Below are 71,363 nucleotides of genomic sequence, written 5' to 3' on the forward strand. Positions count from 1 at the left end.
CCCATTTCTGGCTCACCTTGGTTCATCATATGCCAAATTACTTTCATCCTTGATGCCTACCAGCATGGGGCATGGGCCAAAAATATAGTAAACAGAAGGTACCACATAGCCAGCTTTCACTGGCCAGATACAGTGGTGCAGTCCAAGCCTGTGGTCGCAAAACTCTTTCCTTAGCCTGTGAGCAGGCAGGGAGCCTGTTGCCTGCAATGGCTATTTTGCCTAAGAAAGCACTTTATGACTTGTCCTACAGCAAGGTGTTAAGTGATTCAGACTTGCCCCTCTCCAGGCCATTCATCCAGCCTCTGATGGAGAAGAGGAGCTGCTCACTGTGCTAAGCTGTGTTTGGCCATCCTGCTATTTGGGCAGACCTGCTGCCCTTCGCTGCCTTCCACATCGATACCAACTGCCTCAGGCAACCACCCAATGCATCTGCCACAGCTTTCCAAAGCAGCTACAGCTTTCATTGGCATGGCCAGAGTAATCTGTTCTGCATGAGTGGGGCTGCCCAGCATCTGGCACCGCTGGGATCTGTTGTAAAGAGCGAGGGACCGAGTACTCCAATAGCATGACTATAGAGCGGGATTTAGTCACTGTAAGCAATGGTTCTGCCCTAATGTGGTTGCCTTTGAGCTTTGAGCTAGAATGAGTCAGACTCCTTCCATATTTAGAACCACCGGGATCCACAGTATCTGGCAGCGTCACAATATCTGTCACACAGGCAGTTTTTTGTGTGCCCATGGCTTCAGTTTCAGCGGTGGGTGCTCTCTCCATGGAGATGTTTGCTCTGACAGCCAGCACATAGCTGAGGTACCTGAGAGTCTGCCCCAGCAAGGGAGGGCTGGATGGGGTGGATAGGTGGGGCACATCTGGCCTGTGTAGGTGGCAATTAGCCATCCTTTTTGCTCGGCCCTTCCCTAACAGCAAACACGACCCCAGAGTTTGTCCTCCTTGGCTGGCTGGTAAATGAGCCATGTTAACTGAAGAGGCAGCCGAGGCAGCGTAAAGCTGTATTGCTGCTCATTGGCAATAGCCTGCCTTATTGCATGTGCTTTGTCTGTGCCAGTGCACCGAGCAAGGTGGGCAAGTGGCAGGAGACTGCACTGGCAGTGCAGTTGCCTCTGGCTCTAGAAGATCTGAGAATATCTTAGAGACTCAGAGATGCAGATTTCCACCCCACCAGAATGTCTGAGATTTAGAAAATATTCCTATCCTGAAGCAGAACAAGCTGCGTTTTGAAATGAATGAAAACATGAAATACATGGCTTGAGTCAGTTGAGATGTTTTTGGTATGTTTTATTTCAATTGTGAGCTTTTACTATGTGTTTGCAGATTTTTTAACCACAAAATCTAAAATCTTTGAAATTACATGTTTGAAAAATTTTGAAACTTTGTTCTCTTTCTCATTTCTCATATAAAGACAATCTTCTCAATTCCTTTCCCGTGCAAGCCCACATTTTTCACTGGTCTAAGTGGATCCCTACTTCCTGCTTAAAAAAAAAAACAACCCAAAAATCAGTTGGTATAATCTAAATCTGCTTGATTCGATTAGAAAGAGCTTTTGCAGAGCTGGAAAGTCAGGGATTTTTTCTCTCAAATGCTAAATAGTGGCAGAGGTCACCACTGGACATAAACTTAACCCCAGACCTAGTTTTTCCTAGCTTCTAGCTCAGCTTTAAATGCTGGTAATTCTGTCTTTGGGCTGAGTCAGGAAATCACAGTAAGAAGCCTCATAAAGCACCTGGAAATTATTTGATAGTGAGATGCCAAACAGAGATGTGCATCCGCATGTTTTATAGTCCTAACTAGAAGTGAAAACATTAACTACTCATTCACTGGCAGCTGATTCCAAATCCCTATAAAGGGCTTTAAGAAAATGTGTGTTCTTGAGTTGTACCCTCAGCTAAGTCTCTCCTTATACTAGGTCTTGTAGTTACTTGACTAATAATGTGAGGCACAAGGGTACAAGCCACTTAACTGCACCACAGTAGATCTACTCACTCCTTGCAGCATGTATTGGTTTTCAGCTAGGCTTTGCTCCAGCTCTGTGTCCCTAGCACATGGAACTGCCTTCTTGGCGACGACCCACTGAGATCAGTGGAGTTACACTCAGATCTGTGGGTCTGGTCCTACAGGCTCCTCTTGGTCTTCTGCAGCTGCGTATGCCATGCAACACCTTCAGCCTGGTATGTGACCTGCCACTGGGCAGGATGATGCCTCCTCCAATGCGGGTGTATTAAAATGTCTGTGTGGATACATACTTGTATGTATTTTAATCATATAAGATACCTGCAATTGTTTGAACACCAGCCTGAAGGGTTAAATTGAGGTGCAAAGGAAGCAACCCTGTCTGGCCATGACACAGCAGAGGAAATCTCTGCCATAACCAATGATAATAAATCACACCAATTACTCAATTAAAGCTAAACCCATCTTTAATCAAGACAGTCAATTTAAGAGACCCTTGGGATTTTTTTGAGAAGGAGGAACTCCTAATCAGAGCAAAGGGAATTGCTCCTATTTATTCCAGGGTTGAAGTTCCCCCAAATTTGCTGATGCTAATTTTGAAAGAGAGACTCAATCATTAGTTTTTAATAAAGAACTTACTCCTTGGGAGGTGGGGGGAGGGACTGAAAGCACTCCCCCATACGGTTTGGAGTTCATTAGTGCACTGATGAGGGAAAGTGTGAAGGGAAAGTGCAGTCAGATGAATAGTCCTTATTTAAACTCCGAACCAGTAATTCAGAAAAAAAGCAATTTCTTCTAAATCTGAGTTCCAGGTGACTGCCTTTTATCTGAGCTCCATTAAATTATTCCCCTGCTAAATTCTCATGAAAAAGGCTGTTTGCTCCAGCAGCCATTGACTCCCTGAGATCATTTTGAAACCAAAACATACTGTTTTTATTAGTAATGATCCACCTTCCACCCTGGTGATGTGAGGGGCCTGAGGAAGGTGATTGTTGCCTAAGTGTCAGCTTCCCACCCTGAATCCCTGTGTCTTCACTGGCATGGGGACAGGCTGGGTGAGCTGGTTCCTGCTTGTCTCCCTGGCTGTAGGAAGCACTGGGGTACAATAGAAAGACATGAAAGCATCTGGCAGCAGTGCTACCTCCAACCAAGTCAAGAGGCAGTGTCCTCAGCCTCACGCTCAATGTACAAGCTTGTAACTAGATGCTCTCACCCTCATTCCCACTGCAGTGTCTCAGCAAGGTCTCCTCTCTTCAGTCTCAGTTATGACAATTTCTTCCTTCCTTGGTTGCCCCATGTGATTCCTCCCCAGGGTTTATTTCTGTGTGGTAATGACCAGACATAATACAGTCTCCTGTTTATTCTGGACTTGCACACCGCAAGTTTCTTACACAACCCTTTTTAAAAACACAGATTTATTTGATTTTACTGACTCCAGTCAAAGTAGCTGTTCTGAAATCCCATAGGGATGGGGCATCAGGGGCAGACAGATGTGATGAGCTGGGGCTGCTCCACATACCAAGTGCAGCTGGCTGAAAATAGCCTTGACCTTTTTATAAATGGAAGTATTGTCCAGCACATTAATATGCCAGGTTTTCACTGACCTGACGTATTAATGTGCTGAGGGTACTGGGCAGGAGAACTGCCTCAGCATTTCCCAGGTGATTGCTTGGGGCATGTTTGCCTTCACAGATTTCTTCCCATGCATGAACTCTGAGACAGAATGAATATTTTATAAAGCTTTTTATATCTCTATTTGTGATTTTTATGGCAAATTAAGCTCCCCTCATGTTGTATTGCTTCTCTTCCTTCCTGTCCTTGGTGACCTCGCAGTCGTCAGTGCCTGAATTCCTGCCTTTATGTACCTCATTTTCTCTCTTTGCTGTCTCTGAGGAGGGCTCCATATCCATGACCCAGCACATGTGGCTTTGATGCTAGTTACTGGGGTCTGAAGGGCAGATCACATGGCTTGAGCATGCTCAGGCCTATCTAGGTGTGTAGAAGACCCCAGAAGTCTAGGATTCCCTGCCAGAAGCAGAAATGGGAACTTCAAGCTTGTTGTGGAGCTTTCAGGCTCCTGCCTCCATGCCAGGGAGCCTGGAAACCCCAGACCCCAAGAGTTTGTGGGGTCCTCATTGTGGAAATGAGCTGGGTTCCCTGGTCAGCCAGATGGTACTGAGGTCTGGAGACCCAGATGTCCCTGCTCCAGTGCAGTCCTGCCAACACTCAAGGAGGACATTCTTCCTGTCAAGCCATTTTACTACAGGTTTAGCTCCATAGACAAGGCAGCTCCTTCTGCTTCTCACCAAAATAGGTGAGAGGAGAATCAGGCTCTTAATCTCAAGGGATCCAATGGCATCTTATCATGTCCTCTGAATTATTCTGTCACAAGCACCTTGAATGTGTGGTTTATCTCCTCTAAAATGATCAGTACACTGCTCATCAATCAGCCGTATTTAACAACTAACATGCCGCACGTGGTTTAGCAACCTGAGCATTTGGGCTGAAATAATTGCATTGTCTGGAGCCCCATGCCTGAACCAGGAGGGAGATGCTGGTGCCTTGGAGATGCTTGGGTGCTGTGGGGGTGGGGGCATGGGGTGCCTGGGTGGATGGCCAGCGGGCCACCTGTATCAGGCTCTCTCCTTCTGCAGCTTACCAAATCTCAGGAACAGCAAATTTCAGTTTTACAGTGGATTATGAAGGCAAGGCTGAAGAAAGTGAAAACTTTTCTCTCGTGGGCAATTAAAGAACCCAGGTTATTTTACCTCTCTACAGCTCTACCTGCCTGGCTTGCTCCTACTTCACTGCAAGATACACTTGAATGGCAAAGTGATTCTTGCATGTGTAGGAAGTGGGGGTGCCTGAGAAGTGTTCAGCACTCACAGGAGGACTGACCTTTTGGAGAAGCTGCATAGTCAGTACAGCGAGTTTCCCTCCTGCTTGCCAATCACCAGAGCCTAAATCTAATTTTAGGCATTAAGCTGAATATGAACTCTTGAAAACATATGGCATCAATTCTGATTGCTCATCACTTTTGGTACGTTGACTTGATACAGCCAAATCCTTTGAGTTGCTTTCCATTCCCCAACAGGGAATGTGAAAAAAGGAGGAAGCTCTAGGGCTGAGCGAGACCATGTCTGACCAAGCTAGCTCCAACACAGTTCCTGTTTTAGCTGTCTGTCCTTCCTGTAGAACCAGCTGTTTCTACAGGAGTCCTGCTCTGGAGCACATGCAAGTTTGGAAGAGACCCCACCAATAACTCTACACTTACAAAGGCACTGAGCCGTACAGAAAATATGAAAGACTCCTCTGAAATAAATGAATGATGAATTAAAGAGTTAATGAATCCTCAAGAAGCTTTAAGTTTGCTTACAGAAATCAGAGAGGGGAGGTTCATCAGTACATTTCTCTGGCCAAACCCACAGATGAAGATTAACTGAAAGCCTACAGGGACAACAAACAGAGCAATGTTACTGTGAGGACAAGAGCTTGTTTCACCATTTGTTCTCTTTACATCACCATGGGATACAAGTGCTGCTGGGGGTACAATAAGAAATAACCTTATATTCATTCCCTACATTCATCTCAGACACACCTTAAAGTTTAAACAGTTCATAGCGCTCTTTTTTTGTCTTGGACCACTTCACTGCTTCCTCCATGGAAATGCCTCCACCTGGGGACACTCCACCGACACCTTTCTTTGAGACTAGCTGCAGATATTTCCGTAAGTAACGTGCTTTGATTGTGTTCCTGTTCTTTCCACATTCCCTGGCTGGGAGTGCTTGAGCAGACAGACGTCGTGTGAGGAATGTTTGTGGGAGTGGGCTGTTTTGAGGCAATCATCCAAAATATCCATGAAAGACCTTCAGAATGGGAGTTGTGCAAATCTGCGCTGCAAACCTTTCTCTAAGATGTGTGCTCATCCAGGTGAAAAACTCTGAAGTGTACGATGTAACCTGTGTCCCATTGCGCCTGCTTATTTTGCAGATCACTAATGCTGTTGAAGTACCTGAAATTGTTTGCAGAAACTACTTGACAAATAGTTCTGAAAAACAAATACACCTAAGAAAAAAACACCTCTGTTCATAGTGGGAAAAAAGAAAAAGGCAGAAAATGAGCAAGCTACTACTATTTTTTGTGAATTAATCCCCCATCTCCAGATCTGACAAAATAATTGAGAGGCTGGAGTCTCTTTTTGCTCTATTTTCAACCAGTACTGGAAGCAAAAGTGGCAGAAATCTCTCTGCAAAGCCTGCTCTGATGAGATTTCCAGCCAGTTTCATGAATCAATTTGGTTTGGATTAACTGTGAATAAGCCCTTGGGCAGAACTAGCAAATCATGGGTTCATTGATCACAGACACTTCTGGGCATGGGGTCTGACCCAACACTCAATAAAGGCAATGAGAAACCTACTGGGGCAGCTTATCTGATAGCTGTGGAGCCTCTCTGCAGTTCTCTCCAAAGCAGCTGGAGTCAGCTATTCCCAGACACTGGAAACTGAATGGGGCTGAATTTTGCTTATGGTCCATTCACCCAGTTTATGGGGGTTCACATCAGGCCCAGGGATAAGTTCTCTCCAGGGTACGCTGCTTGCTTAAAAAAATGGTGTAGCAGATGAGACCTAGTAAGAATCAAACTCATCTTTTCCTCCTGCTGCTCTGATGCCTTGTTTCCCAGCAGTAATTAACAGGGACAGATGCCTACTTTTTCTGGGATTGTTTAACTGTGGGGACAGTTTCAGGGCTGTCCCCACAAGTAACATGATTTTTAAATTATGCCCCTCTATTGATCTCTTGTCTGAACAGTTTCTAGTGGTGCTTGCTCTGAGCCCAAAGGTGTCTGCAATCAACCCCATAAGGATATTTGAGGAGAGCACTATTTTAAAAGGCTGCCTCTCCTGAAGCATGCTGTGTGTTTTAAATGTGACAGACTACATGAGAGGACCTGAAACAGGCATCTGAGAAAGCTTGGGAACTTTTACTCCTTGAGCCTGAGCCCAGCCATACTTTCTGAGTTTGGTTTGGGAGCCTCTGATCCAGACACACTCTTCTCACCTGGCATCCAAGCCTGGCACAGACCATGTCCACTCCCCAATCCAGAGAAGCCCAGAAGTCTGAAAAAATCAAATTATATCAGAATATTTTGCCGCAAAATGAGTTCTCTAACATGGTAAGAATGACTAATCTTGTGAGACTGTCCCCCACCTTGCTTTGAAATGGCCTCCCCTGTGCTTGGGTTCCTCCTGTGCACCCAAATCCCAGCCTCAGTCTAAGCTAAGCAGAAAGTTGCAGCTACTGCTTCAAGATACAGATAAAACCTTTCCTACCCCTCTGTAGCTTAAGAACATTTCAAAACTATAAGGTAAAATCTACAGAACCAAGTATGAGAAGAACTCAATTTAAGATGAGGAAGAGTGTGAGTTAGTAAGGTTTGGGTCTTCACCAAGTAATTATGGGATAATTAATTTAATGAGATATATCTGTGGACCCAGCTGACTGTGCTTGGGTGGTGATGGTAAAAGGCAGTTTAAAAAGCAGCATGTCCCACTCATCTATTTGTGTAGTGTTACTGTGGTAGTTGGATATGCTGAATGCCCCTCAAGGATGCTGTGTCAGCTTTATGGTCTAGGGGTTGGTTAGTTGTTTCCCAGGTTTGTATATAGCATAATAGTGCTGTTGTAGTGTGATTGCAACATCCATAAGAACTGCTTGCTTTCTAGCTGCTTTTTTATTTTCCTGTGGCCCTTCAATACCAATACTGTGAATTCTCCATAGACAGGAAATCCTGAAGTCTTTGGTGGATTTTTGACTTATGAGCACAACTGGAGCATGTTTGAAGGACCAGTTTGTATCATAAAGAGGGAGAGAGTATAGGTTTCTAGGTTCCCCTTGTATCACAGCTTGACAATGTCTCTTTGCCTTGTAGTCCTTCTGAGGAATGAAAGGGTTAATGTATTCTCCGGCATCTTTATTGCTCCTGCAGAATAATCACCATTTTAAAGATGCCTGCCTTGATGTTACAATGTAATACTCTGACTAAACCCTAAAAAATCTGGTGGTTGGTAGATAAAAATCATTGAGAATGATTGTTTCATTTGAGGCATCAATAACTTTAGCAGAGGTGTTAGGACAACAGCTCAGCTGCTCAGAAAATGGCAAGGAAAATTTTTCTGTGTGTTAAGTAGCTCACTCTGCTTGACCTGCAAACTCTAGTTGAGGTTCCTGGGGGTCAGATTTTCTGGAGGTGGAAATCCAATATTGAATGTCTGATGGGGCATCAGGGCTACCCATCCTGCTTGTGAGGCTCTGTGAAAAGCTAGTATGTGTGTTGAGGAGTAAAAGCACTGACTGATTGATCATTCAGGAGTTGTGGGCCCTGTTCTCAGTTTCTGTGGCTGATTTTCTGCACAACCTTGGGATGGTTGCTTTTTCTTCTTGTCTTTACTTCGGCTCAATTGCTGGACCAGTCTTGCAGTAGGTGGGAGAGAGTAGGAGAGGTGGGACCTTCATCCGCTTCTTCAAGCAGTCTGGACAACCCCACAGCTTGGCAGGGTTTCTGCCTGGTGTGACTTGAGTCAACCAAAAGCCAAGGCAGCAGGGCACTATGATCCCTATCTCCCTGTGGGCTGTCACGGCACTCCTGAGCAGCTGTAGCACCAAACTGTGCTTGTGCTGAGCCAACTGAGCCGGCTGCGATGCTGGAGATGGGACTTGCAGAGACCATCCCGAGGCACTGGTTTTCCGTCGCAGCTTTTCTTTTTGAAGGTGGATGGTCCTCTGTCACTTCTTCCCAGCCTGGTGGCAAAGTTACTTGGGCTGACAGCCTTCAATTTGGAGACAGGTTGGAGTGAGCCTGTGTTTGATGGGGTCTGTGCTGATTAGGGTCAGATGCTATTACCATAGGGGCAGTTAATTGAAGGGGTATCAATAGACAATAGGCCATCTCTCCCTCTAATTTTTCTTTCCTGCCTGTTGTTTAATAAAACTACTGAGAAGAAGGCTGCATTAACTTTACTTTTATCTTTAATTCTGTGACTGCAGTAAAAGCCAGTATTTAAGAAGTCACTGAATACAGGATAGAATTGGTTCTATAATAATAATAATAACTTTTTTTCCCTCTTTGAAAATAAATATGGTCCTTAGTAGAAAAATTTACCCGTTGCTAGCAGTCAATCAGCCAGGACAATTTGAGGTCTGAGTACTTGATTAGAATAACTTTAAGGAAAATTGCCTTCCTGAATCAAGTAAGGATCCATTAACCTGATGAAACAGGGTTTGCTTATCTGAGAGGTTAAGACTCAGAACACAGCCTGAGCTGCATTAGATGAGGCCTTTTTTAGAATGGCATAAAGACAGAAAGTAATAAAAACACCATCTGTCATGTCTAGTCAATCAGATCTAGTAAAAGAGAGGAATTATTCCTCTGACTTTACCATTATAAGATCGTCTGTTTGTTAACAATGGGAAGTGTCAGGAATGCTGGAAACTGGTTTTATTCCCTCAAATTATTTCTAGCTGTCTTTATCTTGGAAAGAATGAATATTAATCTGAGTTTATACAGCAAAGAAATATTTCTAGATGAGTACAATGCTAAGGCATTCCATGTTGAGAGTCTTTAGTGATTTATTGTTGGAGGTGAAACTGAATGGGAGCTGGGAAAAAAGTGCCATGTATGCTTTGCTTCTGAAAGTGATTATTTCTATAAAGAAATCTCTTGCAAGTTGCCGAGCTCTCAAAGGTTCTTTGAAGTCAATTGAATATATACTTCTTGAGTGGCCCTCTGCATCTTAAAGGACTGACATGGCTAGATCTTCTCATGTAGCCTAGGCATAGCTGGAGGTCATGGAAAAGGCGATTGTGGTTTTTTTGCATGGATTTATTAAAGATAATAAATGTTGGCACTAATGGATTTCTCTGTCAGTGAGTACCAGTGTGCTCTCCTCTGTTTACTGAGGTCTATATGGGGGCACTTGGAGAGATCTAAAGGCTGAATGCCAAACAGCAAAAGACATGTCAGCTGTGGGCACAGGAGATGGAAGGGGTGGTGGAAAGCCTATACCAGCATATTCCCAACACCTCTGCTCATCAACCGGGGTTGAAATGCCCTCTCCCCTTGTCATGCACCACAGATGAGACAGCAGTGGTTATATTAACTGACATGAACGGGCACATCTTCATCATCCAGCAACTCTTGCTGTAGCTGGTACATGCCTGTGCTACCTCACAACCCATGTGTACCATTCCCATCTTGCTATTGCAGCTAGTGAGCTGCAGTTTGCCTGGCAGATGCCTGCTCCAGAGAAATAGGTTTAAGAGAGCAAGCGCTGGGACTAGTGGAACCTCTGCTAGGTCTGGGCATTTCACTTTGCTCAGACACAGATGGGATTGGCTGCTGGTGAGTAAAGAAGCACCAGATCAATAGCTGATAGCTCACCACAGGAAGATACTGGAAATCTGCTGAGGGTTTGTATCCTCATAGTGTATGAGGAACTGCTTAGAAATAGATTAGGAAAGCAGAAGGGCTGGAGGTGAGCATAGTAGCCTGCAGAGTGAATGTGGCTTAATTTGATATCATTAAACCTCGTGCTGTTGTGGAGGACTCGTGCTCTGAGCCTGTGTTTGCAGTGGCTCCAAACGCATGGGGCTGGCTGTGCTCCTGCGGAAGGCAGCAAGGCTCTGGTGGCCTGCATGTGCAGTAAGAGCAACCTACACCATTGTCGGCTGCTTGGGCATGTGCCCTGCTGCTGCCCTGCACGTTCAGCACTGCTCTGTGGCTCCTGGGTGGCCAGAAGCTGGAAAACACCAGAGGTGGTTTTTCTGTGTTCAGGGCTGCTGTTTGCACAAGTGAAGCATGCAGGGCGTTTGCAGATACGTGATGCAGGACTCAGCTGTTGTGTGATGGGCACAACGCCATGCAAGATCCCAGGAGGAAGGAGGCAGGCTGGGGGTGGAAGAGGAGTGTTAGAGCAAGTGCCTGATTCAGTATTTGATCATAGCCAGAAGATGCAGTCCAGTTAAGCTACTGAGACAGGAAAGGTTATTTCTGGGAGGAACGCATGTTGAGCAGAGGGAAGTTAGCGTGTGCTGGGGGGGTGGTGTCTGTGAAGGGCAGAGCACCCCTGGTCCCACTGATGTCAGGTGGATCAGAAGCCACTCAGCTCCTAGGAAAAGTGCACCTTTTGGGGGGAGCTAGCATAAGGAGGAAGAGGCACAGATGAATTCTTCCTCCTCCTTTCTCCCTGCCAAACTCAGAGGGGTTTTTCCACGAGTGCCAGTGGAGAGCAGCTTGCCCTAGGCACAGGATGGCCAAGACAAAATGAATTGTGCTACAAAGTGTCAGCACCCCCAAGACCCAAAAGCTGTATGTTTAGATCAACTTTTTTTAAAAAAAAAGTCTCTAATTTTCTGCCAGTCCTTCTGGGACCTGGTGCAGGGAAAACCCACATCACTGAGCTACTTGCACTCACGATTTTAGCAAATTGATCCCCACAGTTGCTACGGGGGGAGGCTGAAAAGAATGGATGGCACTGCAAGCTCGTTATGAAAATGCAGGGAACCAGAGTTAATGAATCTTGGATGAGCCCCTGATCCGCCTGGCCTGTGGTGTGGCAGTGGAGGGAGCTGGTTGGGGAGGGTATGATTAAGATCTCAGTGGAAATGACAGTCCCTAGAATGCAGAAGGTCATATCATATCTGGCTATGCTTGGCATCTGGGAGAGGTCACTGTTATCCACTCTCTGGGTTAGATCGGAGGGGTTTTTTTTATCAAAACAGAGGTACTTTGAGGATTTACATGTTCTCTGTCTCTGGCAGCTTGCCCTGATGAAATACCGATTATAGAATTGCAATCTGACTTAAACTGTAGTCAAAAAATCATCTGTGTGCTGGGATATGGTGAGAATACCCTCTCTGTGATGGTAAAGATTTGAAATTGTGCAGTGCATTGTGTCTCCTGCTGCAGAGAAGCTTGCAAACAATAAAAAAATCAGCCTCTTTACTGTGGGTGCATGCAAAAAATTGAAAAAGTTGAAATTAATGCCTTCTCTGAGATTCTCCTAGTCCTGTAGCTGGATTAATGAATGAAACCATTTGCCCCAGATGTACAGGAGATTAGTGCTGCTTGACTCTTGTTTTAAGGCCAGTGGAGTTAAGGTTAGGAAACTTGAAATACGTGCTTAAGGTGCCTGACAAGTAGCGTAGTCAGAACTGAACCCCGGGGTTGTGCTGCCGCATCCTGTAGCTGTGCCCGCTTCTTCTCTGCCCAACAGACCCCCCGGGTGCCAGGCACCCCTCCAAGCTGCCTGCGAGGAATAGAGTAGTTACAGGATTCCTGCTTTTTCATTACCAGCAGCTTCTTGCTGAAGGAGAGGTTAGCAGTGAGTAGAAGCTTTTTACTCTGAGGCTGGGTGGGAGAAGGGTGCAGGACTCGCCACCAGAAGGGAGTTACTGGCCAGCTGAGGGGTCAGTGCAAAAAGGGAAACTCCCAAGGCAGTGTCTCTCCCAGAGGCTGGAAGTCAGCACAGAGAGGAGGGCAATGCACCAAAGGGACGACTGAGACACTGGATGCGACTGTCTTGCGGTGTTCCTCCAGACCCAACGCTGCTGCAAACTGCGATGTCTTCGGTAGCTGAGCTACCCCTCAGAGCCTGTGGCAGAACAAATAAGTAGCTGTTTTTTCTTTGCTGTGATAATATTACAGGCAGGGAAGCTTAATGGATAGACTGTTGGGCTGCCATGCAAGAGGTTTCAGCAGAGTCTGCCTTCGTCAGGATGGTTTTTCCCTCTTTTGCTTATCTCTGAAATGGAGGTACTGGTATCTGCTCAGTGAAATGCCCTGAGATCTGCTGCTGAAAAGCACTAAGACCTGCTTGTCATACCACCAGGAAGAATATGTTCTTGGGACACCAAACAGTCCTTAAGTGCTTTTCCAAAGTCCTGCCACACCACATTCATCTTTCTTCTGGCTGCAGGGACCTCCCACCTTCTTGCTCCACGAAGGGGACAGCCCAGCGTCAGCCCCAGGCAAGTGGACTGGATAAACCTTCAGATTTTTATCTTTCTAGGCTCTCTCTGTTATTCAGAGGTTTTAAACAGAGAGCCTGAGTTTTGCCTGAGACAGCTGTGGCACTGAGTGTCTGAGGGACTAGCACACCTTGTTTGTTAGGGGCATAAAAAAGACATTCAGAATTGATTACTTACACCCTCGTGAGTCAAAGAGCACTGACTACTGTGTTAGAAACTGAGCTCATGTTCCCTTGTACACCGATCTTGGCTCTCCTTTTCTTTATTTGTTTTTTCCGAGCACTCTCTCTGTGACTGACTTTACATGCCTATGTGAACGGTAAAACTAGTTTGGGTTTTTTTTTTAACTAGGGACTGTCTCTTAAGAAGAGGGCAGCATTCCTAAAATGTTTTAAATCAGTATAAAGAGGAAACAAAGGCCAGGCAAGAAGGCCGGAACATTAGAAGCATCCCAGGGACTGGATGTGTTCCCATAGGTTCAGATTGCCTGGGGCACCTGGGTGTGTATTTTCTCTATCTGTTGAACTTACTGAAACCAGTGCTACCAGTCAGCTCTGAGTCAGGGCACGGTACCTAATCCCATTGCATCAAGTACAACTTAGAACTGGAGGGGAAAATAGCTGGAAGGAAATTCAAGAGGTCAGTTAGCCCATCTCCTTACTGATAGCCTGAATAGTTAAATTATTCCTTGTTTTCTATGGAAAATACAGTTTCAGTGACACTTGCTTACTGCTAATTAGTGATCAGTTCCAAAAAAGCACACATTTCATTCTGGAGCTGACTTCCAATTTTTTTGCAGTGGTTTTGTGATACTCCATCTTGACAGCCTAGAAAGGAATTTAAATTTGTTGTTGTATTTTGTTTCTGCTGGGGTTTTTTTTGTTTCCCGCCTCATCTGATAAGCTCTGTCTTTTCCTGTGTTTTGCTTGGACATTCCCTCCAATGAAGAGAAAAATCCCAATTTTTCCATGCCATGATAGTCTCTTAAGAAGTTGTTCAGAAAAAAAAGCTCTTTCCTGCTGTGTTTTTTTTTTCCCCCCTAATCTTCTAACAGAAGTCACAAGCATTACCAAGTAAAGCTTTTTATTCTTCCCAACAACTATTCTCCCTCCAGCTTTTCTTCTCTATGGCATTGTCTGGCCTATAGTGCTCATACTTCTTTTCTGCTTGTTTTTCACAGTGCTTGCCCAGGGTCTCATACTGCTAGCTTTGCCATGCTGTGCTTTGTACTTATCTATGGTACATCTTCTTACAGTATGACTAATGCTCCCTGGATCCTGGCCAGGCATGCTACGTTCTGGATTTAAATCCTTCTTACCATCTATCTTTACTTTAATGTATCTTGTGTGAATAGCCTGCTCTTTTGTAGCCATAATTAAAGTTTTGCTTCACTCCTCCTTTCACAAGCCACTTAACAGTTTACCATCATCTTTTTATGAGTTGTTTGCGCTGTTGTTCTTCCTTTCACTTCAGCCTGTGCATCCCTTGTTGCTCCATCAAATGACTCAACACTTGTAGGAATTTATTCCCGATTTCATATTGGAATTTGATCTGCAATCGGCTTAGGCCACTTGCTATTACACATATAAGTAGCTATTGCTGTATGTTTCTCTTCACTGTAAAATTCGAATGTCTCTCGGTGTTTCCCTAGTGCATCTTTCTAGTCCTCCTGCCCAGTTCCACTGGGTCAATCTTTGTTCAGCTAATAGCAGAGTTCATTAGGAGCTGCCTGTTTGTAGCCTTGACTGTATTTTGTGTATTGAGGTGATGATAAGAGATATGGGGCCGTGAAGCAGGTGGGACTGGGATTTCAGTGCAATGAAGAGGGGAAGGACGCAGGTGGCTTCAGAGCCATGTGCACAGGACATGTGATGATGGAGAACCCATCTTGCTCTACTGCTGAACATACAGAATTTCACTGTGAGCTGTTTCTGTATCTGCAGAAAATATCTTGGGCTTTCACCTGCAGAGGAGATGCCTCTCTGAAAGGAAGTCACAGCAGTTTAGAGGAGGTTATGGGGGAAAGCAGAAAGGAATAAACAGCAGAAATGCAGTAGAAAAAATGTTGATCCTCCTTCAGGCAGTTCATGGCTTTAAGGTGAAAAAGGGTCTGGGAGGACAGTATGTCAATGTTATATCTGCATTCCTGTGTGACACATGAAGAATCAGGAACTGCAGCCAGTCTGTCAAAAGGTGATGAAAACCTGTGTCTTCTCACAGCCGTAACTACAAAAAGACACGTATAGTTAAGACCAGCTCTGTAGCTGGTGTACAGCATCAAAAGTTTGGATTTATGGCCAGCTGTGTATCCTGTCTAGTCAGAGGTCCAGTCCCTGTTCTCATCCAGAAGTAGCAATTTTACTGAAAGATAGGGTAGCTGCAGCGCAAAGTGATTGATCATGAACATCCACTTAAGATGCCATGCAGCCTTAGAGGCTGTATTCAAGGAGAAAGGCAGATTCCCTATTATATCTGTGAGCTGAACAAAGATGACTTCAGTTTGACTTCGAGATTAAAAAAATAAATGAAAGTTAACTATTTTACTAGTGACCAAAGGACTGCTGTTGTGAAGTGAAACATTAACAGCAGGGTGAGAGCAAGCCAGGATTGCTCAGTGAGGTTCATCTTCAGGTGCAACAGAGCTGGGGTCATTCAACGCGCAGGAAGCAGCGGGCATGGCAGAGGGGGACGGCATGCTGCAGGCTGCAATGGAAACCCAAGCTGGTGAGAGAATTTTTTAAAGATTTCTTCTTGCTAATCATAGAAGATACTGAAGGCAAAAAAGCACCAGGAGGAACAAGAAGTTTCTCTGATTGTTACAGGTTGACTAGTGACCAGATGACAGGCTCTTAAATACAGATTAGCTACTTGATATTGTTAGTGGTATTAATCTAAATACCTTTACAATTTTGGGTCTATAAGGGCTAGTGGCTAGAGAAGAAATACAGGTCTGAAGACATCTGGCATATTTTTCTGGTTGTTCAAGTGATTTGATACATCATTTTCTTAAATTACTTTGAAGTTTGAGACAAGTCTGCAGGCAATGGAAACCTTGCTCTGTCTAAATTGGTTAAGCCATGCTCTTTTCTGTAATCAAAGAATCAGAGAAAATAAACCAGAGACACCTGGAGAGGTTATCTTGTCTATCCAGGGTCAGGTCATTAAGACCAAAGTGTTGCTGGCACACATTCACCTAGCTTCTTATAACCTTGTCGTGGAAAGAGAGAAAGAGGAGAGAAACACAGATATGGTAAAAGGGCTATAAAAGTATGGCCAGTGAATATCAATTCAAAATAAGACTCATTATTAAGAAACCAGTGTGGCTGAGATGAAACTCAAAAAGGAATTGTACCACAAGATGAATGCAGATAAAAATGAAGCGATCAGTTGAGTATAAACAGATTAATGTGCACAGTTTTGCAGCAGGAAGCGGTGAGAACCTGAGGATTGTAAATGCAAAGGGAAAATGCAGATTGTCTTCCTGTGGGTTTGGGAACCAGAAAAAATTAAATGATGAACTGAAAGTCATAGAAAAATGTATTAATGGGAACTCCTGGCTATGCAAGGCATCTGGTAGCTGAATATTACATTTAAGCATGACTCATCCTGCAGATTCCCCACTTGCGTAAAGGATAACTCAGAAGAGAGGACATTTTAGAGAAAGCAGTCCTTGCTTTCGTGCTTACAGTTGAAGTTGTTTAGCACACGATTTTCATAGCCATTCAGGAGGGCACCTCATCCATCTGCCTGCTCTGGGACAGGACCCGGTATTTACCCAGTCCCTAATATGTTCTTATACAGCAGGCATTAGGGATTGCCCAAACCCTGCAGCCCTGGCCACGCTCTTTTCCAGTGCTCACCTGTCCTTGCAGAAAGGGAATTTGGCCAAAAGCAGCCCCAAATCTTTTTTACTGAAAATAAAGTCAGTTATTTTTCTCATCCTCAATGAAAATGGAGAGTAGCTGGTCTCTGTGGCTGCTTTTCCTGTCAATGGGTGGGGTAGCATTTGGTAGTCTTTTTCCCTGAATTTCATCTTTTTCATTCCAGAGCTGCAAGGTGGTTTCTCCTATTTAGCAACATAATTTTGAATTCATACCTTGCTCTCCCCCGGGCCTCTCCATCCTAGTTTTGGACACAAACATGAGCAGCACACTGGCTGTGCTGATGTTCTCTTTGCTCATGGAAAAGCTGAGGACCTGCATGTCTCATGCCCTCCTAATCTGATGGAAAATCATTGATAACTACTCTGAGAGGGATTTCCCAGTTGCCCACTATATAGGTGTTTCATCTGGAGCCTCTTTTCCTTGCAAGACATTAGGGACACTAGAAGTAGGATATATCACATCCACAGCTGCTCTAGCTGCTACACCACTTACCCTGTCGACAAAGAATAAAACAGACTGGTTTGAGAGCATTTTTTCCAATCCAAAATGGCTCTTTTGTAATCCTTATTCTCCTTTTGGTGCTTAGAAAGGATTAACTGATCAAGTATCTCTCTGGCTATGAAGGAATACGGCTAGGTTTTTTAAAGGCGGTAGAGATGCTTGTCCTGCTTCTGTCCTTCACAAGGGAAGTGGTTCAATACCACAGTCAGCACTTGAAGGTGAACTGCATCAGGCTCTAATGATCTGAGCACATTTGAGGTATCCAAATATTCTTTAAGCGTTTTATGTCTCATTTCACCCATATTCCTACTGGTTCATTTTAATGGTGTTATGTATCTTGTTGTAATTTATTTTTTTTAGTGAAGACAAACAAAAAGGACACAATTTTTCTGGCTTCTCTGGGTGAGCTTTTGTTTGCTCGTTTTCTAGTTTAAATAACAGACTTTCATTTTTCCTTCTTCTTTCTTCAATATTGACAGCTTTTCTAACACCTTTTCTTATTGCCTTTTGTGTCCTTCTGCTAGCTGTAATTCATTTGGTGCCTCAGGTTTACAGCCTCAATCTCTCCATGCTTGATCTGTTTGTTTATACTTGTCTTTAGAAATGCCACCTTATTTCCATTTGTGGTACAGTTCCTTCCTGATTTTCAGCCCAGTCTCACAGGTCTCTTTCTATCAAGTGTTATTTTGAATTCATTTGTATCTGAGGTGCTTGCAGATTTATTCTTTTTAACTTGTTCTTGCTGTTTGCCATGAGTTGCCATTTATTACCAGACATTTGAATTCTTTTTGTCCCTTTCTGTCTCAGAAAACCTTCTGGCAGCTAATGGCCTAAATGTTTCTACAGTGTATTTGACAAGTAGTGTGTTAATCCCAGTGATTGATATGGTTTTTCATGCTAGTATTAAAAAAACAAACCCTCCACCCCACCCCCCAAAAAACGCAAAAACCCATGGGTTGTTGGCCCCATATTTAGCTGCTCTGTTAGCAGGAGTGAAATGGGATCCCTGGGGATCTTCAGTGGAAGCAGAGCTAGTGCACATGCGGGAATGTGGGAAGTGATTATGTGCACTATGTCACATCTGAGTCCCTTATCTAAATATTCTCCATGTCTTGTTAGCAATAACTGCAGCCAAATTAAGGATCTGTGGCGTAAGCAAAGGTCTCTTTCCTGGTTTGTCAACTGCAAAGTCCTGTGATACCCAAGCACTAGAAGCAGCTTGGTACTGGAGCTAGGTATGAGTTTATGGAGACTCCTTGTATCAATTGCAGATTTTGGGTATGGTCTGTACTTTTGCTGATGAAAGAAGGGAGAAATATTTGGGAAAATTCTTTGAACATTTGTCTTTAAAGAAGCCAAATGCAAGAGGAAGAAAAAAATGCCAGCACTGCACTGCGAATACTGCAGAGCCAAAGGCACTGAGGATAGTTGATGGGAAGGTTGTGAATTTTGCTCTGTAATTGAAACTGGCACTGGAATAATACTGATGAAGAACTCCTCTGTTCCCATGGGAAGGGCATGGAAGGATGGACAACAGGGTACCTGCAGGAAACTGAGCCCGTGTAGCTGCAGGGGGAATGCAGGGGCTCTCAGCACAGCATAGGATGCATTTGCTACATAGGGAGCCCCAAGGTGGCCTTTTGGATAATAGGAAGTCGAGACAGGGTTTGGGGCTGCTCCTGGGTGCTGGCTGTGCCCTCTGGATTAAACGATCCCATAGGAAAAGGCAAGGTCATTTCAAGGAATTCATGTGGGAATGAACCCTGTGTCACATCACGCCTGGGATAGCAAAGAAATGATTTAACACAGTGCAGGCATCCATGACACCCAGTGTCTGAGGGTTTGGTGTGATGAGCATTTTAGTAGTTATGACTTGGGATGGATGTGTGGCTTTTCAGTGGAATGAGATCTCTGCAGAATAAGCCTGTCATTACCTCATCGGGAGGGAGATGCACACTGTGCTCCTAAATCCGCAGGCTGTAGGAGTATCTGGGACCAGGGATTTTTATTCAGCTCACATCTGTTCAGCATACAGTGCTGTGCTGGGCTGGTGCACGTACAATAGCTGGGGGCACGCCAAACAAAAGGGAGGTCCGTGCCACAAAGTGCTGGCAGCCCCAACCTGTGAATGATTTAGGCTGTGCTCCTTGACTCTTCTTGAACTCTCGAGTTGTCTTTCCTGGTAGCCTCTCCCTCCCTTTTCTGCCCTGGCTGCACAAATGTGCTCAATTAGGGTTAACTCAAACTGAATCAAACTTCATGCCTGAGGTTGGAAATCTTCCCAGTCAACTCACCACAGCCACATAGCATGGTGGGAGACAAGGCGAGAGGGGAGATGAACACTTTTCAGAGAAACGAATCCAAGGAAACTTTGTTTGCTTTCATTTCTGCAGGAGATGGTCCCCCCAGAGGAGATTTCCCTGTTCAGAAAAAATCCCCGGTGAGTGTTACAGCTCGTTTCCTTTGCTTTGCTTTCTGCTCAGCTTGCTCGAAACATTGCAAGATCTCTCTGTTCTTTCCTCTGTTGTGCTCTGGCTAGAGACAAACACCCTTTCTTGCAGAGGGTTGAAATAAGCTTTAACAACTGAAGGCAAAAATCCCTCTGCTAACCTGATTAAGTTAAGAAAGGGCAGCTTAAAGGGAAAAAATGAACTGTCTGAATGTTTGGGAAAAAGGGTAAGTGTTTGATTGTTGTCTTTTTCCTGAATGCTACTTTCCTTGTGGGAAAGGACTTCTCTGAAGTGGAGGGGGATGTGGTGTGTGGGAGGGAGGGAGTTGACCTGTGCATTTGCTTAGTTTGATGAAACCCACCAGGGAAGGGTCCCCAGATGCTGCAAAGCGGAAGGAAGGACAGGGATTGAGCACAGGCCACTGATGTGTGTTATGGAGCGCAGCTTGTAGTGCCAGAGCCTCGGGTTTACATCTTTGGCTCTGATTTGAAGCCAGATTCTGATGAATATTTTGTTGCCTTGCAGCTTTGATGTTTGTGCAGGTTTTCAGGCTAATTCTGGTTGAGTTCTTGACCCCTAAAAACTGTACACTGTGACTTCAGTGAGAACAGGGCTTGTATTGCACCTGCTTTGACTTGCAGGACAATATGGTAATTCTTGCTCCTAAAGCTCACAGTCATGTCATTAGCAAGCCAACTATTTAACTCGCAATTTTAAGTACTGTGCAGGCATTAACCATTGGATATCTAGAGATCCTGTGAAATATTAATCTTAGTCACATTTTGCAGCTAGTCAGCAAGAAGGAGAGTTGAAAACAAACATCTCCTGTAGCTGTCACTTTAAATGACCTTTCTTTTTTCCAAAGACACAGACTATCAACTTCCACAGTATCTTTAAGAGCTACATAATCCTGCAGATCCCAGGCTTACAGTGGTAGCTAAGCACAGCAGGCTATCTGTGGGCTCATGAATCCAAGCTTAGCCTCTTTGCTTTTGCTGGGGCACTCTGCTGAGCAAGGTCCTCCTTCACAGAAGGGAGCAAACTGCATCTGGCTTTCCACATGGATGAAAGCTGCCCACTTTTGGATGTCCAGGCAGGCCACAGGCAGGTCAGTGATACAGCAGAGAAAATACATGAGAGTTTCTGTGTGTGCCGATGCCATCTCATGACATACAAGCCAGATGGAAGCACCCCTGCTTGTAAATTGTTGCTCTGTGTTTCTAAGCAATTACTCCTGGCTCAGGTGCTTGGGGAGGTTTAGCTGGGAAGTCACCACTTCTCTCTCTCCTTTCCCTGCTTGCTCCTGCCTATCTGCAGGAGGTGCCCGTCCCGGAGCAGGAGCATCTGAAATGAGTCACTGCCAGGTTTTCTGTCACCGCAGGACACAGGGTGGCATGTGATACCTTAAACTACTGCAGCTAAATCTGCAGGGCTTGCGCATTGGTGTGGAGGGGTGAGTTCAGGCAGCAGGGTTCCCGACACCTGGCCATCTGGATTTGAACAGTCATGCTCTGCATCTCCATCAAATGTTATTAAATCTCCTGAGTACTGATAGTGAAGTCTGTGAAAGAGAGGAAGAAAAATACCCCTGTTGTACAATTTTACTTCCAAGTTCAGAAAATGCCTCCAAGCACTCACAGGAAACATAATTTGCCTCCTATGACTTTTCTTCTTTATTATGAAAAACTCGTTGGAGAAAGGTGTTCTGTGTGTGCATATGTCTGTGTGTGCATTTACAGCTTATATATGCCAGCATTTGTAGGCTAGTCTAAAAGCAGGAGGCCCCTGTGTGGTTTCCAAGGGAGCCCACTCTGTCTTACAAGCCATATGCTGAGCATGATGGTTTCAGAGTAAATAATAAATGAAATGGATAATTACATATTTAGTAAAGCAAAGAGGCCAAGAATTTTTCAATAAAAAGGCAGCCCATAAATAGTGACAAAAAATATATATAAAAAAGGACAAAAATATTTGTCTTTAGAGATGTTGGGTTAAGTAATAGAAAGCATTTTTTTGTTTTGTTTTGTTTTTCCCAGACAGCCAGTCTTTTCTCTTTTGTTGCTTTTGTATGATGTTGAGCAAGACAGCATCATTAAAGGCAGCATCACCTACTAAACTTGATGCCATTGCTTTGGGAATCCAAATAAGCTCAGGTCTCTTGGTGGTGAAGTAAAGCTGAATAAACACATCTATTTTGGTATCTGTATTTGCATTTGGGACTCTGGGAAGAAATACAGGAATTCATTATTTCCCACATGAGGCAGAGAAATGACTGTGAAGAATTCATCTCACTTCACTGGCCTGTACCATGTCTGTTTAAAATCCTAAATATAAAGGCAGCTGTTAATATCACACTCCCCCCATCCTGCCAGCCCCTCTCTCCCACTAATTGGCAGAGGCTGGGCAGTGCTGTGAAAACCTGCTTTCCCTGTTGTGAGGCAGTGGAGCTAAGCAGCTGGAAGCTACTTAGCTTAGACCGCAGTAGGGTAGCAAGAGGGATGGAGGCCCACTCAAGGTCATGCCAAGACTCATCTATTTAAATGCCTTGTATTTCACTTGGAAACTGCTGATTTTAGCTCGAGTGAAGTCAGGTTCAGTGAAAGAGTGGCCACGCTCAGACAGGTTTGACAGTCCTGTCACTGTTTTGTTTAGTTTTGATTAATAAATTGAATTATCCATAGCTGTGCCAGTGCTCTTGGAATTCGAAATGGATGCCATGCCAGAAGGAGTGCAGGACACAGGGCTGATGCTCTGCTCTAGTGAACGTGGAGGCACAGCTCAGTGCAAGTGAGGTGCAGAGTTTGAGGGCAGTTGTCGCAGGGGAGGCAGCAGCTTCACACAGAAGCGGACAGCAGCTCCCTGGGGTCTACCAACTGCTGAGGCAAGGTCTGGTACTAGGGGAGGGAGCAGTTTTGGGGCAGAGTAGTAGCTTTGTGTGAAGTGTAGGAGAAAAGGCATCCGAAGGTGTTTTTGTATCTCAGTGGGTTCATGCATTGCAGTGGAGAGATGGTAGGACTCTTCTGCTGGAGTTCTAGAGCTACAAGTGTGGTGCACTGCTGGCAGCCCACGAATGCCCATGGCGGTCCTTACTGGGCCCATGTCAGCCAGGCTGATTCACTGGGGAGCTTTAACCAAAGCAAGATAGGTTTGGGGTCCCTTTTCTCCTTTGAGTCCAACCCACAGGCCAGTCAAGCAGCAGTGGGCACCTGGTTTTTGGACTGGACTATTCTCCACTGCCCAGGCACTGTGGGGGTATGTTGCTGGGGTGAAGGCTTTCACAGAGCTGTTACGGTCTCATTTGTCTCCTGCAGAAACTCTGTGGCTCCAACTACCCTCTAAGTATTGCCTTCATCGTGGTGAACGAGTTCTGCGAGCGCTTCTCCTACTATGGCATGAGAGGTACGTGGCCTGTGTCTGGGAAGCAACTTTCCTGTGCTTGGGTTTCTATAGGCACTGGCCTGGTGTTTTAGGGCTATGCTCTATGTGGTCTCAGCTGTCTTTCAATGTAAATTGGCGTTTTAGGATGCAGGTATGAACAGTGTGCCCTAACATTGATGCTACGCTTGCTCTGAGCAGAAGTTGGGACTAGAGAGCTCCAAATGTACTTTTAAGTCTAAATTTTTATATGATCCTCTCTATCAAACCTGGTTTTCTGGTGTGTGATGTCTTTCATAGTTGTTTGCAACCAGCGTTTTTGGAACTGAATTATACAGGCACCTAATTTGCAAATAGAAAATGTGCATAAACAGAACTACAGGTTATGGCAAGATAAACTAGAAAATATATTTTCTGGCTAAACATAAATGTTTATAAGCAAAGGACACCTGATACTCATATATCTCATTTTAGCTTTTACTCTGTCAGGGATTACGAAGTCTGAAAGCACAGATCTTTCCACAACAGTGCTTGTAGCTGCTAGACAAGTCAGTGGGGTTTTTCGCCACCATGATGTAGTTTCCTGCTTACCTGAAGATATACACTGAAGTCTGAAAGCACGGATCTTTCCACAATAGTGCTCGTAGCTGCTAGACAAGTCAGTGGGGTTTTTTGCCACCATTATGTAGTTTCCTGCTTACCTGAAGATATACACATTAATTATCTGATGTGATTTACTTGTTTCCTTTTAGCTGTCCTGACGCTATATTTCTTAAGCTTCTTCCACTGGGATGAGAATCTCTCCACTGCTGTGTACCATGCCTTTTCCGCACTATGTTATTTCACACCTGTTATTGGAGCCATCGTGGCAGACTCATGGCTGGGGAAATACAAGTAAGTGAAGACACCTCTCTAATTCAGACAGCATACATCTACCCCATGCAGCCTGTGCAAGGGCAGTGCTGTGTGTGCTCCCAGTTGTGAGCTAGCTCAGAGTGCAGCAAAGACACTCTTGCAAAGGTCAGCTCCTCTCTCAACGGATGAACAGCTGATCTGTTTGCTCATGCTGTTCTGTGCTCCTCTTTCACACAAGGGCCAACAGGCAACAAAGTTGGCACAAGTTAAATGTCACAAACATACTTTTCCTCCACTGTCCTTCCCTACCCACCCTGAGGAAGCTGAGGTGTTTGGTGATTAACACTCAGCTTGCTAAGATCTGCTTCTGAGAAGGATTAAAACATGGTGAGGAAGTGGTGTCATCCTCTAGATCTTGCAGTTTCAGATGAAACATCACTAACTAAACTAAATTTATGCTTTCACACCATAGGGAATGTGTAAGCACACCCATTTTTTTTATGCCAGAGAAACCTGGGCTCACTCAAATCCTCTCCCTCAGCACCTAACCTGGTAAACTGAGTAAGTTAGGCAGTCTTCCACTGGTAAGTTGTGGGGCTGTCATCTGCCACAGAGCGATGGTGAGCAGCTGGATATAGGATTTTCTTTGCTTAGCACTGTTTGTTCATTGTCTGAGGAGTCTTGGCTGTCAGAGCGATGAAGTGCAGCTGAACCCTTCTCTCTAGGACTAAGCACATCTGGCAGAAGAGTAAAAAAAAAAACACCAGCTTCCATATGCCTTTCCAGCAGAAAGTTCTTAAGGAGATACCAATGTTCTTTTTTCTTTGTGCTCAATTTTAGTCATTCTTTTGTCCTTTTGAATGAAAAAAAATAAGTGGGGGTTTATTAACTTAATTATTTAAGGTCACCTAGCAATGTTCATTGGTATTTGATGATATCTATCTTGCAGCATGATGTTGTGAGAAGGTAAATCCTTATGCAGATGTTTGTGCATTTGGCAAGAGACTTTCCCTGGCATAATCCCTATGACTTAGTGGGAAGTGGCTTTTGCTGTAGTAGCTAGACCTCAGCCAATACCAAGGACAGGAAAACAGATTAGAGGGGCTCTTGGGAATGATCTGATGTGCCTCTAAATCAGTTGTTGCAACCAGGGTTTGGATGTGTTGCAGACCACTTCCATGCTCAAAGCTCATAGGGCTTCTTCTAGTGCCTCTGTCCTAATAAGTCCTTCCATTCTCTGTGTGTTGTCTACACATAAATACATAGATATCTCTTAGTCCTGAAGGTGATGAAGGAATAGAATACACTCAAGAGCCTGATTCTCCTAGTTAGATTTCTTTTCCCTCACCAAGACATGGGAGGTACTTAGATGAGCTCAGTCCTCCAGAGGTACTTGGGATGTAGAACAGACTTGTAATGGGGAAACCACACTCCCAATTTGATGTGTTAGTCAGGTGGGTTGAATGTGGGCAACAGTCCCCTATAGGTGCCTTCCAGTCAAGGGATTCACTTGGGTGCATGCTACAAAATGCCAGTTAGTAGTAATCTTGAAACTGAGCTAGACCTGAACAGTACTCTTCTGTTTGCAACCTTCCATGTGTGATGAGACTGGAACATTTTTAGTTTATTCTGCTCAGCAACCTCTGCAAAGAAAGCAGGGGCTATCCCTCCTTAATCTGAACCCATTTGCCATCTTTTTTGTGTCAACACTGAGTGCAGTAAGAGTTATAGCTGCCTGCTATACCAGTGGTACAAACAAACCAGTTCCTTGTGTGTCTGCAAAGTAGACCTGCTGTATCAGGAAGCACAGGCACACTCTGCTTTTGGATTGTACATCACCCAGCACCTTCAGTCATTGCTGTTTGCTTTCCTCACAGGACGATCATCTACCTCTCCATTGTGTATGTGGTTGGCCATCTGATAAAGTCTGTTGGTGCAATTCCATCCATAGGCAACCAGGCGGTTCACGTGTAAGTAGCTGTTGAAGCCACAGCGCTGTAGTAGGTTGCGATGGTAGTTGGTTTACCCAGGACTGTAATTTGTTTCCCTTCCATCAGGCCAGCAGTTTGGGGACTGTACATGGGTTCTTTTTATCAGGGAAGGGTTTGGGATGTCTCAATAAGAACAGAAGGGCAGATCTAGCGTGTGAATGCACCAGAAGGGGTTGGAAACCACCACAGAGACTCTAAGCCCTTTGACATCGGCACCTCTGATCACCCCTCTCTGCTATACCATGCTACTCGAGTTTGGTCTCCTCCATCCAGCTGCCTACACGAGGCTTATTCCTCCCTCATTTCCTCATCGGCATAGCTACCCAGCTCAGCAAGGTCCCCCTGTGTGCATGGGAACACAAACCAGAAGATACATTTTCTGATGTAACAGAGGGAAGGGTCTGTCCTGTCTCTTCCACAGGGTACATCCCTTCTTGCCCTCAAAATTCTGAACTGATAGGCAGGCTTGTCAGAGGAGTTCCCCAGCTGGCATCTCTGAAACTACCAAGCTGCTTTTACTAGGTGGTCACAGCTCTAAAAATATGCACATGCAGGCCAGGAGCGCATCTCATTTACAGAACAGTTTCTTTTTGTCCCAGACCTGGCCAGTCCTGACACTCCTGTTCCCTAGATGTAATCTGTCAAGCCAACAATGGTATTTTGAGGAGCAGTGGGAAGTAGAAAGCACCCAAGAATGAGCCTAATTCAAAGAGTTTTTCTGTGCTTACCCAGGCTGGAAGGCTGCAGGAAAAGGCGCTTTTTTCCTTTTTTTTTTTCTTTTTTATTTTTCTCAGTTGATCTCTGCAGTCTTTTGCTCTCATATGAGTAAAAAATAATAACACGGATCTTTGATCTCTACTGTGTCCATTGGGCCTCAGAACAGCAAGAAACTGACAAAACCAGTTTGGTTAATTGACTGGTACTGAATGCAGAAATGAGGATAATTAATTTGTTTTTCCCACTTAGCTGGCTCATCATCACTACCCATGTGCAAAAGACAATGATACCAGAGGAATCATGGTTGAGTGACACTAAAATGCTCTCATAAGCACTGGAAAGGTTCTGCAATGGTGATATTTTTGTTCTTGCATGAAGGATCCTGTCTATGGTTGGTCTGTTTTTGATCGCCCTTGGAACGGGAGGTATCAAGCCCTGTGTCTCTGCATTTGGTGGGGACCAGTTTGAAGAGGAACATGTAAGACTTCTTTTCTTTCCTAAAATCTGCAGTGTCTACTTACTTTATGGGATGTTAATATGATCAAATCCTGTCATACTAGAAGAAGAGCCAGTTTGCTAGGGGAAGATACAGTAAGATGTGAGGTAGGATGGTTCGCTTAAGACTTGAGAGAATATGGATGCTTCAGAAAAGCAAAATGACAGCAGAACAGGACTGATATTGGGAAGGATAGGTCATAATTGCATCAAGTCATCTAAATGTTAATTGGATGTCAGAGTAGTTGAAAAATCCTGTATCGTGTATCGGAACTGTAGCCATTTCTGAACCAGCTTAACAGGGGTGATTATAATGCACTGCAATGGAATACAGCAAATTAAAGAGAAAATTGTATCACCAGCCTATGCTTCCTTGGGAATTTTCCCTCAAATCTGTCATAATGTGTGTCTTAGGTGTTGTACAGAAAGAACTGTAGGAAATTCCAGTCTTTTGAAAGTGGTGCTGGTACCAAACCTGTACAGAATGTTTTCTAGACATTCCAGAATGGAAAATTCTGAAGAGTTGGGAAGATGTTTCTTTTTAGCTTTATTTGTGCTCTGCATCTTGTGAATTGTCATCCAGTTGCTTCATGTCCTCATTCTCTGTCATGAGTACTTAGCCCCTCACCTGCGCTAATCTCAAACTCCCATTATGCAGCACAGTGGCTCAACCAGGGATAAGGTAGTGCTTAAAGAAGCAAAGCAGGTCAGGAAGTACTAATCCTCAGGCAAAATGCTAAATTTTCAAATTGACCTGAAATTAAACACTTAGATTAATGTTGACCTCACACACAAATAAATATTTCTGTTTTCTCAATGACAGCATTCAAATCAGCAACTTCTGTGCATGGAATAAGTCCTCAAATATGTAGAAGGCCACTGCTACAAGAAAGAAAATGTGCTGGGGTCTGTGATGAGTAGGCTTAAATTCAAGGAGGATTATTTAGGACTGACAGTAGGAAAAAAATTTCCAGAAATAGATCTAGAGAAGTACTGCAAAAGATTAGGACCTTTGGGAGATGGAAAGTCCATCTGGAGGCATTGAAGAAGGACATTAGACTAACAGTCTGTCAGGAAAGGCACTGGTAGAGTTGGATAAGGGATGGCCCCTGGGCCTTGGATGAGGAATGGAAGCCCCATAGGGCAGTTTGTTGTTTGTCTTTTGCAATGCCCCAGCATGTAGTCAGCATTTAATGTATAAATGATACAGGCTAGAGTGTTTATTTCAAAATTTTGTGAAGACTTGTGCTTTCTGCAGATGAATTGTGTGTTGCTGAAGTGATGAAGCTTATGGTTACTAACAAGTAACAAGACACAGGATGTTTCATGGCCACTTGCTCAAAGCAGACCCGTCTGCAGGCATGTCCACCCTGTGCTGTCAGTTGGACCTGGTGCTTTAGAGAATGCTGCAGAAGAGGGAGCAGCAAGCATCTGGTGATCACCAGCCTCTCCAGTTGGCACAACTCTGACCAAAAGCAGGCTGACATTACAGCACATGTGCTCTGGGAATACGCTGCGTGCATATTAGTGTGTGGGCATCCCAGCTTGCAGTGCCAACAGTTGTCCCAAAGGGATTCTAACAGGTGTTACAGCAGCATTTTCAGAAGTGCTACTTCTATGAATATTAACGATTAATAATGTTTATCCAGCATCTTTCAATTACCACCTAATTATAGTATGATAATATGTACCACATCTTCAGAGTGTTTTGTAGACTTCAGCTAATGAATCTCAGCACCCCAGTCAGGCACATACATATTATTATCCCAAACTTACAACCACAACTGAATTACAGAGAAAAACCTGAATTGCCTGTGGTTGTGTAGACCTGCACCCATTCTCCAGCATTAGACTACACGTCTCCAACAAACTTATCAAATACTAAGGCTCAAACATTCACCTGTGTGTTGCCTTCAAGAAAAAACTAATTTAGAGAAAGAAAACTGTAAAAAGCCTTCTGATAAGGACAATGCATTCTGCTCTATTCATTCTTTTCAGAATACAAGGTTTTGTATTTTACTGTTTTGAAATTACTTGGCCTTTCAGAAGAAAAAAATGTTTTATGCTATGTGATAGCAAATTTATGTCTTCAAAATTGGAATGAGAAATTTTGATTTTCTAAGGAATGAAAGGTTTGAGGCCAACCAGAATATTTCTTCCCTCTGGAGTGGTGTTTGGGAGGACTTATGTTTTTCATCTTCCACTCCAGGTAGGATGAAATAAGTTTTGAAAATTCCCAATGAAATGAAGCATTTGATTCCCCCTTAGTTTTCAGGACACCAATAAATTTTAGCTGAGACCTTGTCTCAGCTGACCTGAGTGCACAGGCTTAGTTGTTCCATCTGGAAGCTAGGGATATGGTAGTTATGTATATAAAATGAATAAATAAATTGCCCCTGCTATTTTCACATAGAGACAAATTTATTTTTTGAGGTAAAAAGAAAACCATCAGTTTGGTTTTCTTTGAAGTACTTTGAATGTAATAGTCTTGGATCTGCCACTTTGAGAACAATACTACTACAAACAGTGATGGAGGCTGATTCAGAAAAAAAAAGGGAAAGTAGATTTATCTGCTGGAGATTTCCGAGCGTCTTTGTCTATGGGATTAGGAGTGCAAGCTAAAAATGCCTGAACAAAATTATATTTGCAATATGTTATATAAATGTGAAGGCTGCTGTGCATATTAATTAAGGACCAAAGCTCCTTTCAGACAGTGTGATATGGTGTTTAAGGTACTAAATAGCTTTCTCATTGTTTCTTTATTTTCCGGTTGCCAAGGAGATCAGGATTATCGTGTACGGTACCTTTTCTCAAATTAGCTAATCCAAATCATGTTGTTAATGTAAGTCTGCTCCAAAGATTAAGAAAATAGGAATTCTTTTTTCCAATCAGTGTAATTTTCAAGCTGCTGGGTCATATTTTTTTTGTACTCAGTTCTGCTTTTCTCTGACCATTTATTTCATCACCGAAATCTGAAAATGTGTGAAAAAAGGTGCCCCAAATTCTTTATGCATCACTATTCTCTTCTCTTACCAGCACATTCTTTTTGGTAATTGTTGCTCTAGATTTTATCGAGAGCTGCATGCTTGAGTTTTTCTCAGCTCTCAGAAATTGAGTTGCTCAGATAGGAAGGGTTAGAGATATGGCATGAGAATTTGACTAGAAGAGGGGTAGGACTGTGAGGACTCTACTGCACCAGCCATGTCAAGCCGTGGCAGGGCTACTCTGGGAGCGGGAAAGATTGCTGAGGCTGCTCATTTCTCTAGATTTCCTTATGATGACAAATAACTAGTCACAAAGGTAGAATGTAGAAGAAAATATACTTTCACTAGCTTAGCAGTGGAAAGTTCCAGGTAATCAAAAACACTGATAAGGACAGAAATGGCGTATAAGAGATAGAAAGACCCAGTGCTGTTTGCTGTTAACCATGGGAACATGCCATAGAAATGATTATTATAAGGCTTATGAATCCTTTAATCCAGGATAAATAATTGATGAGTAATGTATGGATTAGATTGCCTGGGACACGCTAAGAAATGAGATTTTGGTTCTTCCACAATTTTAAGTTGATGGGGTCTTCATAACTGTGCTGGGGCAAGGCAAAAAGCCCTTAATCCAAGTGAGGGGACCCCCAGACTCCTCGGTGGGTGGCAGTGGGAGGTGATGGGGCTCTAACCTTTACCTTCCCAGTACCTGCTTCACAAGGGGACATAAAGAAAAGCCCTCCCATGCTCTCCTATCTGCCTACCTTCCCTGCACTGATCCCCTGTGGTAAGAGGCTTCTTGCCATATGAAGTAGCAGTATTTCCTGTTGGCTTCACCATCAGTTACGGGAAGTTTTGTTATGTTTTTGGATCCCAGGCTTCATCCCTTAAGAGCTGTCCTCTTTTATCTGCCTGCAATTCTTCACATTTTCTCCTGTTTGCTAGCCTTGTGAAGATTGTTGTCTCAGGGAGCAGAAGGAAGGGGGACATATTAGAAGGAGAGGGGACAGAACCAGGCCCCTGAGGAGCTTCCTCACACTCAGCTAAGTTAAAGCTTTGCATTCAAATGATGCTCAGGTCATAGAGATGTGGTTCAAGGTGCCCTAAGGAGCTCTCTGCCAGGCACCAAGCCATGTCCCAAGCAATTTACCCACTACCTTTATCAGACCTGGTGACAGCTGGGAACGAAGCCTAGATGCATGTGGAGTATATTGGCTGCCTGGGATTGGGCTGTACTTATATGCTGGTTTCACTAACTCAGGTGTCCCATAGCTGGTGATACAGATGATGGGGTATGTCAGGTAGCCCGCTCTTCTTTCTCCATTCTGCTGGCCTACCGAGGCACAGGGAGGAGGTTTAGTGCTGTGTATGTGCAGGCAACTGTGCATGTGTGTCTCCCCACAAGCAAGGAGAGACTGCTCTTGTTTGAATGCCTTCACATGTTATTCCTGCAAAAAGGGCCAAACTCTGCATCAAGTTCTTGATTCCTTCCAAATTATGAATTATGCAGGAAGAAAGAAGATCAACAGGAATCCTTGGGCTGTATGGACTATAATATGTTACAACATCAGTTAAATTCTGAACTCTTTCTCTTAGTGTTCATCCCTCTATCAGGCTCTTGAATTTGCTCCCGTAGATTTAATTTACCCTATTAGTTTGAGGTTGACTGGCCTCGGCTTGGTAATCTCCTGTCTGCTGGATACCTCTCATTTTCTGGCACACACTCATCTATGCTGTCATTACCAGCTCCTCAAAATACACAGGTTTCTTTTTCTATTTCTACACAGGGGAAAAGGGGAAAAAAAAAAAAAGAGCTCAGACATGGGAAGAAATGATGAGCTTGTCAAACCGTGCCAAATTGGATTGAATTAGGTGACAGAGCATCTGAATCATGCTACTTGTTTGGAATAAGTAAATGCTCTCCCCTCCTTCCAATCTCACAACATTCTTGAAGCAGTGGCTTTTCCTCTGAAGTGCCAAAAAGCCCCAAAGCGCTTCTCAAGTAATGTGCACTGATTTGTGTGAGCATTTACCATCACCTGAACGCAAGCTTGTTTGCTTAACATTTTATGCACTGCGTGCCAATATTTACCCAGCCTTCCTAACAAGAGAATTGATAGTGTTCAATTTGCAAGCCCAATGCTGTGTGTTAGCTGTGACATTGATATTGTCTTCTCTTGTTTTAGACCTCGGAGAGAAGCAAGTTTTTTTCCATCTTCTATTTATCCATTAATGCTGGAAGTTTGATCTCCACGTTTGTAACTCCTGTATTAAGAGGTCAGTGTTGATTTAGAATAAGACAATAAATTAGCTGCCCTCTGACTACTCTGCTGTGCATAGTTAGGCTCTTATGACAACGGAATGGCAGAAATTATGTTATCTGTGGAGTGGCCAGTGTATTGCATTTACGCCTTGTTAATCCTGCCTTAGCAGCATAACAGATTTATAGTACTATATTCCTGGTTGTATTTCAAAACCAGCCTGAACTGTAGAATTAAAATGTGAAAGGTGGAAGGCCCTATATGGTCATCTAATCCTCCCCATTGCCAGTGAAGGATTATTCCCCTGTCTTGCCTGCAGGTAACCTGTGGATGGGAACTGATCTCTGCTGTCCTGTGCAGGTGTCTGGGCTGAACAACTTAGCAGGGCTGGTTTTGAAGCCCTGCTTTCTCCCCCCCACAGGGTGCTGCTCACTTCTGGAGGGCTCTGTCCTGGCATCCAGGCATGTCTGCATGGGTCTGCTTGCAAGATTGCAGCCCTGAGCAGCTAGCCTTGAAGACAAAGCACAGGCCTATGCCCCATTTAAGACCTACTTTATATTCTAGCCAGTTTGCACAAGCCTTTTTAGTCCCCGAGCCTTGCTGCACTTACTTCATTGTATCGCAGTGCCTAGAAGCCAAGGGGATTGGCATGCTCTAAATTCAGACACAGAGGCAGAGCAGCAGGCCATAGGCAATGGGGATAGGCATGGGGACAAGGTAGCCAGCCTTCACATGTAGTAGCAATTTTTTTCATTCTGTCCTGTGGCCTCCAGGAAGCTTTCTTTGAGTGTTTTTTTTTTAACAGGCCGTTCATTTCACGAGGCTGTGGGCAATTGTACTTGTCTCATACTTACACTGTGTGTATGGGCAAAGACAAATACTGTATCTCTTGCTCTTTTTCTCACTGGTCAGCATTCTGTTGGGAACGGGCTTTTGCTCAGTGTAGTCAGTGGGCAGATGAAAATCCAGTCCCCTTTGAACATCAAAACCTTTGCCAATATAGCCTAGCAACAAACTAGTTGCAACATGGAAATGATGGTGGAGAGCATGAGGAAAGAGTAAAATTTTTGCTAAGTGTGAAAGCTTTTCTCAAAAGAGCAAGAAATGCAGTTCATAGACATTTGGCTGGAACGTAGAAGATACACTTCTAGGTGGAGAAGTCCAACTCATTTTGCATGTCAAAAGTTCAGCGTGCCCATAATGTCTCGCTGCCAGCTTTGTTAGATTTCAGCTAATTTGCTGAAAATAAGTAAATAAATGCTATGCACGCACACAGCTATGCAGCGACCGTGACTGCCCAGGGACAACAAACAGGAACAACTGAAGACTTCATGGGCTGGTTTCCTGTTAACTATGTTGGCTTATTTTAGCCATTTTGTTGTTACTCCATGTAAGAATGCAGTAATTTGTAGCCACTGCAATACACTCACAGCCCCCACTGCTGGCTTGGTGTTTGCAACAGGACCTCTAAATTCACGTGGTGAGAGAACTGACCTGGTCCATGAGGCGCAGGGTTTTCAGTGAACCATAGCTCAGATCGATCAAAGCCATGCTGTAATGAACCTGGCTTCCTGATGGGTTATTGCAAGACCTGACATTTGGAGCAGGCTGTCTCTAGTGAGATTGGGAATATGGCAAGAAATGGAACTGGAGTTTTAAGACTAATCCTGTGCTCCCACTTATGTAGTAAGGGTATTGGCTTCCACTTTGTCCACTGTAGGTCACTATGAAATCAGATTCAGGTTTTTAGCTCAATAACTCATGCAGCTGGCACAAATAATGTGGAAACACAGTACTGCTTATTTAGATCTAGGCAAATACAGAATGGCTTCAGGTTATTTTAAATGTTGTGGGTTTTTTTCCCAATTACAGTTCCTTCTACTTCTTTCTACCTATTTGCCTGCTCCCTCCCTTCTACCATTGTCATCAATATCCCATTATCAGCCACTTTTGCTGGCAGACACTAACCCTGCTTCCAAATTGTCTTCATCAAGGGAGGACAACTGTTTCAAGGAGATTCAATTCACAGTGTCAAGCACCAGCAAAGAAGATTTAAAGCCAGGGGAAGTGACTGATTTAGGGGAAGCAAATCAAAGGCCCTGGTAACATAAGTCTGACTGTAATGAGATGCTTTTATTTCTGACTTCTTTTTCAGGGGATGTGAAATGTTTTGGAGAGGATTGTTATGCACTGGCTTTTGGTGTCCCAGCAGCACTGATGGTGTTGGCGCTTGGTGAGTGGAAACAATAATGCTTGTAATAGGAGACACCATTTTTGAGTCCATGGATAGATGAGAAAATGCACAAATTTACTAGCTCTGTATGGGTACTGTGATGGGAAACTCAAGGGTTCCAGGTCATCCAACAATTCCACAGTTCAGAACAGTAAGTAAAATCACTAGTTCACTTAGTGGTGGGCAGACCACTTCCACGGTTTTACTGCAATCCTTTATCATAGAATCTTTGCATTGGGAAGGGATCTTTAAAGGTCAACTAGTCCAATCCCCTTGCAATGAGCAGGGACATCTTCAACTACATGAGGTTGCTCAGAGAGCAATATCGAGCCCTATCATGATACTGATGAGAGGGTGGTCTGGTGGATGTTTCACGATACAGTTACCTTGCTCTATAAAGCACAGGGAGGCACCAAAATGATTCTCCTGATGGCTCACAGCTTTGCCTAAGAGCAGACTTAGCCTTTGAACTGCAATCTGAGTAATCCTTATAGTTCCCCAGCTTGTAGAAGAAAAGCTTAGTATGCCAGTTCTAACCTTTCCACAGGCTCTTTGTGGCCATCTTTAATGACTCAGACTTTTGCTTCAGAATTTATGCGCCATAGAAATAGCAGAAGGAGCTGAATGAGATGTTACTTTATTCTGAGCTGTCTCACTTTGCTTGGCTGAAGTAATTTCCACAATTACAGTGACAACTTATTATGTTGCAATAAAAAGCCCTTATTGTCCAAGTGTCTGGAGGCAGCTGCAATAACCCTGCTTCCTAAAGCTTACATCTTAGCCCTGTTAATGTACTTGTCAAGATTTCTTCCTTAACCTTTATAAACTACTCGGCAATTTCCACATTCTTACTGTTACTCCTTGGTAGCCAAATACAGAGGACACCCCATTAGCTTTAGTTTCACAGTTGCAAGCTGCTGAGGGGAGCAGTTCCCTTATTACCCCTTATTTGAGAGGTTTTGACACACCATGGGGTGACTTCTCATTCAGCTTGTTAGCTTAATTGAGAGACCAAGCAATTGTGTGATTTCACCACAGCATCTGCAATTTGAAAAGTTTGTCCCCCAGAGAATGTGAATGTTGCCTGCTCCTCTCAAACCTCCATCAGAGAGAAGAATCAGGACACTGGGGAAATGTCATCAGGCCACCGCTAATGTTACAGCAATTATTTTCAAAAAAGTGCATGGTCACGGGTCTGAGAAGCTTCTCTTTTCCCCCCTGTTCCTATCAGTTTAAGGCAGCACAGGCTCCTCTGTGCACCATTGTGTGATGAATGTTTCTAGCAGAGCAGTAGTTGCCCAGGGGACAATGGACGTGTAAATATTGCAGTTTCAGTGAGGGCATCAATCGAAATGTGTTTTTTAGCTAGTGTCCTGCTGCCAGATTCCACGGCCTGCCCAGCAAAGCAGCTCTGTGTTCTTTTGTAACATGCTAAAATGCTCCTGGAAGTGATATATTGGACTATGTGAGCAGCATGCAGAACTGCAGAAAATACCCTTTCAGCCCTGACTGGCCCTCTCCCCATGATGATGGAAAGCAAGGATAGATTTAGAGGCAGAACAGAAATCTTACAGAGCAAGATTTTCTGGGCTGCTTCAGTTTCTGAAAGATGAGGGAAGATTGATACTATTTAATTTGAAATGCCAAACCTAATGCAGGAACCTCAGTTCCCAAAGGAGTCAATGCCATCACCAGAAGGTATTTCAGCAAAGCTAATGAGTCACCTTTTAGAGGCAGCAACAGGTCCACAGGGAGATGCTAAAAATTAGGTAGTGCAGCTACCCACTCTAGGTGACTTTGGACAAGTATCTTTCAGTGCAACTCACCTAACTGACTTCAGAGGTATCTTTGACAGTTCTGCAAGTCAAAACTGGATGCAAAGGGTCTTCATAGTCAGAAAAGAGAAATGGTGAGTTCCCTGCATTGTCCCAGGCCTCCTGTGTTAGGACAGACATGCCTGCTTTTCTCCACTGGCTGTGGACTGACCCAGACAATTGGGTTAGTTTAAAAAGTTGAGATTGGTCTGTTATATGGATTTCACACTCAGCTTTTATTGTGCTTCTCCCTGCTAATGTCTTTAGAATTGCAATGTGCTCAGAGGGTCTCAAAGAGCAGGACAAATGATATGTAATCAGACAGCCCCATCTCTGTCAGGATTTTGAAGTCTTCGTCCAATATTCTTTGTGCTTTGAGGGAGAAAACCAAGACAAAACAATATCTTAAATTATATATGCCTTTGTGGAAACCATAAATCAAGGTAATTTCTGTTAACACCAGTGTGATGCAGTGACCTTCGTGGCAGTTTCCACTGAAATGTGAGTACACAGAGCCCACGTTGGATCTGGATTAATCCTCAGATGGTTGCAATGAGTCAGGGCTGATTTCCACCATCAGGTGCAGCAATTCAATGTGGGTTGTATTTAAGTTTAGCCTACAAAAAGTACAGATGAAGGGAATTTTCAAAGCTTTGCTTTACAGCATGAATCAGATGTGGACGTGCCTGTTGTGCCAGAGCAGATTATGAGAAAATTACGGTGACTTCCTAGGGATCACACTGCCTCTTGCAGGATGCTGCATTTTCTTCCATCTAAAGGCATTAAAGGATTCCTGTATATTTATTTTGTTAAAAGTGCGATCCTGCAACCCACAAGGGCAGAAGATTTCTTGTTGAATACAGGTGTGGGGGATCCTTCCCAGAAGCCAGTGCAGGACTGTGCCTCAGTCATGTGAATTCCCGTTTGGGTTATTGTATTTTTCAGTTGTATTCATTGCTGGAAGTGGACTGTACAGAAAAACACCACCACAAGGGAACATCTTACTGGAAGTGTGCAAATGCATCAGCGTAAGTGTGTGCCATTCTCTCTTTTTCATGCATGACTGAATTTGCAGGTCAGAAAAGTGCAAAGGGAAAGGGGAGGTGATATGTGGAGTTCTTCTGTATGCTGCTGCTGGCTGTCTTACTGATGAGCTGTAAGGAGTAAGAAACACATTTAGGTCCTAGCTTATTATTTAAACATTTCAATTGTTTTTCCATAGCTCCATGAACTGTTCAGTTGGTGTCAGTAGAACCACTAGTGGCAGAGGCTGATGGAGACTGAACTGAAAGGAAAATTCAGAAACTTAGAGAGTATCAGATGTAGGACTCAAATTTTTTCAGCTGAATAATTTTAATGAAGTTTATCAGTTCAGCAGACAGTAATAGTAAACATTCGTATTATGCACATTCAGCACGTTCATGTAATGCAAGAGACACCTGCTGAAATTTTTCATAGTGTGTGAACTGAATATAGTAGGTGAAAAAATACTCATCATTAGGTGGATAATGATGTTTCTTCTTCAGGAAGCTGTTGCTACCAGCAGATGTTTTCTCTTTACCTAGGTCAATCCTAGCGACAGACTTACCTTGGGGAAACAGCACAGATCTTAAAAAATAGGATTTCTAAGTGAGGTCTGCTGCTCTTTTTGCCAGGGTGGCTATGTTCAGTGTGTTCCATGACTGGAGCACACAGCATAAACAAACAAGTTACAAATTTGGTGTCACTGGTTTCTCTTCCAGTGAGAAACCAACTTGAAAGCTTGTCTAGGAGTGAATGAGGCATGGGCTGCACCAGGAGTATGCAAAGAAAGATCTACAGAACAAGAAGGCAATGAGAGTTCTGTTTGACATTGCTTTGGATAACAAGGCATTTCCTCCCCAGCACAGTAGTCAATCCAACAGGTCCTTATTGGAAGAGAACTGAAGAAATGATGTTTAAAGCTTTATAATGTAGCAGGCTGTAAATAAAACATGAAACAGTCTTTGGCTATTGTTAGATTTGTCTCTGGAAGGCAAGCCCATGAGGTAGTTCATTCCCACATCATACCTTTAACCAACCAATGTCACAAACTTCCCTGCGGAGAATTGATCATAAAGCGTTGAATCTGAGATTTTGGAAGTCTGCAGCAAAACTCCCACAATTTTCTGGCACTGCTGACATTTGGGGATGGGAAGGGCAGCCTTAAGCTGGGAATGTGACAAGTGCGGGCGTGCCACGAGAGTTACCTGTTTTTCTCTCTAGTTTGCTATTAAAAACCGGCTGAAAAACCGCTCCCGTCAGATTCCAAAGAGAGATCACTGGCTGGACTGGGCATCAGAAAAATACTCGGTAAACAATTCTCTACCTCGGAGTTTTGGAGGGGGAAGGGAAGAGACAGGCAAACAGAAAGGGGAGGCTGGCCTGGCCGCACCAAGCTCTCATTTGTCCTGTCCCTTCCCACATCTGTACTCTCCTGACCCTTAATGGACAGTTTAGGCACTGCACTGAAATGCAGAAATGGAAATATGTCCAATATAATGAATAAGTGCAATGAATAGTTGCCATGCAGAAAGAAGTAGGCGGTCTCCTGCTTTGTGGCTTGAATCACCAGTTGGCTTTTCACCTCCATCCTACCTTTTTGCCTGTTCCCTTTATAGAAACAGCTGATTGGGGAGGTTAAAATGGTGACACGTGTTCTCTTCCTCTTCGTACCGCTGCCGATGTTCTGGGCCCTGTTTGATCAGCAGGTACAGTACAGTGTGTTGCAGGTCTGCCTGCCAGCCTGGGTTTGCACCCTTGTCCTTCCAGGGTGACATCCAAGCATCCTGGGGACACAGAGCATCATGCTCCTACCAGGTGTCTGGGGGCTTGCTGAGGCAGTACTCACCATCACTGCTGGCCATCCCTTCGGAGTCCTGCTGGGTGTCTGGCACAGGAGGGTGAGAAGGAAGAATGTGCCCTGCCTACTGGCAGGTGTTACAGGGAAGGGAAGGAATAGATGGGGAAATAAGACCTCCAGCACTGTCTTCTCCATCCCCATGTTTTCTAGTCCCATAGGACATCTTGAAGGTTTCACAGCTGTCTATTTTCTCCTTAGGGATCCAGGTGGACTTTGCAAGCCACAAAAATGAATGCTGATTTTGTAAGTACTTAATGTCACCAGAGCTGGTAAACTAGTAGTAACATCACTGCTCTTACTTTTTAACCAGAGTCTTGCAGTACTAAGAGCGTCTGCTTGATGAGTCTGGGTGTGTTGCACTTTTGGTGCTTAGAAGTGAGAGGCTCTGTGCAGCCATGTTCAATTCACCACAGCACATCTTGGCAAGGAGCAAGGGCTGAGGAGCCCTCAGCAGCCTGAAAGGTCAGGAGTGCTCACCTACTGGCAGCCAGTTGCTCTGTGACCTTGAGGAGGTAGGGTTTCCAGCCTGCTAAAGGCAGAGAAGTCAGGGAAAGCTCACAGCCTCTGTACAAAGTACAAAGCTCTTGTAAGGCGTAACTAGAGCTACTGTAGTTGTATATTTCTGCTCTGCCTTACTTGGTGATACATTAATGAAGCCTGTCAAACCCAGCAGGAAAGGTAGAGATGTGATGAGGATTAATTAGTTAGTAGCCATAAAGTTCTTCAAAGATGTGAATGGCAAATGGTGCAGCATACAGTGACAGATAAATGTGGATCGGCTATCTGCCCAAAGATGCCACCATACAGGTCTGGTTTGCAGACACACCTGTTTTATCAGGCCATCTAGATCTTATCTGTAGATGCTCACATCAGAATTTAGGACTGTAAGTGCCCATTTTCCAGTTTAAAATTTACTTAAAGCCTGAAATCTGAGCCCTTCTATGTCACTCCTGTTAAAAATTGTGCTCTCAGCATGTGATACTCATTAGACTTAATTAAGTCAAATGAGGCATGAAAAAGACTACACCTGTGGTATATTTATGCACCTCAGAAAGACAAAACAATGAAAGTTCATGCAGTCTTTGTGATGTGTATCTAAAACCCTTGCTTTCTGCTGTTTTGCTCACATGCACTTAGTGATCCATTAGCAGAAGATCTAAGAATCTTCAGGTGTCATTTATTAAACTGTCCCTGGTGGAGAAGGATGTATTCGGGGCTTTTTTGTCACACCAGCTTGGATAGATTTTTGGCTTGTGTTTCAGTCTCATCTGCTCTCCACTGGTGAGTTGTCCCAGCTCATGAAGGTGAGAATTAACTGTGACATTGGGATGATCCCACCATTAGACTCGTTGGTGTTCATGTTTGTAATATGCCATGCTTTTCTGTTCTGCAGGCAAAGGGCTTGGCTAGGAAGTCCAGAGTTAAACAAGGAATGATTTAGTGTGAGATTAAATATTTGCAGGCTTGTTTCCTAATGGCGTATTTGTATAGTGTGCACAAAGTAGCAGGAGGGGATATTGGCCTGATGTTTTTAATTGTAAGACTCCTTTGCTGTGACCAATGGCTTCCACTCTCCCAGATGGCAGAAGAGGAGACAAAACCCTACAGTGCTTTCTTGGAAAGATATTTCCTTCCTAATTTTTCCCCCTCTTCCCTTCATCTTAATTTCAAATGAAAAGCATTGCATGGAGTTCAGACAAACAACAGCCCCTCCCTTGAGACAGCTCATCGGTCCCTTTTGGGGACTGGGATACTTCCGTCCATCCCTGTTGACCTTGCCCAATTGTGTGGGCTGGGCACAGTGATGCAAGGGTGAGGAACCTCTTATAGCCTTGAGGACTTTTGGCTCAAACCAAGAAGCCACAGTTGACCAAAGCCCATTAGGTGCCCTTGGCAGATGGAGGGAGGAAAGGGGGGTTTGTGCAGCCCAGGGATAGTATTTTGTTATCCTTTTGAGGTGCTTAAGAGAAATACCAACAGAGCTCAGAGGGTCCTGAACCTTGAGAGCACTCACTTGTAGGATTTGGGCTTTTCCCATTACAGAAGCAGGGAGGGAGGAAGCTCTAAGCCCAAATCCCAACTTGGGTGCTAACATGCCCATTCTTCCACACTCACCTAGTTCATGGCTCAGCCAGTCTGAAAGATGGGTGTCAGTACCTGTCACAGGCTGTGTCCCAGCTGCCATATATCAAGGACTGAGTGTAGCTCCCTTCTGCAAAATGATTCTCATCAAACATTGTGCCTTAGATAACAAGTGTCAAGAGCACAATATCAGCTGCTAAAGCCAACATAAAGCATTTGAGGAAACCACCTCTGCTGCTAAGGCATCTACTGGACCAGTTGCTTATTTGCTATATGCGCTGTTATATTATGGTGTTTATGAGTCACTTGGAATATCTTTTTGTTTCAGGGAATATATGTCCTTCAACCTGACCAAATGCAGGTAAAAGATACTATAGGGTAGGAAATAACCCTTAGAAATGTATTTTGTTTTTCTCCCTCATTTGTATTTTTCTCATGAGACCAGTGGCCTTTCTCTGCTTGTTCTGAATGTAATAGCAGTGCTCCTGCTGACTGCTGTGGTGTGGACTCTGCCTTATTGCTCACTAGCTGTGTGGCCAGCTTAGTCTTGGGGTTCAGAAGACCCCACAGGTGTCCTAACACGGAGGTTGAATCCAGCAGAATAGTGCAGAGATGTGGGGAGACATGCCACCATAGTCATTCTTGAACTAGTGCTGGCATGTGAGGATACAAGCTGTGTCTCCTTTTAACATGCTCCTGTGCTGAGATGAGCATTGTACCTGAAATATGTTTCCTTCCTCCCTTTCTGCAGGGCAGATGAAAATGTGAAGGCTCCAAGACTGTGCTCTGTTGTCACAGTTGATTACAATTCTTAAGCTGAACAGCGCTGGAGAAATTCAAAGCTGTTCTGTTCCCTGAAATCTTCCTTTGAAACTGAAACAGCATTTCTCTCTGCTTGTTCTCTGTCACTCTCTATTTTCTTGCTCTGCCACTGCTGGCTGGCAGACAAGCTCTGCCTCTCCCAGGAGAAATTTAGTTCTTGGGGGGATTACCAAGCTGCGTGGAAGTGCGAGAAATTGCCAATCTCACAGAATAGTGCTTGTTCCTCTGGGCTTTTGCTGAAGTCCCAAGATGTTTCCATTATTGCTGATTTCTTGTAAGGTCCCACCACAGCACTGAAGGTTGGCTGCCTCTGTTGTCAGTGGGTTTTGTACTCTTTAAAAACATCATGCTTCAGTTCTTCAGGGAAACTGGGCCAGTGATGGCCCTTGCATACCTTTTGGAGGGGAGGATAGGAACAAAATGTATTTGTGCTTGTGAAAATGAAATGGGAGAAGCTGTCAAAGTGCAAATTATGATTATATTTTAAAAGGAGGTTTTTAAGTGTTTGTTCATGTCCTTTCTGTAATGGAATTATTTCTGGAGGACAGTGCTTTATGAGTTTAATTACTGAAAGTTGCTTTCTAGTCACTAAACTCCCATTCTTTTGTATTGCAGTTCTTAAATCCACTTCTTATTCTTGTCTTCATCCCGATTTTTGACCTTGGGCTCTACCCCCTGATAAACATGTGCAAATTTAATTTCACGTAAGTATTTGGGGACAATGCAGATGCCTCAGTGCTTTTTCTTTTGCACCAAGTGTGCAGAAGAGCTTTTAGGGAGAAAACCCACAAATTTCCATTCACCCTTCCCAGTACTTGCCTCTATCTCAGCCCCAAGAGGCAGCATCACCCTTTTCCATAGGCCCTGGAAATTCCAGAGGGGAAAGTTCAGTGATGTTGGACTCTGCTCTGTACAGATATTCCCTGAAAGCAGATATGAACAGTCCCTTTTTGAATTTGATCAACATGTTCTTCATCTTTATCTCCTATATCACCCCTAAATTCCTTCCCTGAAGGGTTCCTGTGGGACCAAATTCACTGTCCCATGTAGGCGACGTGGTCTTGTGAAAGCAGATTCCACACTAGGATCTGAACCAGTGAGTACATAAGGGAATTTCCATATGGATGAAGCATTTTATCCCTAGTCTATGTTAGCAAGAAGTGCAGTGCAATAGGAGCAGACCTCCAGGTTGGTTCTGAGACCCACTTCATGCATTTTGGGGAATCTTACTTTAGAGTATCTCTAGTCTGCCTCTGGACCGATGCCCTTTTAGTAGTAGGAGTATGTTATGTGTACTCATGGAGTGCCTCTGCCATTGCTGTTTCAGCTGAAAGGAAACAAGTTTCCATGCTCCAGCACTACTTCTCACCATGAATCACAGTGTGGGAAGGGGCAAGGCGTGGGAGATTGGCTTTAAAAGCATGTTCTTAATCCAAACTAAAATGCTGGCTAGACAAAACCACATGAAATGGGGATGGAAGGAGCCTCAGAAGCCTAGTCCTTCACCCTGCTGATCCTTTCCCATGATGCTAAATTACTTGCACCTAAAGACATATCAAAGACATACCACTGTCACTGGAAGTGTTAAAAAAACGTGTAGATGTGGCACTTCAGGACATAGTTTAGTGGGCATGGTGGTGTTGGGTTGATGGTTGGACTTGATGATCTTAAACGTCTTTTCCAACCTTAATGATTCTGTGATTGTGTGAAAGACCTTGTCCAGCTCTGTGATGGTGCCCTTTGGAGGGGACACATCAGAAGCTGTGCTTTTCCATGCTACCTCAGTGTGAGCCTGTGCCCTGCACTGCGCCCTGACTTGACAGAAAACCTCCTGCCTGATGACCAATCCACAGACTAGTTCACTCAGCAGCACAAACTCACGCACCGGTCAGGACTGAATGCCGTGCTGTTTCTGTCCCCTGGATGTGGGATACTAATAGGCTTCTATCCAGTTTAGCAGTACCAGTGGCTGTGGAAACACTGTAGTCTGCAGAGTGTTAGCCTATGTGGCTGCAAAAGTTTGTGCTACAAAATCCCATTGCAGCACTGAAGAGAAAAACTATTTTTTAATTACAAGATGCAAACAGTAAATATTTTCTTATCCCAGGGCATGTAACTGAGACACAGAGTTTGGGTTTCTAATCTGGGTTTCCCACAGCCCAGTGAATCTGGAATGTGAATCCAGACCATTACAAAGAGTGGAGTCCACTGAATCTAGAACCAGATTTGTTTCAAATCTCAACAACTCAATACTCAGTTTGGACCTGCCATTCTGGACCTATTTTATTCTGCCTTATATCAGATTGTCTCATGTAACTCTGGTAGAGTTGCACAAGTTCTGCTCTGAGTTCAGAAGCAAGCTCTTTATTCTCTAGAAATGTAAATGTATTGGCATGAGAAATAACCCAGAATGATGCCACAGATGGTCAGGAACATTGACACAAGCTCCACATTTTTTTGCTCCTCATTCCACTACTTTTCTTTTGCCTTTCCCAAAAGGGACTTGAAGATATATCATTTCTAGTGCTCCTTCCAACATCACAGGTTAACATAATGCCGTGAGCTATTCCCACTAGAAAAGCTAGGAACAAGATAATATGAAATTTGCAAGCAAAGAGCTTTTTTTCATGGCATATCAGTTTTAATTGGCCTCAGTGCTAGCCTCATACAGAATAATAGAGTAGTTTTAAGTTAAGAAGTGATTGGCAATTTAAACAGCATGTCATCCCCAGTGCCACCTGTTGGACAGTTTATTACATGGTTTTGGCACATGTTTGGCTCTGAGGAATGGTATTCTACATTTTAAATTACTTTTTTTTCTTAATGGCACCTCTTTCATTTGCTCCATAGACCTATTAGGAAAATGGCAACAGGTATGATCCTTGCAGCGATGGCATTTGGACTTGCAGCTGTTGTAGAAATCAAAATAAGTGTAAGTATAGCACGAGAGATTCCTCAGAAGTACTTGCTTTCCCTGGGGTGTTTTTGTTGATGCCTGTTAGATAATCCTTTTAACCATTGTGTTCCTTGATCGTAATTTTTAATGTATTCTTTACAGTTAAGCATACTGATCCGGTTGCTAATGGTAATTCTTACTTTGTCTACTTTTCCCTCTCCTTCTCTCTGTCTCTTTCTCTCTTTCTAGTCTTTGCAGTTTTGCTGTGCCGGTCACCTGTATTGGTCTATATTCTAGATTTCCATCATCAAAGTGCTTGACAGACATCTAGTTAATGCTAGTGATTAATCCCCAAAAGGTAGTCTGTTCTCTCTCCTATTTCTTGCTGTAGCTTGCCTATATTTTACTGTTTGGGGTTGTTTTTTTTTTTTTTTTGGATGTGTGTGGTGGTTTTGTTTTTTTTAATTTAATTACTTTCCTACTTTAAGGTGGGGTCGTGTTTTTTACAAGCCAAATCGTTTCTCCAGTGGGGCAGGTGACTGCTGTCACTTCCATAGTCAGAGGCATCAGGGACTGCCAGGCATCCCCAGACAGGACGGCAGCAAGTCTCTTGTAAATTGGATGTTAGCACCTGCAGATTTGTACTATTTATTTCTGGCCCGTGACCAGCCTTGTGCAGACTTTGGCTGACCTTTGTCTCACAAAAGTTATAATAGGATTAATTTTTAAAGCTTCCATGTGTACTTAAAATGTTCTGTTAGGGTGGCTGGCGCACAGCCCTGGATTAACATCTGCTGGTTCCTCAGGTGAATCCACTGGCAAGTCTCCTGCTGAAATGAGACTTTGTGGGTTCAGATCTTCTTTCTGATCTCTTTACGTGAGCAAAGCAATGCTTTCATTGCCACCACCAGCAGCTCTGGCCAAACACTGAAAGCTTGCTTTGGCTGTGGGTGACTCCTCCAGGCAGAGGCAAGGTGAGTTAGAGGTTCCCCCTGCCTGTGCATGGAAATTTTACCCTGAAGGCAACTAAAAGCTCTAGCAAAGAGGGGCATAGGATGTCCCACCTTGGCTTGGCTGTGGGTAGCACAGGTAAAAAGCCACAGTAATGGAATTTGCTGGATAACATTAACAGACTCGTTGGTTCAGAGCAGCATATGGGTACAGGGAAATTGGCATCGCCCTGTTTTCTCTGCTAGTGTGTCTCCCCAATGAGTTGGGTTCAAACTGCTTGCCTGCAATACCCAAATTCTAGGATGAGAGAGAAAAAAATTAATATCTCTGAAGTATTGCTAGCAGCTACTTGAAAATAGAGAGAAACAAAGAGAAGTTTAACAAAAAATAATTTTAGATCTGCAGGTAGTACGAGGCTGACGCTGATCAATGTACCCTTTCTAGGAGATGATTCCTGACAGAAAGAGATACCTCTGTGCTGGAGGCATCATCTTCCCTTTCTCAGAAAACAGGGAATAACATCTATACAGTTGGCTGTTAGATAGCATGGTGTCAAGTGGTGCAAAAGCACTGATTACAGACATGGAGCTGGACTGGGATTTTCAAAACTGCTTAACTTCTAGCCTAATTCTTTTCCAGAGTCACTGACTGTAGTGGGAAATAATTATTCTGGTGACTGCTTTTGAAAGCTAAGCACAATTTTTTCCATTCTGATATGTCAGTTGGTTAAATCCAGGCACTAGGGAGCTGTATAATGAAAACTGTGACGTTTCTCTACCTACCCAGTGTAGCCTGTACACTTAGTGATGTACAGAGCAGCTTTTGGGAGGAATGATAGGTTGGCTATTAAGCTACTATGAGGAAACCTCCCTAAATAAGATTTATGTTTAGTTTTCTCTCAGTGCAACTTCTGATGAAGAAGGGATGGAAAAGCATCATTACAGAGAGGAAGACTATTATGGCTAAAAAGTAAGAGATATTGAAGTGCTAATAAAGCATACAGATGGCACTTAAAGCCTTTTACTTTAATTAGGAAACCGATATGCCTCGACTTGTCCCAGAAGAAAGTTTAATTCGGGTCCTGAATTTGGCAAAGAACCCTCTTCGAGTGACAGTCCAAGACCGGGACCTCTTTCAGCAGCCCGTGGAGGCTTTTCAGGTAAGCATATATGTGGGGCTGGAAGGCTTGACTTGCATCCCACTGAAGAAAGGGTGGCCTTTTTTTCAGGCATTTTCTTATGAAGCCCACAGATATTAGAGCTTGTTCTCCACCACCACCTTAAAAGTGCATGGGAATAGCTTTAAAAAATGGAGCGTATTATCACCACTGAGACAGAAATGGAAAGTTTGGAGACATATTTCCATGGCAAAGGAGGAAATGGCTAACTACATTCACCTGTAATTGGGAATAAAGGATAATTGTCCTGAGATGAGCACGTAGAGACATTCAACTTGTATCTCCTGGTGCTCAGACCAGGCATTGCTGCTGGGATCTAGATAGCATCTGAAAAGTATTTTCCTGCAAAGGAGGAAAGAAATGGGAAGACAGTTAACTGGGCATGGGCACTGGGTTGTTTCCTGTTTCAGCTTCCAGATCACTTTACACGTCAGGCTAGTTTGGGACTCAGCCCACCAGTCCATTGGCCACCAGCGCCTGCCATGTTTTAGATTTGGTCCCAACTGGGCAGACCAGGGCCAGGGGAAAGGGTAGCTGTGCGGGAAGGTGTTCCCTGACGTTTGGGTTGCATCCAGCTGGGGAAGGGTCTCCAAGCTCTGACTTGACCAGCCTATAGGTCAACATAGGTCCTTTGCTGTAGAAGACAGCTCTGACTGTTAACCTCTCCTTACAGGTTCAAGAGAGGATAGGGTTGCAACTGGTAGGAAGACCCAGGTCCTTTCTCATCTGAAGAAAGTGTAACCAAGTCTGTTTTTTCCACAGAACCCAGCTGAGTACTCAAAGTTAATATTGAACGGAGAGCAACAGAGCCTTCTCTTCACCCTGCAACATCAAGGATTGTCTCTTGGTTTTAACTACACTGTGAAGGAAAAATCAGTATACAGCTTAATTGTTTTTGAGGCAGAAGGAAGCCTATCAAGCCGCTTAGTGAGTGTGGGAGTGAAGTGTAAATACAGTATTAATTCGATGGCTGTGATGATACAATGGGGTAATAGGCTCATTAATTCATTTGCTCAGTTGCAATGTCTGTCTGATTGCTCTCAGATGCTCTAAACCTGACTTCTTAGCTAGCGGCACTGGATCTGCATGTATTTCTGCTGGTTGATTAATAGAGGTGTTATGGCATCTGAGAGTTTCTGGGCACATTTTCATCCAGTGAATGCTGCAGTGGGAGAGCAGAGTCATGCCTGCTAGGCAGCAGACCTTGAGAAAGCTGAGGAAACAGAGAGCCAGAGATTTTCCCCCAAAGATGGTTCTATAAAGCAAAGATGTTAAAGAGGCTCTAGGGCTGGGCATAGAATAAAAGCATCAGAGGAATGATTCTGGGTTTAGTTATTGCAAGTGTTTAGTGAAAATGCACAGAAGGCCCATTTGTTTTTGCTGAACAGAATAAATGATTAAACTCATTTCAGGCCCTGCAGCAGAGCCGGCTGTGTTTGGACTTTTGTGTATTGCTGCAACAGAGAGGCATATGGGATGTATAGGGCTGGATTCTGATATCGTTTATGTGTGGCTGTGTCCTAAGAAGCTCTCTTGAAATGAATGGTGTTATTGCATATTGTGGCAGGTGTGTAAATGCCATCAGAATCTGTCCTCATGCTAAAATATCAATTCTCTTTGCAGTTCCTCAGCCACCTACCTTGCAGGATTGCCACACCAAGCATTCAATATTGTATAGTAGAAATCACATAACTGTTTTTAAAAATGAGGAGTTTTAAGTATTTATTTTTTCCTAACATTGGGGCTTCTTTGCTGCTTTATGGTTTAGAGCCTGGAGCTCATTATCATGCAATATTGTTAAGTTTCCCTGTGACCCTAATGATTGTGTGCTGTTACCTTAAGAAATGGACACTAGTACAGTCATTTTCATACAGTCCTTAAGAAGGGAAAGCCTGCGACAGGCTAGAGCAAAGCAACCTCTGAGCTTCAGTACATCTCTGTGCTGCCCTAGCTATCTAGCCTGCGCTTAAATTAATGCCCGCTCTGGCACAGGCAGGCTCCCATCTGCCATTGGGTGATGCTATTGACCTGTCATTCTCAGCTGTAGATAAGGGAGGTGTGGAAGGCAGTGTGGTTGATGATAGTCACTTTTCCAGCATTGCAGCACAAGGAAGGCAATGCCAGCATCACTGGGGTGTTGCAGGGCTTGCCCTGTAGTAGCCATGGCCCATGCCAGCCTCCCTCACTGCTGGGTTTGGCCCCTTCACTCAGGTGGGGGGTGCTTTCCTGGAAGGATCCAATCTGAAATCGGTTTCTTCTCCTTTGTGGACTGTTGAGTAGGCAGGAAATGAATTTGAGAGCTCTGGGGATCGTCCATGAAAGCAAGTAATAATTTGGCTGGCCTGGCGGCAATGAACTAGAGTGTTAATCCCCATGTGTCTCCCATGGAAAAAAAAAGATGTTGTTGTTTATTATTTATTACTTGACATTTATTATTTACTGTGGCTATTTACTGTTTAAAGCATACATTATTTGTGGGTCAGCATATCACACTGAAGTACAATGGACATTTTATAGGTATACTGAAATTCTGGATCCTTGCTCTCGGAAGCTCAGGGTTTAACATCAGGAAGAAAGTGTGGTGAAAGGGCTAGCAAAGTTTAAGAGAAAGCCAGTTTCTGAAGGTAGATTCAGTCTCTTTTGGCTTGCCTGGGTTCTGTCTGTGGGCAGTGCAAATTGAAATTACCCTGCCAGCTTAAGTAGACATGGAACAAGTGTGGACTTCTACCAGCCAAGAACCTTGCTCAGTATTCTTTTTATGTGACATACAATCTTCAGGGCAGGGCTGTGTCTTTACTGTCTTTTTTTCAGCATTGTACACCAAATAGCGTTTCTTTGAATGAATGTAAATCATGTTAACTATTGAACTGATGCTCTAGCTGTGATCTGCAGAAGACACACTCAGTCCCCAGTGTGCCCAACCAGGTGGCCATTTCAGGGATCTGTCTGCAGAGACTATGAGCGCAAGCAAACTCAGTGCATCTTGGTCTCTCCTGCTCTCTGCCTGCACCATACAACAGTTTAATCTCTTGAGTATTGAGGGTCAGGGAAAACATGAGTGATACATGATGATCATAATAGTAACCTACTGGTTCATCTTGGCTTTAGGCTTCTGTGAAGACTGTGAGTATGCCAGGAATCAAGGTCTGAAAGTTGGGCAGTTGCAGGTTTTGTAGGGGTAAGGCACTCGTGTTTAATTGTAACTAATAATTGAAAGAGGCTAATGTGGATAATGCTCTCTTGATAGCTTCAGATCAAGACAAATACTTTTTTGGAGGGTGTTACATGCCTCAGTAGAAGGGTGACTGGCTGAAACTCTGTAGCCTTTTTTATGCGGGAGATGAGAAAAACAAGGTATGATCTCATCTTAAGCCATCGGTGAAGCTGAAATTTTGCTGTTGGCTTCATTGTACCAGGACTTCACATCTGTGTCCTGATGTAAAGCTTATGTGAGAGTCCAGTTGATTTCCATGGGCTTTGCAACACATGTGTAACTCCACAAGCTAGTAACTCCACTAGTATTTTCTGCTACACATTGTTATAAGGCAGCATTAATAAATATGTTTGATTTTTTTTTTTTCTTCCCCTCTTTAGATTACAGACTTGGAAGCAAAGCCAGAAAATGGTTTGGCAGCTGTTAGGTAGGAATGGCTTTTTTTGAGGATTTGGAGGTGGTGGGGTGAGGGGAAACTGCTTTTGTCTAGTGCAAACTGTACGTAACATAACCCAGATGTTCTTATGTTGGAATCTAGTCTACACTTCTCATGCAAGACTTGGGTGTCAGCTGCGGAAACTTGACAGTGTGTCACCTCCCACACTTGCCATGCAGAGCTGAGCATTATTGCTGCTTACTACCTAGAATAGTCTGGGCTGAGATGGCAATATAAAAGGTCTCCTCCCTTGCAAGAGTGGTAAATTCATCTCACTGTGTCCCACCTCCTTGGGGAAGAAGCAATTTGGAAAAGTGCCATTGCCATTTGTCCTCTGCAAACTGGCCAACTCATGACGTTTGTTTATCCCACCCAATATCATGCACAAATGTCTACTAAATTGGATACAGCAACAATTTTACATCCTTGTAAACAATTCAGCTGGACATTGGGCTCTGCTTTAGCAGCTAGCCTGCTTTCCTAATTTGAGGTAGTCCATGAACAGTCCTGTGCGGAGATGCCATCTCACTGAGGTCACAGTTACCTGCAGCACCATATCACCAGACCTATGTCAGGCTGAAATGCAGAAGCAGCAGATTTGCAAAAAAAAAAAAAAAAAAGGATTCCAGCTGGACTTTCTGGAGGATTTGGGAAAGATACAATTTAAAACAAAACAAAAAAAACACACCAAAACCCAACCGAACAAAAAAAACCCTCAAAAACTTCAGATAGAGTAAAACAATGTTCAACTCCTTTATCTGAAAGCCTGTGTTGACAGAGCAGGAGAGCTGTATCTCTTCATAACCCTGTGCTTGTGAAAGCTTCTACTGACTAAACACCAGTTTGGAGACTTGATTAATACCTGCATTCAGGAATTTTTTTGTATTTTCCTGTAAACATTTGTGATACAATTCCAAAAACTTTCCCTTCAACAATTTGTGACGAAGTTTTACTAGGAAGACACTATTTTTCCACTAAAAAAGTTACTTTTGTTAAGCACTTACCTATCCTCAGGGATTTCACCCCCATTTAAAGAACTGAAAACCAAAGTATTTTAAAACAGTCAGATCAAATGAAATGTCTTTGGCTTTGCTAACGATTTTTGAGTTGTCAAAAGGAAACTCTTTTGTGTATTGAAAAGCATGTAAACATTGTGTGGGGAAAAAAAAATCAAAACAAACCTGAACATTCCCATGAAAGTTTTGGTTTTGAGGAAAATATCTTATTTTGCTAGAAAAGTCTTTCCCACTGGTAGAAGCTCCCTGGAAGGTGATGCCAGCACGGTGTACGTGCTTATCAGGACACCCAACTTTATAGTTTCCTGGGGTGGGCTGGGCCTCTGTCTTCTCAAACAGCCACAGAACAACCTTTGAAGGTCTCTGAGAAAAGATTGCCTGGAAGTCTGAACCCACAAAAAGTGAGGGTCACTTTTCACAGCAAAGAGAGTAAGAGGGTAAAATTACACAGCGGGTAAAATTACACAGGAAAAAAAACCCCAATTATTGATAAAACTGGGCAATGAATCAGACGAACATTTTGGTAGCTTGCAGGAGAGGCTGTCATAACTTTATGGAGTTACAGAATGCTTTGGGAGAGAGAGCACGCCTCTTCTAAAGTGTTTGATACTGTGCTTCTCCTGCCCTGTCTGACAACCCAATGAAATATGCTTTCTTTGCAGATTCATTAATGGTTTGAGCCAAGATGTCAACCTCACCATTGACAGCAAACGGTTCATTGCAGTTCAGAAAAACTACAGCGCTTCTGAGTACTTGCTGCTAGAGAGGGACAAGTAAGTTTCCCTTGCTGTGCTGAAGGTCCTTGCTGAGGCCTTATCTTGGATATAATGGGGCTTTTCTTGGGTGAATAGCAAAACCTCCACTGCTATTGTCTTGGCATTTGATTGTGGGGCAGATGTTTGTAAAACAGCAGAATTATTGGCTCTGCACAGAGAGGTGCTTCGGGCCACTTGTGTGTGTGCAGAAGCACCACACATTTAGTCTGCGAAGTGTCCAAGCCAAAGGACAGCAAATCAGTATCTCGATGTATAATATGCAGTTAAATAGATTCAGCTTCCAAACAATGTCTGGGATAACTCCCTTCCCGTGGCTGTTACTGCTTTGGTAAGATAAAATCAGCAGGGACAAAGCTTGGAAACTTTATTCCCATGACGCGAATATAAAGACATCCTAATTTAGGCCATAATCTGAGTTTTTCAGAGTCAGGTCAGGGGAATTTTGGAAACCCAAAAAGCCTTTTGAAGAAGTCCAGATACACCATTTAACTTTCTCTGAGCTTTTATTCACATTATATGGGGGCTTGGAGGGAAGACACTGGCCATTCCTGTGCATCTGTCAGCAGAGTAAGGTGCGACCTGGTGAAGTCCCCTCTGCCATTTGATGCCTGCTCTGTTTTGGTATTATCTCAGGCCCAAGATCCTAGTGTTAGGGTGCTCTCAGGGAAAGGCCAATTCATATTCCACACTACCAAGCGTTGGTATGTGGGCTGGTAACATCAAATAACATTACATGGCTTTGCAGGCTGGGCTTGTTAGACAGGGGCTCCATATGGCCTTGGTTTGGCAGCATTGGAGTTGGCTCTTGTAGGGTATTTCTGGCATTTGCAGTGTTTCAAAACAAGCTTCATGGCTTTTCTCTGCATCAGCTCCATCCAAAATATTTATGCTGCAATTTAGTAGGATGCAGCAGCCATTGTGGCAATGCTGCTGAGCCTCTGTGCCATCTCACACATCCAAAATCAGAACAACAAATATGAAGACTAATTTGCTCTACTGAAAGGAAACAAAGTGGCTTGTGGGTGCATATCTCTGATTTCCTGAAGGCCACTTGAGCCTAGCTCATTTCTCTGGCACACAGTTTCCTGAAGGAGTGGAGAAAAGTTTGGAAGGAAAATAAACCTGAGGGGGGAAAAAAAACCCCAATCAGTGCTAGGAAGAAGCAGAAACCACTTTAAAAAGTAAACAATAGCCCAGGTCACTAGGTGAACTTCAGTCAGTGTCTAAGTGTTTCTGGAAGGAAAAGATGGCAAGAACTCTAGTGATTGTCTGACATAAACTTTACTGCAGCTTTACATCATACATCCTCCCTACTCCATTGTAGGGGCATGTTTGCTAGCTCTGCTCTGTGCTCTTTGTGGGACTAACTGGGAAATACTGTACTTCATCATTGCATCTAGATATAATAATGGAAAATGCATAACTGAAACAGGAGAATTCACCCTGGAGCTAGGGCTGCTCGATTTCGGCGCGTCATACACCATTGTGATAACTAATGTAAGTGCCTCTGTGATGGTAACAAGCTCCTTCTGTTCTAGTTTCTGTCAGTGCTTTTGTTCTTATATCTGTGACTCTCACTTGCTTTCTTCTGCACCTGGGTCAGGGCAACCCCTTGTATCAGTACAGGCTGGGGGATGAAGGGATTGAGACCAGCCCTGCCCAGAAGGACCTGGGGGTACTGGTGGATGAAAGGCTGGACATGAGCTGGCAATGTGCACTTGTAGCCCAGAAGGCCAACTGTACCCTGGGACGCATCAAAAGAAGTGTGTCCAGCAGGTCGAGGGAGGTACTCATTCCATCTTACGCTGTGATCTTGTCGGATCTCATGGTTTAAATAAGAAGTAAGATCTTTTCCTTGATGGAAATCCTCCATGGAAAATCATATGATCCATGGTTTGTGCTGGTCTCATGCCATCCTCGTTCAGTTAACATTGACCCAGCGCACTGCAAAGAACTGTTACAGTCTGCCAAGAACTGACTCTGCTTGTGGTCTTTAAAATACTGTACCTGGTGGTACCTAACACCTGAAAAACTCTGCAGAAACAGTCTGCTGTATCCTCGCATTTAACTTACTGATCTAAAGGCTGATCTTCCAAGACTTGTGGATTATGCATGGGGGAGAAGAAGGACACAGTGTTGAGGAGGGAGGAGGTTGGTGAGACTGTGCATCTGTTTTTCCTCCTCTCACTGTCTGTACAGCTCGTTTAGAACCTGGTGTAAAGTCAAGGCATAGTTTTCTGAACAACCTAGCTCGGGTAAGGTGTGAGCACTGCTGAGAGGGTGGATTCCTTTCCCTGCCTGCCAGCCTCTTCGGCACACTGCTCCAGCCCTGGTCCAGCTGGCAGGAGCCAGAGAGATGAACGCGATCAGCTTAGTTCTCATTTTAACCTTTCTACTACACAGGCACACAGACAAACCAGGTCTGACAGGACACACTGCTAAGCTGCCCTCTGAGACTGACTACTCTGTTGTGATGAGGAGAGCAAAGTGCTGTCAGCTACTCCCTGGCAGTAACATCTCCCTGCTGGGCAATTAATGGGAGCTGTTCATGTCTGCAGAGTCCAAATACGTAGGGGGAAATACATAGCTGCAAAGCACCTGGCATTTTTTTTTTAACTCCAGTAGCTGGAGTGGGATGCACAGTCCTGGAGGGAACAGGCAGATGCTGCCATCTGTGAGTGCAGAGATTTATGTACATGAAACACATACACTCTTGAACTGATGTTGGCCAGACTGCAAGCCTCTTTCACCAGATGAGAAAACGAGCGTAGCAGTTCCATGAAGAATATTACACTAAGAATATTGCCCCAGAGCCTGTGGTAGTGCAACTGAGTCAGGGCCAGTTGAGGTAGATGTGTCCCATGTCACTGTTGGCAAGGATTTCAGTTTGTGGTCCCATCCACAAAAGTCCCTGCTATAGCCATGGCTGCTCAGGGGTGGCTCTGCATCTCAGCCCTTCTGGACCCTGTGCTAGTCCTTTAATCTTTTTGACCCTCTGTTTTTCTGTCTCTCTCCCTGTGGTTTTCTCCCTCTATAGAGAGTTAGTTTGCTCCTGGCCAAGATAATTTTTAATTATTGCAGTGATTTGTACTGAGCCCTGCTCCTCTGCCAGGAGTGCTATATAGAACCAAGAATGCAATATATTAGTCTGCTAATGTGGCTGAACTGTGATACTTAAATCATGGGGAAGCTGCCTTCTACTCAGCCTTCCTCAGTGTGCAGTTACAGTATGGTGCTTGTGACATTTCTTTATGGGCTAAAGAGCAATACACAACTCTCCCCTCACCCCTTTTAGCCTGCTAAAATACAGTCTCTTGATTTGCCTCCCTGCATGGTGATTAAGTACATCTCGTAAACATCCCTTGTATTTTCCCAAGTACTCTCCTTAAACACAGGGTTTTCTGCCTGAAGTCATTTCAGCCTAGTGTTTTCCTGGCTACTAGTCAACCCTCTCTCTGCCTCTGCATCAGAGGCAGTAATAATTACACCTGGGAAAGCAAACAAAAAGAATGAGGAATACAGCTACCATAACTGTCTGAATACATCTGATACAGGGCAGTCTCTGCTACTCTTGGTGTTCCTGAACCAGATTTGTTTGGGTGTCATCATTATAGTAGGGGAGTTGTACAGTGCCGGTGAAATGGGAGCGGTGGCCACATGGCTGCAATGAGCATTTATCCCCTTGTCCTCTTCTGGCCCTGGGGACAGTAGCAGGTCACAGGCTCTGCACAAGTACCACATAGGCTTTTCCCAGCCCCACTACAGAAGGCAACTAGTTGGTTTACAATCATTCATGCAACTCATGGAGCACATGAATGAGCTGGGATACTTTCATCCTGCCACCTCTGCCCTGTGCAGTAGGAGTCAGCCTGTTTCCAACAAGCTTGGAAGTGGCAGAGGTCAGACCCAGAGTTTTGCTTCCAGGGCAGAGCTTTGCTTCAACCTTTAGTTAAAACTTCATTTTGGTAAAGTTGCTGTTGGAGTCTAGGCTAAGAAGGATCTGATCTTTGAGCAGCTAATCAGTGTGGCTTTATTTTCCTGCTAGGTTTCTGGAGGTGCTGTTAAGACATGGAAGTCAGAAGATATCAAAGCCAACAATGTCCATATGGCTTGGCAGTTACCACAATACTTATTAATATCTGCTGGGGAGGTGATGTTCTCCATCACAGGTCTGGCCTTCTCCTATTCTCAGGTACTCCACTTAAACTTTAGACTTTAGATTAGGCTTACAATTAGACTTCAGGATTTATTCCTGCATCTGCTATTGACTTGTAATACGTCCTCTGGCATGATGCTTACTGACAGTGTTATCTGTGGTTCAGCTAAAAGTGGAATTATAACACAACTTGCTGGGTGCCCTTAAACTAAATTAATTCATACTCTGAAGATACCTATTCTCAATTATACTCAGGAAACTCCTTTTCTGGTAAAGCTGAGAACATAGAACAGGATAGAAGTTTATTTTAATGTGAAAACTCTGAATACTGTAGTATCAGTTTTTTCTCCCAGTGAAATATTTTGTGGTACGTATTTTCCAGTGATAAAAAGGCAAAGGTATCTCAAGGACTACAGGGTGGCATGGGGGCTTGGAACCTGCTTTAAGCTGAGAGGCTGAAGGGGTCTAAGCTTACATGAGTCTCTAACAAGGGAGGGAAGGGGTAATGAGTGTGCAAGGGATGAATCGATTGTTGTCTGGGGAGAAGGCTTATGAGGAGAGGGGACTGAGATGTTACACGATCAAAAAGCTGAAGCTACTCAAATTTGTCCTTGGAGTAAAGTGCAGTTGTTTATTAATGAGGACGATCAATACAGTGGGATGATCTGTCACGGGATGTGGAAAGTTTGTCATCAGCAGAAAGTTTGACATCAAGATCCAGTCTCTTTTCCAAAGGTGTACGGCCATGTGGCACCAGACTCCAAGCTGCAGAGCTTGTGTACCTCCCTGAACTCCTGATCGTACAATTTCAGATGGTGCAGGTTGGGGATGATCAGGATCCAGCTCTGCAACAACAGCATCTCCTCTTTCTTCATGTGTCCTCCTGGAGGACGTTTTGAATGCTTCTTGTATGCAGCTGTTGAAATTAACCACAGAGGAGACTCTGCACCGAAGAAATTCTACCACCTCCTCTTAGGCTGAGCCCAGTGACACCTATACTGGGCAGGACATCACAAGATGAACCAGAGCAGAAGGGCACAGCATGCTACCCACTGACCAGGCCCTTCTCTTTTCAGTCTCCGGCCAGCATGAAGTCGGTGCTGCAGGCAGGCTGGCTGCTCACAGTGGCTGTTGGGAATACCCTTGTGCTCGTTGTTGCACAGGCTGCACCAATGGCACAGGTATGGTTCAGCTCTTAAAACAGAGGTAATGCTTTAAAACAGGCCTGGATGGTGCTTCTGGATGTCCGTGTCCTGAAGACACAGCTTCTCTGCACAGCCCCAGGCTCCTGCAATGGGGTGGTGGCAGCCTGCCCCGAGCTGCCTCCCAGCCAGGGCTCTGCATTGCCCTCCGGAGCAGTGGCTCTCCCTAAACCTCCCAGTGGCAGTAAATAATAGTGACCTGCACGGCGATAACATTGCTGGAGCTCAGCTCTAGGCAAGCAGGCGGTATTTGGGCCTGGAGCCTGGACACAATGGCAGCCACGTGTTGCAGTTGCTTACTGAAAGCAGCTTGCCTTCATCCCGCTAGCCCAGTGTCTAGTCTGGGACTCCTTCAGGGCCAGCTGCCTGTGGCACCCCTGAGATGTTAGGCTTGCACGGGGAGGTGGTGGTGCAGAGCTTGTTTAATTCGGGCTATCAGACTTCTGGGATGATGGCACGAAGGTGCGAAATGGCATTCATTTCTGCATAACACGAAACTGCCTCTCCCAAAGGCACCTTGTGAGCAAAAAGCCCAGGCGGGTATGTTCCACTCAGGACAGATTTGTAAGAAAAGATTTAATGAAACCAGACCAATCTAACTGATTTGTTTCAAGTCATATCACATATTCATAATTACATTATGTGTACATGAGTTTACCAGAAAACAGGATGAGAAAGTTTCTATCTTGTGAACAATCTCGGAAGCTAAAAAGTAACTTTAACCCAACTCTTTAAAAAGCGCTTAGAAGTGCATAGAAATCCTCTGGACTGAGAGTTGAGGGTCCCCTGACCTGCTGTTTTTTTTCTTTCCTAGTGGGCTGAATTTGTCTTGTTCACTGTTCTCCTCTTTGCTGTGAGCATTATTTTCTCCATCATGGGATATTTCTATGTCAATGTGGATCCAGAGGACCTAGAAGAAAAGGAAGAGAAGAGAGAGACTTCAAGCAGAGGAAACATGATTAGTCTTGTCACTCAGAAAACAAAGCTCTAACACATGGGTTGGGATTTTTTTTTTTTAACTCAGTAGCTGGGAGAGTGAAAGAGGGGTGGGGACAATGTTATTTTATAGCATTGCATTACTCAAAGCATTACTTACAGCATTTATTACTCAAAATGTAGCCACTTTCTAAATGGGACCAAATAGCCCTCTATAAAAACAATGGGGGGTCCTGAAATCGGAGCAAAACTCCCTGGGAAAGCTCCTCTAGTATTAAAAGCCCTTATAAGTAAATACAGTGTAATTTCAAACCTGCCCATCTTTTTAAGCATGGAATGCTTTCCTATGATTTTGTTTTAAACATATATTTAGGGCAGCAGGGAGGAAGGGTGGAAGGAATGCCATATGACAGCAAAATTTGGATGATGTTGGCTGAAAAGAATGAAAACCCAGTATAGGAATTAGGGAAGAATAGATGTTATCGACAGAAGAATTTTTAATGCTATCATCAAGTACTGGAAGTGTTACACACAATCCCAAAGGATTTAATCATATAACTCTCCTTATGAGTATTTCGCTCCATTATTGCATGTTATGAATGTTCCTGATTTATGACTTTCACCTCCAGGCTCAGAAGTAATAACAGGGAATTAAATTGTACAGGCTAAAATATTCCCAAAACACTACTGAAGAAGATATGCATGCTACCATCTCTCTGGTACCTTTTTTTTTCCTAGAAGTTTTTAGCAACTGGTGGTGGTGTTTGATTAGACGTGATTAGAGAATGGGTTTACGCTTTCTTATTTCAGAAATCCAAGAAGTTATTTGCCATCTTATATATTAAGCCTTTATTGGGCATTTCCTTTTACAGGACCTGCTGCTGCAAGTTAGGATATGGCTGATTTCTTATCTCATGCTTCAGTTATTCCCCACTGGAAAACGTGTTGCAGCAGCTTCTATAAAATTCCAGGCATCCTCCAGGGAGTTAAACAAGGATGCACTTTATAATTTTTTCAGTCTACTAGAGGAGATCATGGCATAGGAGATTTTGCTTTTTTCTCCCTGTTTTTGAGTCTGTCTACTAAACTTTGGATATAGCTATTTTATTGGAATTGTGATACAATTGTCTGATTTTCCTTGCTTGTGTGAAGATGTGATTTCATGTTCTGCATAGAAGAAATTCAACTGTTGCTGATCTAGTAAAACCCCTGAGAGAGCCTCTGCCTTCCTTGGTCGCTCCAAGGCCACAGTTGTAACAGGTATGGCCTAATTTACAGGATCTTCAGGTTCACAGAGAATATATTTTAAATGCCACTATCTTCTGCCATCTTGGCATTGGCCATAGGTGGTTGCTGATGCTTTCATTCAGGAGATCATAAAATACATGTTTAATTTTATTCCTGTTCAGGACAGTGCTAGGGTATATGCTTAGCTTGACACCTCTGCTACTTTAATGTGCTGCCTTGTGTGTGTGTCTTCTTGAGTAAGACTGAGAAAACCTCACTTTTTTGTTTATAACTGGAAGACTCTCAGACTCAGATTGTTTCTGTTGCTTCCCATCATAAATGGTCGTGAACTTCTACCAGTAGCTCTGCATAAGCTCCCACCTGCTGTGAAATAGCATCCGGGTTTTGTGCCAGAGAGGGACTGTGGTCTCAGATAAATGACAGGCTGTGGGTGTGCACACAGAAACACTTTATGTGGTTCCGTTGATGCAGAGCCATTTATTAAGCTGTGGTGGCTGGATTTGGGCAGCTGAACCCTGCAACTCAGTGGGGAATGAAGGGCATTGAAAGCCATCTATTAGGTCATACGACCTGCTCCTCAGAAACCAAGTGAAGATTATTCCCCCTGCTCCTTTCTGGTATTGTTCTCCTGCCGTGATTCGTTGTGTGGGTTCTTTCTCCTCCAGGCATTGTTGTTTTCCTAATCTTGTTTTATGACACACTGTGAATCAGCTCACAGGCTGCTGAATCATTCTGCTATGATACTGTTTGACCAGCTTCCAATTTGAAGCACTAACAGAAAGCATTTCTTCCTCCTCCCCTGCAAATAAAAAAAAAATCCCCAAACTGAAGGAATGGACAGGCTTCAGTAGCACTGAACAAACGCAATTTAGAATTATTGGAGCATTTAATTTTTTATAAGCCTTGAATTTGGAAGTGTGTTGGGGTTTGAGGGCATATGTGGTGAAGAGACAATTGAAAATTATTGGAGCACTTTCCTTGGGAAGCACTTGGTACATTGCAGCTCAAAGTGGCATGAGGGAAAGCAAGGTGCCCAGAGGACACGATCTTTAAGACTACATATGCTCAAGAACTTCTTGATTTTTATGGTTTATTTCCTTACTGGCGGCACTACCAGAAGCTGTCACACACTCTGAGCTTAATTTAAAGGAATCATTCCAAACTCATAAAAGATACATTTAGGATGTCATCTGTATCTGCTTTTTAGACTCCTGATGCCAAATTGCCCCTTTCCAAACATCTCCATGCTCCAAACCATCACCACAATGCTGGGGGGAGAAAAATTGCAATTCTCAGTTGGGAAGGTTACGAACGGGAAGGCAATGCTATAAATAAAGTGCTAACATGAGGCTGGGGCTGCTCCTGCAGCCCCTCTGGGGAATTGCTTGCTGAGAAAGTGTAAGGCTCTGTTCACATTTCTCTTCCAGCTGACAGTTACTTCTTCCCACCTGCTCATCGTGACCTATTGGAAGCTTTGTCCTCCTCCGATTTGCCTGCTTGGTGGCTGGTATGATCCTTCTCTACTGTTTCAGCTGCAGTTGTAAAGCTTTGCTAATTGGATCCGTTTATTCGAAAGGCTCCAGCAGTTTGGAGGGATTTCCACTGGGCATGCTGATAACCAGCCAGGAGCAAGTTGGGGGCTGTAATGAAGAGCTGCCCCTGCTGTAGCTGAAGAAGGTGGCAAAATAGCACATTCAACATAGCACTTCTCCAATTTTAGAGCCACAACTCCATCCTTGGAGCCCTTTCATCACTTTCAAATGGGCTCAAGACTGGATCAAAGATTTAGGATCTGATTCTGTGGAGCGTTGAGGTCTCTGGGGTTTTCTTCCATATAGTCACTTCAGAGATGGGGCCGTGTGCATAGCTCTTAACACCCAATTTTAGAACAATATTTCTTACTTCTCACGATTCCTTGATTTAGAATCAGAGCGAGAAACCAAAATAGTGATAGTATATGTAAAGCTATGTGAACCTCTATAGACAAATAGCAGCCTGCTGCCTGTCCAGCTTCGCCTGTCAGTGAAGGGAGCCTTGGCTGTTGGTGGAGTTTGTCCTGAGGCAGATTAGGGAAAGCTCACACCAGTTCTTCTGGAGGCTGATCTAGAGACACTATCATCTCCAGCTAAGGGACAGTAATAAAGTGGTGGGGATCTGTAGGTATGTTGCTGCACAAGCCTTCCTGGAGATTGCAGTGGTTTGGCTTCACTGTGGAAGTACGGGTATTTATCTGTCTTCCTGAAGCATGCTTTCTGAGAAAGATTTTTTTTTTTTTTTTTTTTGTGTGTGTGTGTGCAGCAAACTTCCCTTCAGTTGCACTGGCTGTTACTCAACACATTTTTCCCCTTATCAGGTTGAAAGTGTGTCCAGTGTTGTTTCTAGTTTTGCATGAGATGAGATAAGCTTTAAAATGAGATTTGAAACTCAGCAAAACAATTTCTTGGCTGCGGGTTCCTTAAATTTGCCTCTTCTTTCTGAGGCAGTCGAATGCCTTTAAGCTGCTCTGTGTAGGTCAAAGGGCTTGCATCTCTCTTTTCTTCCCTCTCCCTTTCCCCACGGCCCCACAATTCCAGAAGATGAGCCCTGGGAGGGCTGCGTGGGACTGCTGGTATGTGCTCTCAGTGCTTGCTGGGAGGCAGGACCCTGGCCAGGCACAGGAGCTGGTTCTTCTCTGGAGACTCAAATGGCGCCAGGCAGCGGTTGCCCTGGTGGAAGACATGGTTTTTCTGAGCAGTGATCTGGATGAGAGTTTTCCTGTGGAAGTGAAATGTGAGTGAGTGAAAGGAGGAATTTTCACTGGCCTTGGCATTGGCCTGGGGTACTGTGCAAGGTGGCTGGAGACTGACGGGCGGGGAAGAAAGAAAGGGCTATTTGGCAAAGGTGTTCCCAACTCCTCAATGAACACCTGAAATTCCTCACATCAAATTAATTGGAGAGAAAATGAGATGGGATAAGTGGAAAGCTCAGATGATTAAATAATGGATGACTTTAGACCTTTCAGAAAAGCATTCTCCTAACTGGTGGTGAAGGGCCATCGGGGAAGTTAGTGACCCATGGCTTGAAAACTGGTTCATTGTTCCAGAGTATTGCAAAAACCAGCACACAGACCTGCGCTGGTAGGTCTGCAGTGACTGGAGGAGGAGGTGGCTGTGCACCCACCATCCATGGCAGCCACCACCTTGGCTTCCCCTTGGGACAGAAAAAACAGCTGAAGGTGTATTACAGGTGGGAGTACCACAGGAGGGAGAGCTACAGTTTGGGTAATGGGCGATTTTAGCCAGGGTCACACACAGAGGAATAATCTCCTCTTCTCTCTGTGTTGAGTTTCTTTGCCTAGCTACAAGAAACACTTTCTAGCACCAGCAGCTTAAACCTGTGAGTTCGGCTCCATGGCAAATACCACAGCTGCTGAATTTTGGATGGTACCAGACTCTGAATTTCATTATCACTACATTTGTTATTGTGATGTAATTTTAAAACAGCATTTAAGAGATGTTTCTGGTCCCAGATGTTGACAGATCTGGCCAGGGTTTTGCATGTTGATAGCTGGATTTACACTAGTCTTTCATGTTAACATGTGTGATATACCTGTCATGTACAAGTAGATGTTGTGGGACCTTTGGATTTCCCAGCCATTTAAAAAAAAACCAGAATCCCCAGTGAAGCTGGCTAAGCATGAACTGTGGTGTTGCTTCCCTGTTAGAGCTGCCCATGTGCTATGTAAAGCAGGGACCCTCATTCATCTCTTGCAAAGTGCTTCCCAGGAAGACAAAAATGGGGGACACTGTTCAAGGTTTTGCCTTGAGAAAGGCTCATGCTGCATTATAGAATTTGCATGAGGGAAAGTAATTGCTTTCTTAAACCCATCCTTCCTTGCCATCTCAGATGGTAAACAAGGAACGAAACAAGTTGTTTCTTAGTGAGCTTTGAATCAAGGAGCTGCTGCATCTTCCCAAGGTCTTTCCGTGCTGTTTTGCCAGCAGGTCAACATTAACCTGCCTCTAGTACCTGTAGATCAGAAGATTGCCAGGATGCAGGGCAGCCACACTGCAGGCTCCCACTGTCAGCTGATAAATACTAATGTCTTCATTTTTAATGAATTGTTTTAGCAGTTATCCTGCAGGGCTCATCAGAATTGGTCTAAAATTAGGCCAAATCTAAGGACCTGAGTGAACTGTAATCAACAAGATAAATAGCAAACTCTGAAAAAACCTGCTAGAACACTGGTTTAGTGCTTAATTAAAATTTTAATATGCTTACAGAAAGTAAAAGTCTAAACAAGAATGCAGCAATTCAGTCGGAGGAATGAGGAGCTGTAGTTGGAATCCAGCAGAGTGGCAACTGGCAGCCAAGCTGAAGACACAAAAATCAAGCAAATGTCACTTTTGAGATTATTTTTTGTCATTGCATATATTGTTTAGTCTGCTTGGCCTGTCCTGTTCAATCTACCCATGTGCGTAAGGAAAAGAAGTTGAACCGACTTGTGGAAGGCAGGTACCCTTCCCAAGCTGCAGCTTGGTTTTCCTCTTGTTCCAGACTCCCAAGTTAGCTCCAAATGACTCCCTTCGCTAGCAGTCAGCCCCCTCAGTGCCACATGCGGATCTTCACTCCCCAGAAGTCACTCAGAATTCTCCCTGATGACTTTGCTCAGCACCTTGCGTGTTCCTTCTCTCACGCAGCTTCTCTGCTGCCAGCAGCAGCGTGTCTTCTTGGGGGTTGTCCTCGGTAATGCTGCCCACTTCCCCGCAGCCAGAAAAGCTTCTTGCCCACGGGACTACTGTGTCTGGGCAGAAATCACAGAGAGCCAAATATCTGGGTGGTAACAGGGCATCTGCCCGTGCTTGCTTTGGCTCTGACTTCTTGTTACAGCCTCATATGGTCTGATGCATCTTCTGTAGGCAAGTCAGTTCGGAAGCTCTGGGGTAATCCAGCATTTCTGTGTGTCCCTCCGATCTATCCTGCACCCCGTTAGTTGCCCGCAGTCAGCCCTTGTGTTGTGCCGTGTCAAGCTGCAGGGACTTCCGGGCCGACACACTACTGTTACCAGCCATGGAGGGCTCGTCTGTGCTGCCTGTGGCCTTTTTTTATACACTATTTATGGTCAGGGTGCTCCTTCCAGCCTCCTTGTGCTGGAGGCTCTGGAGCCCTCCCCTGCCAGTCAGTTTGTGAGTCTTCCTCTTGTAGAGAAGTCGGAGAAAGCCACTCGGGTTGTGTTTGTTGCAGCACCGGTGTGTGGTCAGTGGGCTGCGTCTGCAACCACAGATCTCCCGGTGGCAGCCGGTGAAATGGGGCCGGCTCCGTCAGCAGTGCCAGCACAGGGACTGCTGGTGGTGGTGGGGCTGGCTCCGGGGGCTTGCCAGGCTTGACCGGGATGTTTTAAAAGCCGGTGTCAGTGTTTTGCTGGGAGACCTGTGTTTCTACCATAGTGCTGCCAGGCTTCAGCTTCTGAATCTGCTGGGTGAGGAGCAGATGGCTCCTCCCGGGCTGCGTGCCGGGGCAGAGCGGCTCCCGCCGACCTCCTGCCGACACAGGGACCTGTGCTGGTGCTGCTTGCCCGTGGCAAGGCACTTGTTGCTCCTTCTTCATCTACTTTGCCCAGGCCCAGTGACCAGGTCTCGGGTAACTGGCATTTCCCAGTGTGACATGCCCACCCACAAGGGAAGTTTCTTGGAGTGGAAGTGAATTTGGTTGCTTTGAGCTCTGGCACTACCCAAACCTGCTTGGAGCCTTTGTTCAGGTTCTTTCTCTGTTTAACCTGTGCATCAAATCACTCTCCAAGTAGGCCTTCATGCTGTCCTCACCAAAGACAAAAAAATCTCTCAAAGGTGCTGCGCCAATTTGGATTTTTCCTGCCCAAGTGAGAAGTGAAACAGGCCAGCAGAAATTCAGCAGGCACCAAGAGCTGCTGCCTTTCAAAAAGGCAAGACAGTGTCAATCACGGCGGCTCCCCACATGCGGGGCCATGCCGTCCAGCGCCTGCTGTGCCCTGAGCTCAGCGGAGGCCAGCAGCGTGGATGGCGCTGGGGGAGCGGCAGCCCCCAGGTCCCAGCACTGACCAGCCCAGCTGTGTGCCATTTGTGGTCTGTCGGTGCCGGCTTTGCTTCCTGACACTTTATACAGCCCCAAATCTGCAGAGCAAAGAGAAGAAAGTTCCCTCTTTCCATAGGCTGTATTTAATTTGCTTTTCCCCCGTCCTTTCTCATTCACAGCCAGTGTCATTAGCTGCCCTGTTATTTCAGGGCTGGCCAAGGGGGCTGTGCAGTCCCCCCCATCTCATCACTGCCTTGGAGTAAGGGGATGTTGGGGCTTTCCCACTCTGCCCACTCACAAGCACCTTCCTGGAAGCCCTCCTCAAATTCAGGTTCCCCACTCCTCCAAAGAACACATCCCTCATGAGACCAAGGATTTGACATGTTTTTAACCAGCCAGTCCCTTTGTGGGGATTAGCCAGCCTGGGTAATATTTGCATTTTACCCTTTGCTGGCTGTGGCTTCACATTTGGAGCTAATGTCCCTGTTTTTCTTTCCCCTTTCCTCCCAAAGGTTGTCCTGAGCACCTGCACTCTCTGTAAAAAAATAAATCAATGGCCTTACCTGTTTGTAGGCAGGTGGTCCATCCGTCTTCTACGGAAACTTTGATGGTGCCATGAAGAATCCCTCTGCACTAATGGTGCCAGTATAGTCCTTTACATCCCTACTGGAGGACTTCTTTGGCTCTTCTTTGCACCATCCTTTTGTACATGCTGGTTAAAACCAAAGGGCTTGTACTCCATTCCTCGCAGCACTCCTCAAGCTTCTATAATGCAGGCTCCAAGTTCCCTCTTCTGTTTGAGTTGAAAACTATTAAAAGCCATTGAGTGCTTCAGAACCAGCTGGATTTTGTCTAGTAATGTTCTTTTTTTGCATTCTTTTTTACTGTGTTCACACCCATCACTTACAGCTATGGCCTGAAACAGTGCTCCAGTCTTCTCCTGTCAACCCTCACTTTTCCAGATAAGGTTGGGCTTTTAGCTTTTCCACAAAAACCTTATCTTTGGTGCCTTTAGTGCTAATGCTGTTCATTGATCAACATCCCTTGAAGCCAAGGATTTGGGCTCCTTTCTTTGGGTTTTTGTTTCTGTCTGCTCAGCATTTCTTAGTTGGTGTCACTGTTTTATACCTCCTGGGGCCCACTGACCTACTGGGCTGAAAAGGGGCAGAGCAGTCATCCCACTGGTTTTGAAAGATGCACCTAGAGTGAACCTGCTCAGCTCTGAAAGTTTTGAGCCCTTTTTCAGCTTGCTAGAGGAAGAGCAGGCGCTTTTCCATGTAAAGGTGTGCTCTCAAGCCTAATGCATCCTGCTCTGGCTGGGAGGGGATGCTGCCAGGTCAGAGCAGCTCTGTCATCCCAGGCACTTTGCTCCTGCTTTCCTCTGGCTCTGCATTTCCTGGCTTGGGTTCATCTGCTCTGGTCCTCTCCTTGATGTGTCTCTCGCAGTAGCAATAGTTACTTTGAGGGAGCTGTTGCCTCCAAAAATTTATTTGACCATGCTCATGATGTTACTTGTGGTGACACCCACCACGGGGTTTATTTTGCCTTTTCAGTCTCCATGGTTGTTCCAGGTTTATGCCGTGGTGTCTCTTGATTCAGACTGTCAAGCTTTTGCCAATTCTGTCTTCCTCATCATGGCTTGTCATTATCAGTGCCGTGCTTGGAGTCCATGTGCCCTTCACACCACAGATCTGCAAGCTAAGTAAACTTAGAAAATCATTAGGGCGGACTTTGACCGCTCCTGTCTCCATCAAAGACTGGGATTAAATTAGGTGCCTTTGATAAACTGAGTTGATGGGTCAATTTGGATTGCACATGTGGTATTATGAGCCTCGCGGGGCTTATGATTAAAAGACATAAGAGAATGCAATTATTTAGAGAGCTACCAGGAGATTGCTGTAACTCACGAGTCATTTATCAGAACAAAAGATATTTTGCAGGGTGGCAGGCAGCCCCTTGAAGGTGTCTGCGAGCCTCTATTTGCTGGGCAGGGGCAAAAGTCACATTTGTCTCCTGCAGGTTTTGATGTGTGTGATAACTCTTCAGGGGTGGAGGGGAACGTCACTCTGACCATTTCTGTCCCCGAGGCACTTGCTCCACGAGTGAAAACTTTCACACAGGTGGCTTCTTTATCTCCTTCTACAGTTGCTTGGGGTTTTTTTCCCCCATAAACTACAGTTCTCTTTGCAGCAAGATAGAGCTCAACTTTGGTTGCTTTGCTGGACTCTAACCAAATCCTGACCTGCACAGGGAGCTCAGTGCAATCTAGGCTGACTCCCTGCATCAAATCCTCAAGCCTGGGGCTGGATCCTGACCCAGTAGGAAAAGCTCTATTAGCTTAGGCTCTGCATAAAGCCCTGAAGATGAGAAACGTCTGACTGGACACAAATACAATTTTGCCTGTTTTTTTCTCTCAGGTTACTGAGTCAGAGCTGGATGGCATATGTAATTGTAGTAGGGCTATTTTTTTTTTTTTTTTTTTTTTAAGGAACATTCATACTGCATTTTAATTACAACATTTAGAATATGTTCAAATAGCTTGAGCTCAAATTGATCTTGTTTTTCAGCCAGGAAGCTTGTTTTTCATCTATTACGATTATAAATGTGCTATTGATAATAGTTTAGGTGCAATATGGCAAAGCTTTGTGTTATATATCAGCTCTGGAGGGCCAAATTTTCTTATTATCTATTATTGATATGACAGTTTGCAAATATTTAACAAACAAATTACCAGGTTTTCCTTGTTCCCCTCTTAGTTTGCAATCTCAGTCTTTTTGACAGGTGAATTTGGAATTAATGAAGATCTTGTTTAAGACAATAATTGTTTGCTAGGAGGTTTATTCTCTAAATCTACAAGTGCAGTAGGAGAACTAGCACTGGCACTTTGAATTAAATCTCATCCTTGAAGCAAATTTTTAAGCTTTATTCCCTCCAATTCTCCTAAGTAGAAATTGGATTTTCCTGGTAAAGTGCTTAGACCTGTTATTAATTTCTTAGTTTATGTAGTCATTTTAAATACAGAAGCTTATCATGAAGGGCTGGCAAAAAGGACCTGTTTTTCTCTCCCAACCCTGAGCTTGCTGACTCTGTTCAGATTGTAAGTGCTTTAAGAGACAGGGCCTCTGAGCACAAGCATGGGAGCAAGGAGACCACCTTGAGCCTCTGTAGAAAAGAGAGATCCAGAAGGACATGCTGGATTTGGTCCTCAGTAAAGCACTGGAGGCAGCACTGGGAAACATTCAGTCCAGGTCCTGGGACTGGGAAAACACATCCGTTCTCTGCAGCAGCATCCTCTCTGTCTGCCCCAGACAGAGTAAAGCGTACAGAAAGGGCTGAAGCCCCAACATCTGCCTGGGAAGGTTGTTTCTGGTGTAGATGGCTGCAGATGAAGCAAGGAGACTGCTACACTCCCTGGGAAAGCCTGATGCATCCCCCATGGAGATCGGGGGCATCTGCTGGGGGAAAACACAGCACCAGAACAGAGACTCAAAGCAAGCATGCAGCACCCCCTTCGGAGCACGTGCTGGGCACCGGGCCATTTCTGCCCTGCGGTTTCTGACCATGGGCTTTGCATACACAATACAGGAATTCCACTAGTCTGTGAGCCAGGCTTTGGAGATGAGAAGTGCATTTGTTCTCAAGTAAAATCACCTTTTGTTAGCAGAAAATCTGTGAGTTGGGTTCCCCGAGGGAACAGTGTTTGAAAATCACAGATGATTAAAAGATAAGACATTTGAGAGGTTTTTTGGTGTTTGTTTTTTTTTTTGTTTTTGTTTTTGTTTTTGTTGTTTTGTTTTTTTTGTTTTTTTTGTGGAGTTTTTTTTGTTTGCCTTTTGGGTCTGGGAAGATGGATGCCACACATAAGTTTCTCCACAACTGACCTGGCCACAATTTTTTTGTTTTAATGCAAGAAAATCTGAAACTCTCCTTAAAAGAGGAGCCCCCAGGAGTTCTGAAATGCCAAACATCACACCAGAAAAAATGACTAAAGTTGGCAACACTGAGTGTAGCGTATTACATCGGTCTTAAGCAAAAATAAGCCAAATAAAACAAGACTTGATGGAACAGCATAATAGCAGGCAAGCACCACAGTTTGGCTTGAAATAATGTGTTAATAGAGAGTGTTTCTTCATTACTTTTTATTTGATGAGCAGTAAAACCACAGACTCACACTGAATACAGTTTGTATGTGCCCTCTGCTAATTGCCCATCCCCATTTGCGATGTAAGCACTCATTACTCATTTCCCTTGGAGCTAGCGGTGGCCAGCATGGAGCAGCAGGGAGAGGGGCCCAGCTGTGTATTTCAGCATGTCTGCACATGTGTTTTCAATCCTGGATTAATCCCTGTTCTATGCACATCTTAGCCTGGTATGTAAGCCTTCATCTCACTTATTTTTAAGTCTTGCTTGACACTTTTCCAGCTGATTGGTGCAGCATCAGTCACAGTAATATGCCAGCTATGATGTTCCCGTTAATAACTACCGAGGAGCTGGGTGGCTGAGGGCTCTGATCTGAGCACAGGCATCTTCCCTGACCACAGCAACTTGCAGATGTGCGGGGCAGCAGCAAGAAACTGCCCGCCATTTGGTCCTCCAGCATCTCCCAGCTTGGGAATGTGGCTATCGATGTGGTTATATTTGCAGCTCTCTTCTGCTGTTGGGGTTAAGGCTTTGAGCAAAAAAACAGCCTTGCATGCAGGTTCATGAAGCGCAGCTACCAGCTGGACACACCAAGGGTAAACTGACTCCAATTACCTGCTTTGCTTACACCAACTGCCATGTATTACAAATCAAACCAGCCACAAGGAACCAAACTATTAAGCTGCTTTCTCATAATCATTAATTATGAAGATACCATCACTCATGTTTGTAATCTATGAACTGTCCTGTAATAACTGATTTATTTTTTTTAGTTCAATGAATTGTGATGGTGAGGCTGCAAACAGTGTTGGCAAGTGATTCCTGCGGGTCTGAGCTGGTGAAACCCCTT

At 44.3% G+C, this 71,363-nt stretch overlaps 1 protein-coding gene across 1 annotated transcript; it reads left to right on the forward strand.

Moving 5' to 3' along the window:
- The first annotated feature begins 19,683 nt into the window (after positions 1-19,683).
- On the forward strand, positions 19,684-59,150 carry SLC15A2 (solute carrier family 15 (oligopeptide transporter), member 2). Its single transcript, XM_010290871.1, has 22 exons — positions 19,684-19,815; positions 23,137-23,224; positions 23,953-24,094; positions 25,933-26,025; positions 27,142-27,241; positions 32,429-32,519; positions 34,659-34,736; positions 37,496-37,578; positions 38,795-38,881; positions 39,190-39,279; positions 39,630-39,674; positions 41,842-41,874; positions 42,951-43,039; positions 45,186-45,267; positions 47,216-47,341; positions 48,122-48,286; positions 50,954-51,000; positions 52,688-52,798; positions 54,202-54,298; positions 56,847-56,993; positions 58,034-58,138; positions 58,974-59,150. The coding sequence occupies exons 1-22, from the start codon at positions 19,684-19,686 to the stop codon at positions 59,148-59,150; spliced, it is 2,208 nt and encodes a 735-aa protein (XP_010289173.1).
- The last annotated feature ends 12,213 nt before the right edge of the window (positions 59,151-71,363 follow it).

This window comes from Phaethon lepturus, unplaced genomic scaffold (assembly GCF_000687285.1).
Source record: "Phaethon lepturus isolate BGI_N335 unplaced genomic scaffold, ASM68728v1 scaffold17097, whole genome shotgun sequence".
Taxonomy (NCBI): domain Eukaryota; kingdom Metazoa; phylum Chordata; class Aves; order Phaethontiformes; family Phaethontidae; genus Phaethon; species Phaethon lepturus.

What these genes read in the sequence shown, in the direction of transcription:
- SLC15A2 (XM_010290871.1), top strand. Translation starts at nt 19,684, where the DNA reads ATGGTGGGAGACAAGGCGAGAGGGGAGATGAACACTTTTCAGAGAAAC. An exon ending in ACCAGTTTGAAGAGGAACAT is followed by an intron (nt 27,242 to 32,428) that starts GTAAGACTTCTT and finishes CTCTTGTTTTAG; the next exon opens with ACCTCGGAGAGAAGCAAGTT. An exon ending in TTGCTGCTAGAGAGGGACAA is followed by an intron (nt 52,799 to 54,201) that starts GTAAGTTTCCCT and finishes CATTGCATCTAG; the next exon opens with ATATAATAATGGAAAATGCA.